Source organism: Jaculus jaculus, chromosome 13 (assembly GCF_020740685.1).
Source record: "Jaculus jaculus isolate mJacJac1 chromosome 13, mJacJac1.mat.Y.cur, whole genome shotgun sequence".
NCBI lineage: Eukaryota > Metazoa > Chordata > Mammalia > Rodentia > Dipodidae > Jaculus > Jaculus jaculus.
The window spans coordinates 25,131,700-25,197,221 of record NC_059114.1 but is presented as its reverse complement, the minus strand read 5'-3'; the positions used below and the strand labels follow the sequence as shown (position 1 = coordinate 25,197,221).

The following is a 65,522-nucleotide window of genomic DNA, read 5'->3' as shown; positions in this document are numbered from 1 at the left end:
GTCTGGGTTACATGAGACCTTGATTTAAAAGAAGAAGAAGAGGAGGAGAAAAGAAGAGAAAAGGAAAGAAAGAAAACAAAAAGAGCTGGAGAAATGGCTTAACAGTTAAGGCGCTGGCTCACAAAGTCAATGGAACTCTGTTCAATTCCTCAGGACCTACATAAGCCACATGCACAAGGGGGCCATGCATCTGGAGTTCATTTGCAGTGGCTGGAAGCCCTGGCTCACTCGCTCGTGCTCTCTCTCTCTTATTCTGCTTCTTTCCCTCTCTCAAAAAATAAATAAAAATAATATAAAAATTTTAAAAAGACCATTTATGAGCTGAAGAGATGGCTCGGTGTTAAAAGAATTTGCTTACAAAGCCTGCCAGCTGGGTTCTTTCCTCAGTACCGGTGTAATGCCGGAGGCCCAAAATGGCACATGCAGCTGCAGTTCATTTGCAGTGGCAGGAGGCCCTAGTTCTTTCTCTCTTTCTCTCCACCTCTGACTCCTTTCTCTTTCTCAATTAAATAAATAAATAAATAATATTTTAAAAAACAAAACACAGATACTGAACTTGGGTTACACAGTAATATCCAACAAGGCAAGACAAGGCAACTCCTTCATGGACTCACTGTCAAAAGAACATTACTTTCAGCTGAGACGTGGTGGCACACATCTTTAATTCCAGCACTTAGGAGGCAGAGGTAGGAGGATCACTATGAGTTCAAGGCCACCCTGAGACTACATAGTGAACTCCAGGTCAGAGTGAGGGCTAGAGTGAGACCCTATCTTGAAAGAACTAAAAACAAACAAAAAAACCCCACTTCATCCAGGACTAGTGACATACACTTTTAGTCCCAACACTCAGGAGGCAGAGGTAGGAGGATCATCATGAGTTCAAGGCCAATCTGAAGGTACAGAGTGAGTTCCAAGTCAGTCTGGGCTTGAGTGAAACCCTGCTTCAGAAAACCAACCAACCAAACTAAAAACCCCATTAGAGGATCTGGAGAGATGGCTTGGAAATTAAAGTGCTTACTTGCAAAGCCTAATGACCTGGCTTCCATTCCCCAGTACCCTTGTAAAGCCACAAAGTGGTGCATGCATGTGGAGTTCATTTGCAGTGACTAGAGGCCCTGGCATGCCCATTCTCTTTCTATGGCTCTGTCTTACTTAGCTTGGAAGTAAATAAATAAAATTATTATTAGTAGTATTGAGGTAGGGTCTCACTCTAGCCCAGGCTGACCTGGAATTCACTATGTAGTCTCAGGGTGACCTCGAACTCACAGCAATCCACCTACCTCTGCCTCACTAGTGCTGGGATTAAAGGCGTGCGCCACCATGCTCAGCTCTCTAAAAATTTATTTTTTATTTGAGAGAGAAAGAGAGAGAATGGACACTCCAGGGCCCCTAGCCACTGAAAACGAACTCCAGACATGTGCACCAACTTGTGCATCTGGCTTATGTGGGTCCTGAGGAATCAAATCTGAGTCATTTGGCTTTGTAGTCAAGCACCTTAACTTCTTTTCTTTTTAATTATTTATTTATTTGAGAGCAACAGACGCAGAGAGAAAGACAGATAGAGGGAGAGAGAGAGAATGGGCGCGCCAGGGCTTCCAGCCTCTGCAAACGAACTCCAGACGTATGCGCCCCCTTGTGCATCTGGCTAACGTGGGACCTGGGGAACCGAGCCTCGAACCGGGGTCCTTAGGCTTCACAGGCAAGCGCTTAACCGCTAAGCCATCTCTCCAGCCTGCACCTTAACTTCTAAGCCATCTCTCCAACCCCACTTTTTATTAATAACTTACTATATTTATTGAGGGAAGTACAAAAACCAAGGAAAGGCACCCATGTGGCTACTGATCCCATGTAGTGGGCCTGGAAAATCCATGGAAAGAAAAGAGAGAAAAGAAAGTTCAAGGAGCCCTGCTATGTGGGGAGCTGGAGGGGATAAAGAACCCATGTGGAGAGTAAAGGCTAGGGGACCCTCCCAGCTGGGCCCGGGCCAAGCCAGCCAGGCCAGCTAAGGGAAAATTCACCCACAGCTGAAAGTTCCTAAGTGGTCAGAGAGCCTGCCCTCCCCTTGCAAAGGTATTTATGACCTTATAGTGGTGGGTTGACTTCTGGCTCAGGTGAACCAGAGGGACAGCTGGTTGGTTAGGGTCAGGGTCTGTCTCAGAAAGAGGCTAGCCCTGACACCACGTTCTGGGGGCTGAACTTGATCAATCACAATGTTTAAATCCTATGAAAGACCTTCCTCCCAGGAGGGGGTCCTGGTTATTTGTGGAAAAACAGGTCGAGGGAACCAGACAAGAGATAAGAAGTCAGATCAGGGCTGGAGAGATGGATTAGTGGTTAAGGCATTTACTTGTGAAGCCTAAGGACACATGTTCGAATCTCCAGGTCCCATGTAGCTAGACACAGTGATGCAAACATGCAATGTTGCACATGCACACAAGAGGGCACACACATCTGGAGTTCATTCACAGCAGCTGAAATGTCCTAGCGTGCCCATTCTCTCTCTCTTTCTTTCTCACTCTCTCTCTCTCTCTCTCTTTCTCTCTCTCTGCCTCTTTCTTGCTCTCTCTCTCTGTCTCTCAAAAAAAAAAATATATTATCTTTGGTTTCTAGCAAGCGCAGACTTGCCTGCCTTTTTCTTACTTCCAGCCACCCTAATTGTACCCACCTGTCATTCCCCCCTCTCATGAGAAGACACTCTTTAACTTCTGTTAAAGCACCTAGGGTGATGATGTCAGATCTGGAACTACTTCTGGCTGAATGGGGGTGTAGAAATATGGCAGTTACAGAGTCTCTCCTAGAGAGGGGAACTTCTATCTCTGCTTCCCAAGTGCTGGGAATAAAGGGGCGTGCCACCACACCTGGCATTTCACTTAAAAAAAAAAAATTTTTTTGGTGTGTGTGTGTGCGTGTGTTTTATTCATGTGTGTGCAGATGTGCATGCCCTATGTACTGGTATTCAGAGACTAGAGGAGAATGTCAGGGTTCCCTTTAATCCTTTTTCTAGCTTTCTTTTGTGATTTTTCTAGGTAGGGTCTCGCCCTAGCCCTGGCTGACCTGGAATTCACTATGTAGTCTCAGGCTAGCCTTGAACGCTAGGTGATCCTCTTACCTCTGCCTCCTGAGTGACACCACCATGCCTGGCCCCTTCTTCTATTTTATATCCTGAGACCAAGCCTCTCACTGAACCTGGAGCTCCCTGATGTCTGGCTCGATTGGCTGACCAGTAATCCTGTTTCTTCCCCATTTAGTGTTGGGGTTACAGGCATGTATAGCAATGCTTATTTATTTCATGGATCCTGGGGATAGAACTCTGGTCCTCATGCTTGTGCAGGAAGCACTCTTACCCACTGAGTTTATTTCCTAGCCTTAATTATTATTATTATTATTATTATTATTATTATTATTGAGGTACGGTCTCACTCTGGCCCAGGCTGACCTGGAATTCACTCTGTATTCTCAGGGTGGCCTCGAACTCAAACGATCCTCCTACCTCTGCCTCCCGAGTGCTGGGATTAAAGGCGTGCACACCATGCCCGGCTAATTCTTTTTTTTGTTTGTTTGTTTGTTTTTTATAAGGAAAAGATTCTGGGGTGATAACTGGCCATGAGCTTTGGATAAGACATGTCACAGATGCAAAATTACATGGTCCTGAGGGAATGTAGAATAAGACACCTCAGAGGGACAAGTCACACATGGAGATGATCTGCTCTGTTTCAGCTCATACCAAATATCCAGCAGCTGCCTAAGAAAGAAAACCTTTTGCGGAAGCATTAGCTATTTTTCTTAGATCTTTGTACATGGGAAAACAAAACACTTGTAAATTGTTCTAAGGGAAACGTTATTTAACATCCTGAAAGTGTCTCCTGGCAAAGGGAGGGAGGCTTCCCATCAGTGGAAAAGTAACTTCAGGACAAAGAATCTTCCTGAACAACTGGAAATAAAGTTTGGTTCTATGTCTTCAGCAATAGGGTCTTACCATCTGGTTCTGGTGGGCAACCAAGAGCTTTGCCAATAACCTGTAATGTTTTGAGGGCATCAGGGGCAGGCCAACAGCTTCTTGGAACATATAGCACCTGTCTAGCACTGAAAATTTTCTAATAACTTATGGCTTCTAAGTACAGCATTATATACCATCACAGGACACTCCTACCCTAAGTCTCTCTTTTTTAACATATAAATTATTAGCTAGCAATATCTCAAGCCTTTTTTGTTGTTGCTGTTGTTTTGTTTTTCAAAGTAGGGTCTCATTCACTCTAACCCAGGCTGACCTGGAATTCATGATGTAGTCTCAGGTTGGCCTTGAACTCATGATGATCCTCCTACCTCTGCCTTCCGAGTGCTGGGATTAAAGGCATGTGCCACCATGCCTGGCCTTTTCAAGCCTATTCTTGATCTTTCATGTATGTTGCCCCCTCCCCTTTTTGTGTTGGAGCCCAGGTCCTCATGTATGCTAGGGAAGGCTCTACCACTGGACTACATCCATAGTCCATTCTTTTTTGGGGGGTTTCAAGGTAGGGTCTCACTCTAGCTAAGGCTGACCTAGGTGGCCCCAAACTCACAGAGATCCTCCTATCTCTGCCTCCCAAGGGCTGGGATTAAAGGCGTGTGCCACCACACCCAGCTTCCTTTTTTTTGAAGCAGGATCTCATTATGTAGCCCAGGTGGACCTTGAACTTGAGATCCTCCTGCTGCCTCCAAAGTCTAACATAGGTGGGCATCACCATGCCCAGCTTTCACGTATGCTTGGATATCACGTAGGCCATTAGCTGTCCCTTAGACTCACTGTGCTCAGCATGAAACTCTTCTCCCCTTCTCCTCCCAAAGGACTCCAACTATTTATTTCTAGAAGTTTCTCCAGGATAACCCCAGTTTATGCCTTCCACTCCAGCAGAATTAATCATAGCACATGATTTTAGGCTCAAGAGTTGGAGTGATTATATGATATTCTGGGTTTGATCCTTAAGAAAAATGTTTACATGACAAACTATATGGTCAGCCAATCCCTTTCCATAAAGACACTGCTGTTTTCCAAATTAACTAGACTTAAAGTCTCAACCTTATCTGGGCACGGTGGCACTCACCTTTAATCCCAGCATTTATGAGGCAGAGGTAGGAGAATTGCTGTGAGTTTGAGGCCACCTTGAGATTACATAGTGAATTCCAGGTCAGTCTGTGCTATAGCAAAACCATACCTTGGAACCCCCCCAAAAGCCTCAACCTAACTAGGCCTGGTCACACAAATCTGGAATTTCATGGCTCAGAAGCTGAAACAGGAGGATCATAAATTGAGGCCAGAATGAGCTACATAGTGAGTTTAAGACCAGGCTGGGCTGTATAGTGAGACCTTCTCAAAACAGAACAACCCAAAACAAAATCCTCAATCTAGCCTTCAGCTAGTAAATCCACTACATTAGAACTGTCCCCCCCCCCCCCCGCTGTATGTGTGTAGACTATGAAGTGAAAATGTACGTGTTGCACTTGTAACGCGTGAATGTGCATACGCAGGATCACAGGAGGAGCTCAGTTTCCTCCTTCTTTTGCTTTGTTTCCTTGAGACCCAGTCTCTCACTGAGCCTGGAGCTTCCATTTTCAGACAGCCTGGCAAGCTCTATGTGGCCATGCTTAGTGCTTTACATGAGTGCTGGGATCAAACTCAGCCCTCATGTTCGCATACCGAGTGTTCTAACCCACTGGCCATCTCCCCAGCCCCAGAATCTCACCACTCTCAAATCTCTCTTTACTTTTACGTTATTAACATCCACTAGGCCCATATACCTACACTGCTACTAGAGCTTTTAGGTGCTTGCTATCTCTGCCTCCCATCTCACGACCCTCCAGTCTGTCAATATACTGGATGCTCAATCCAATGAAAGATTAGAACTTCTCCTGTCTTTCTGCTGGAAATTTGAAAGTGATAAATCAAGAAGCATTTACTTGGTACTACATTTACTCTAGAATATTGTACTCGTCCATGGCCTTCGACAAACTTCATCCATTTAATATATGAGTGCCTACTGTTTACATCCCATTGTCCAGGCATTGGAAGGGCTATGGTTTTAATAGGCATAGCCCATGTTAAAAAATTTAAATAGTAATATAAAACATGCAGATTCTGGAGCAAGTTTCAAGGGAACTGTTATGAAATGGCAAGTGAGAGTGTGTGTGTGCATGCGTGTGAACATGTGTGTGTATGCAGTTAGTGCACACACCAGTGTGTGAGTGGAGGCAAAGGAGAGCACTGGGTGTCCTGTGGTACTCTTCTGCTGTTTCCTCCAGGAGAAATCTCTCACTGAGCTGATAGGCTGACCAGTGAACCCCGCTGTCCTCATCTCCTCCCTACTTAGAAATGGGGTCACAGGCATGGATGACCACATCCAACTTTTTATGTAGGCTCTGGGGAGCAAAATTTGTGCTTGTGTGGCAAGTGCTCTTACCTGCTGAGCCATCTCCCCAGGCCAGGTGAGTGATTTAGCAGGAGCCAGCTCTTTGCAGCACTGTTCACAATGGCCAAAAGGCATAAACAACCCGAGAATTCATCAACAGAAAGCATAAGCAAAATGTGTCTCTCCACACGATAGAGTGCTATTTAGCAATAAAACCAAATGCCCCGCTGGGTGGCACATGCCTTTAATCCCAGCAGTTGGTAGGCAGAGGTAGGAGGACCACTGTGAATTTGAGGTCAGCCTGGGACTACAGAGTGAGATCCAGGTCAGCCTGGACTAAAGCGAGACCCTACCTCAAAAAACAAAAAACAAAAAAAGACATTCTAATGTGTTTCAATATGAGTAGACCTCAAAAACACATTACATCAAAGAAGCCAGACCACAAAAGACAAATATTGTATAATTTCACTTATTACTATTATTTTGTTTTGGTTTTTTGCTCTAGCCCAGGCTAACCTGGAACTCACTATGTAATCTCAGGGATACCTCAAACGCATGTCAATCCTCCTACCTCTGCCTCCCTAGTGTTGGGATTAAAGGCGGCGCCATCACGGCTGGTACATGCTTTCACTTCTATAAGCATTCTAGAGGAGGTTAATTTATGGAGACAGAAAGCCAGGTGTGGTGGCCTCTGCCTTTAATCCCAGCACTCAGGAGGCAGAAGGGGTGGGAGATCACTGTGAGTTTGAGGTAGCCTGGGACTACAAAGTGAGTTCCAAGTCATCCTAGGCTAGAGTGAGAGCCTACCATGAAACCACCTCCCTCTCCCACTAAAGAAAGAAACAAAAATTCAAATTTATAGGGGCTGGGCTGGAGAGATGGCTTTGAGGTTAGGGTGCTTACCTGCAAAGCCGAAGGACCAGCTTCATTTCCCCAGGACCTAAGGAGGTCAGACACATAAGGTGGTGCATATGTCTGGAGTTCCTTTGAAGTGGCTGGAAGCCCTGGTGTGCCTATTTTTTCTCTCTCTGAAATAAATAAATAAAAATAAAATATTTAAAAATTATTGTGGGCTGGAGAGATGGCTTAGTGGTTAAGGCATATGCCTATGAAGCCTAAGGATCCAGATTCGATTCTCCAGGACCCATGTAAGCCAAATGCACGTGCTGGCGCCTGAATCTGGAGTTCATTTGCAGTGGCTGGAAGCCCTGGCGTGCCCATTCTCCCCCTCTCTCTCTATCTGCTTCTTTCTCTCTGTCTATTGCTCTCAAATAAATAAATAAATAAATAAATAAATCAGTAAAAAAAGAAAGAAAGAAAGAAACTAGCTTATTAAAAAAAAAAAAAAATACAAGCTGGGCATGGAGGCACGCTCTTTAATCCCAGTGCTTGGAAGGCAAAGGTAGGAGTGTTGTGCCATGACCCCTGACCAGGAGCCAAGACCCCCGGTCACCCAGGAGTCACCTAGAGGACCGCCACAGAAGCCGAGACACTTGAATGTAAAAGCAACAGGTTTCTTTTAATGTCAAGCTTAAGCAGGGACTCAATCCACACAGACCGACGCAGCGGGAGTGGGAGAGAGCCTCGACCTTCTAAAAGTAGGGGTTTATAAAGGAAAAGAGTGGGAAGGGGGCAAAAGGGTTATATCACATAGCATCTTTTAAAATGATTGGTTCCAAGAAGGCGCATGCGGGAACATTTCTAGTTGCTCATCTCTGGTCAGCAGACTGCTTGCAGATCCTATCTTTTGCAAGGGGCTGGAGGCCCCCAGAGCTAAGTATTTCTAGAATGTCCTGTTGAGCAAGCGAGCGTGAGTTTCAGAAGCAAAGGTTGGCACTTTAATCAGTTAGTTCCTTATCTGAGCCGAGCCCGGGATCCTCCTTTGTTCACAATGGTTTGTCCTACAATGGCAGTGTCATTGTTTAATTAGTTACGTGTTATTTCTTTCTGGTCTCTCAGGAGGATCACCATGAGTTCAAGGCCACCCTGAGACTACATAGTGAATTCCAGGTCAGCCTGGACTAGAATTAAACCCTACCTCAAAAAAAAAAAATTAATTAATTAATTAATTAATTAATTAAAAAAAATTTTACAAACCGGGCATGGTGGTACATGCCTTTAGTCCCAGCATTCAGGAGGCAGAGGCAAGAGGATCGCTGTGAGTTCAAGACCATCCTAAAACCACATAGTGAATTCCAGGTCAGCATGGGCTAGAGCAAGACCCTACCTAAAAAAAAAAAAATTTACAGGGACTGGATGGAGTGAGTGGGAATGGGACTCATTATTAACTGGGTACAGTTTGTGTAATAAAATTTTGTAGATAGTATGGTTGCCACCAAAATTGTACACTTAAGGGAAAAATATTGTTATAAATGAAAATTAATAATATAATATGCTAAAAACTATTGAACTTTTAAAATTTATTTATTTATTTATTTGAGAGAGAAAGAGACAGAGAGAGAATGGGCCAGGGCCTCCATGTGCCCCTTGTGCATCTGGCTTACTGGCTTACATGGGTCCTGGGGAATCAAACCTGGGTCCTTTGTCTTTGTTGGCAAGTGCCTTAACCGCTAAGCCATCTCCCTGGCCCTACTGAACTTTTTTTTTGTTGTTGAAACAATGTCTTATATAGCCAAGTTGACCTTGAATTCCTGCTTCTCCTCTCATTAGATTTTTTGTTTTGTTTTTTGTTTATCGAGGTAGGGTCTCACTCTAGCCCAGGCTGACCTGGAATTCACTATGGAGTCTCAGGGTGGCCTCGAACTCACGGTGATCCTCCTACCTCTGCCTCCCAAGTGCTGGGATTAAAGGCGTGTGCCACCATGCCCAGCTTCATTAGATCTGTGTGTGTGTGTGTGTGTGTGTGTATTTTTGAGAAAGTCTCGTTTTCTAGCCCCAGCTGGGTTGGAATTCACTATGTAAGCTAGGTTGGTTTGTGGCAATCCTCATGCTTCAGCTCCCAAGTGCTGGGATTATAGGCATGAACCATCATGTCCTACTCTGAATTTCATTTCATTTTATTTTATGTTTACTTTTCTTTCTTTGTAAATATTTTCTTTATTTATTTGAGAGTGCAACAGAGAGAGAGAGAGAGACAAAGAGACAGAGGGAGGGAGAGAAGTGGTGCTCCAGGGCCTCTTGCCATGGCAAACAAACTCCAGATGCATGTGCCCCTTTGCGCATCTGGCTTTACGTGGGTACTGGGGAATTGAGTGTCTTTAACCAGTGAACCATTTCCTCAGCCCATGAATTTTTTAAAATTGATTTATTTATTTGAGAGAGGGAGAGAGAGAGAAAGAGGCAGATACAATGAGAAAGAGAACGGGCACTCCAGGGCCTCCAGCTATTGCAAATGAACTACAGATGCATGTACAACCTTCTGCATCTGGCTCATGTGGGTCCTGGGGAATCAAACCTGGGTCTTTTGGCTTTGCAGGCAAGCACCTTAACTGCAAAGCCATCTTTCTAGCCCCAACCCATGAACTTTTTAAAATTTATTTATTTATTTGAGAGAGAGGGAATGGGCCTGCCAGGGCCTCCAGCCACTGGAAACAAACTCCAGTGATGTGCCACCTTGTGCATCTGGCTTACACGGGTCCTGGGAATCAAACCTGGGTCCTTTGGCTTTGCAGACAAGTGCCTTAACCTCTAAACCTTCTCTCTAGAAATCCCCTGCCCCTTTTTGAGCAAGGTCTCATGTAGTCCAGGTTGGCCTTGAATTCAGTACATAGCTGAGGGTGACCTTGAGCTTCTGATCTTCCTGCCTCCACCTTAGCTGGAATTACGGTCTGAGCCACTGTATAGGACTTTATGTGGCACTGAGGATGAAGTTCAGGTCCTGTGCATACTAGGCAAGCACTCTACCAACCTGAGCTACATTTCTGACCCGTTGAACATTTGTGTGTATGTGCAGTCATGCACATGTATGCATGTCTGTGTGATGTAAACGCTAAGGGACAATCTTGGATATTGCTCTTTAGAAACACTGTCCACCTTTCCAGGGACAGGGATACCCTGATTGCTCTGCAAGTTCTAGGGATCTGCCTATTTCTGCCTCCCCAGCACTGGGGTTATAAGCATGCGCTCCAGTGGTGTTTTTCTTTTCATATTTTTATTTTATTTAGAGAGGGAATGGGCACACCAGGGCCTCTTGCCACTGCAAACTCCAGATGCATGTGCCCTAGTCCCCCCTTTTTAATTTTTTTCAAGGTAGGGTCTCACTATACCCCAGTCTGACATGCAACTCACTCTGTGGCCCCAGTCTGGCCTCAACCTTGCAGCAATCCTCCTCTCTCAGCCTCCCCAGTGCTAAGACTAAGGCAGTGAACCACTACATCTGGCCTGGCTTTTTTTGTCTTTCTTTCTTTAATTTTTCAAGGTAGGGTCTCGCTCTAGCCCAAGCTAACCTGGAATTCACTATGTAGTCTCAGGGTGGCCCTGAACTCATGCCAATCCTCCTACCTCTGCCACCTGAGTGCTGGGATTAAAGGCATGTACTGCCACACTCAGTTGGCCTGGCTTTCATATGACTTTTAAAAATATTTAATTTATTTATTTATTTGAAAGAGAAAGAGAGAAGCAGAGAAAGATAGAGAGGCAGGTAGAGAGAGAATGAATGGAGGCACCAGGGCCTCCAGCCACTGCAAATGAACTCCAGATGTATATGCTACCTTATGCATCTGGCTTACATGGGTCCTGGAAAATCAAACCTAGGTCCTTTGGCTCTGCAGGCAAGTGCCTTAAATGCTAAGCCATCTCTCCAGCTGTGGCCTAGCTTTTTTTAAAAAAAATCTGGGTTCTGGGGCTGGAGAGATGTCTTAGCAGCTGAGCGCTTGCCTATGAAGCCTAAGGACCCCAGTTCAAGGCTTGATTCTCCAGTACCCACGTAAGCCAGATGCACAAGGTAGCACATGCAATCTGGAGTTTGTTTGCAGTGGCTGGAGGCGCTGGTGCACCCATTCTCTCTCTCTCTCTCTCTCCCTCTCTCTCTCCCTCCCTCTCTCTCTGTCTCTCTCAAAAAACTAAAAAGAAATATTTTTTTAAAAATCTGGGTTCTGAGCCGGGCGTGGTGGCGCACGCCTTTAATCCCAGCACTCAGGAGGCAGAGGTAGGAGGATTGCCATGAGTTCAAGGTCACCCTGAGATGACAGAGTTAATTCCAGGTCAGCCTGGACCAGAGTGAGACCCTACCTCGAAAAACCAAAAAAAAAAAAAAAAAAATCTGGGTTCTGGACCTGCAGAGATGGCTTAGTGGTTAAGATGCTTGGCTGTGAAACCTAAAGACCTATGTTCGATTCTTCAGGTCCCACATAAGCCAGACGCACAAGGTGACACAAGTGTGCAAGGTTGCAAATGTGTACAAGATGGTACACACATCTCAAATTAGATTTCAGTGGCTGCAGGCCCTGGTATGCCAATTCTCTCTCTCTTTCTCTCTCACACATTAAAAAAAATTACCAAAAAAAAAAAGAGCTGGGCATTGTGATGCACGTTTTTTAATCCCAGCACTCACTTGGGAGGCAAAGGTAGGAGAATTGCCATTAGTTCAAGGCCACCCTGAGACTACATAGTGAATTACAGGTCAGCCTGAGCTAGAGTGAAACCCTACCTCGAGAAACAAACAAAAAATATTATATAAAAAAGTAATGAGGAGCTGGAGAGATGGCTTAGCAGTTAAGCGCTTGCCTGTGAAGCCTAAGGACCCCGGTTCGAGGCTTGGTTCCCCAGGACCCACGTTAGCCAGATGCACAAGGGGGCGCATGCGTCTGGAGTTCGTTTGCAGAGGCTGGAAGCCCTGGCGCACCCATTCTCTCTCTCTCCCTCTATCTGTCTTTCTCTCTGTGTCTGTTGCTCTCAAATAAATAAATTAAAAAAAAAAAGTAATGAAGTCTGGGTTCTGGGGATCAGACTCAAGGCCTCTTACTTGTGAGGCAAGCTCTTTACCCACTGAGCCATCTCTCCAGCATCCTTTCAACTTTTTTAAATTTAAATTTATTTTTTATTGACAACTTCCATGATTGTAAACAATATCTCATGGTAATTTCCTCCCTCTCCCCCAGGCTGACCTGGAATTCACTATGTAGTCTCAGGGTAGCCTCGAATTCACAGCGATCCTCCTACCCCTGCCTTCCAAGTGCTGGGATTCAAGGTGTGTGCCACCACACCTGGCATCCTTTCAACTTTTCTGGCACACATATGTATTTCCAAAGGCTCCCTTGTTCCGGGCTCAGTTTGTCTGAATGCACCTTGGCTAAATCTCCAACTGTTTTGAGCATTATTAGCCTCCTTTCTCAGGTCTTCTACAGCACAGGTGGCCTTAGTAACATTGTGGTGTTCACATGTACCTTATAATACACATTCTCCATCACCTGTTAAAGTCTCAGTGAACAGAGACCACGTTTGCATTTCCTGTACACACTTTCACCATCTGGTGCAACACACGAACAGCTAACCACCCATCTTTTTACAAGACTGTTACTGAGTGGTGCTGTGCTGCAAAGCAACCATCTTATCAAGACTGAGAGGACCAGCTCTGGATTCAGAGAACTTTATCTAATTGCTGCTAATTTTCAGGTGTGAGTGTATGTGTGTCTAAGTGCGGTTTTTTAAAAAATAATTTAAATAATTTATTTATTTAAGAGAGACTGAAAGAGAGGCAGATTGTGTGTGTCTGTGTGTGTTTCTGTAGAGAGAGGGGAGAGAAAGAGAGAGAGAGAGAGAGAGAGAGAGAGAGAAAGAGAGAGAGAATGGATGTTCCAGGGCCTCCAGCCACTGCAAACTCCAGATGCATCCCCTTGTGCATCTGGCTTACATGGGTGCTGGGGAATTGAACTAGGGTCCTTAGGCTTCGTAGACAAACACCTTAACCACTAAGCCACCATGCCTGGATAAATTATTTAATTTTTATAGGAGTCATATTTACCTGGGAAAAGGGAATAAATTTGGGCTTGCCCCATGAGGTTCTTGAACTGGTTAAATAGGATTTAAAAATGTAAAGTGTGCACTTGGGAGGCAGTGGTAGGAGGATCGCTATGAGTTCGAGACCAACCTGGGACTACAGAGTGAGTTCCAGGTCAGCCTAGGCTAGAGTGAGACCCTACCTCAAAAAACTGGGGGAGCCGGGCGTGGTGGCACACGCCTTTAATCCCAGCACTCGGGAGGCAGAGGTAGGAGGATTGCCATAAGTTCAAGGCCACCCTGAGATGACAGAGTTAATTCCAGGCCAGCCTGGACCAGAGTGAGACCCTACCTTGAAAAAACAAAAAAACAAAAAAACAAAAAAAAAAACTGGGGAAAAAAAAAAAAAGGAAACTGTTTACACACAGACTGAGAATTGCAGGGTTAAAGCAAAATGGAAAGTCACAATGGATAATTTGTCTGAGGGTTAACGCATTGCAGATGTGACCCTAAAATGACAACTTCCTAATGGAATGGCTTTCTTAACATCTGTAAACAGAAATGAATGGGAAAGCAAACCAAATGGCTTTCAGTGTGTTCTATTCCTTCCTTTCCATAGTTCTGACTTTTAAAAATTAAGATCTTCAGCATGAATAATCTTAGAAACAAGGAAAGTTCAGAGCAAAGCAACTCAAATCTTGTTTCAATATGACAAGCTGTAAATAGGACGTTTAAGAAAAAAGAACAAGGTGCCTATCCTCATGCTGGTTTAGGCTGATTTTTTTTCTTTACTTATAAAATTTTTTTTTTTTTTGAGGTAGGGTCTCACTGCAGCTCAGGCTGACTTGGAATTCACTATGCAGTCTCTCAGGGTAGCCTCGAATTCATGGTGATCCTCCTACCTCTGCCTCCCAAGTGCTGGGATTAAAGGCATGTTGCCACTATGCCCGGCTTTTTTTTTTTTTTAACAGAGCTGGGGATTGAACATAGAACCTTTCTTTGTGCATGGCTAAGCGAGTGCTCTACCACTGAGCTATAGCTATAGAAGCTTGACTTTTGTTGTTGTTTTGAGGAAGAGTCTCACTCTAGCCCAGGCTAACCTGGAATTCACCATGTAGTCTCAGGGTGGCCTTGAATTAATGGTGATCCTCCTACCTCTGCCTCCTGAGTGCTGGGATTAACTGGATCTCCTCTGAGATTTTAATTAACCCTCCCACCACCTTTCCTTTACTCACTCTCTTCCGCTGACCTCACTTAGGCTTTTTCACCCCCATTTTCTCACTCTTTTTAAAAAGAATTTTTATGTTTTTGTGGTGGTGGCTATCTACTGAACCCAGATCCTCATTATCCAGAGTATGCGCTCTAGAAGGAGTGCTCCCTACCAGTTATCAAAGAAACACCACTTACAGGTATGACTCTGAATGTACAACCTTGCTTTCCTTACAATGCTGGGGATTGAACCCAGGTCCTTGTCTGTGGTAGACAAGCGCTCAGCGCAGAAGCCCAGTCATCTGTAGCTAGGATCCACATATGAGGGAGAACAGGTCCCTTCCTGCGAGGCTGGGCAGAGCAAGCGAGCGAGCGTCCAAGGCGCCCAAACACCAGCCACTAGGCTCCCCCCAGCGCCCTCTGGTCACATCCGACGGACTCGAGCTCCCTCCTGGGCCAAACTCCAATGTCCCTCGATTCAAAACCACGAAAATACGAACGCTGCTAAGCAGACGGATCCACATATGAGAGAGAACATGCGACATTTGGCAACCTACAGAATGGGAGAAAATCTTTGCCAGATATACATCTGACAGAGGATTAATATCAAGAATACACAAAGGAGGGACTTCCGGTTAAGATGGCGGCGTAGGTACCACGCCAAAGCAGCCTAGGGGGGAAAAAGACCAAAAAAACTCAGCAAAATACACACTTTTACTAAAAAGTGAGGTGTATAGGAAATTGAGGCGGCAGCGGAGAAGTAGAAGAGTTATAGAGCATCCAGAGCCTGCACAGGCGGGAAAAGCGGCTCCGGCAGCTCGGCCAATCGCCGCAGCCGCGGCGCAGCAGAAAGCCGCCAGACTCTTGGCTCGAGCCGCAGGAAAAGCCAGGTGCGGGATTTTCCCCTCACACTGCACTCTCCGCAACTCGGAAACGTGAGGGGAGAGCGGCAGCGAGCAGCAGAGGAGCAGACTGCGAGGTGGAAGAACACGTGGAGCAGCGAGACAACCAGAGCAGCCGCGGCTCCCTCCCCTCCCCCACCGCCTGAACCCAACTCCAGCGAACAGAGCACCGGCCCGGGACCCGGCCACGCCAACTTGGGCTGACAGCGGGACCCAAGCAGGAGCAGAGTTCGGCAGTAACATCAGCGGCTCCAGCACCGGTACCAGCGGCCCCAGCAGCAGCGGACCCAGGAGCGGCAGCGGCGGCAGATCCCGCAGCAGCGGCTTCGGGGGAGCAGCGGCAGTGGACACAGCAGCAGCAGCTTCAGCAGCAGTGGTGGCTCCAGCAGTGGCAGCTACAGCAGCAGCAGAGGAAGCAGCAGCGACTCGGTTTGCCCCGTAGGAAAAGCAAGTGCCCAGCTCCAGAAATCAGAACAGCAGCCCAACGACCCAGGCAGCAACTTGACTGAGACCAAAATCACCCAAGGTAACTGGGATTGCACCAGGGAAGGGTCTCACTTGGTCACAAGATGACTTGGATCCCTCAACAGATCAGAAATCTAAACCTCTTTGTTGATAGAGGATCTGGTCATTATAATAACTACTCTTGCATACATACTCGGGGCTGTTTTTGATTGAATGTGTACAGTGTTTAGTTAAATTTTAGAATCTACCTGTATTTTATTCCACTCAGCCTGCTTGAATACTCCTATAGCAGGGAAACTCAACCCCTAAGAACATCTTTGTAGATACTCTGAGAGTCATAAGAGCCACACCTAATACCTTAAGGTCCTACCCTGAAAATATATTACATCAAATCAATTGATACAGCTAAGAATACACAGCTAGCTAGAAAATCCAAGCATTAACTTAATCCAAGATGCAAAAATATATACATTATAACACAAGAAACACTAAAAAGCAAGACGATATAAATCCACCTAAAAGTATTAATGCATCAGAAATGTCCTCCAGTGAGAAAGAGTTAGAGGAAATGCCTGAGAAAGAGTTCAAAAGAATAATTATAAATATGTTCAAAGAGGTCAAAGAACACATGAAAACAATCAAAGAAGAAATCAAAGAGGAAATCAAAGAGGAAATCAAAGGAATCAAAGAAGACGCAGGACACCAATTTAATGAAATAAAGAAGGCAATACAAGACATAAATAGGGAAATAGAAATAATAAAGAAAAACCAGTCAGAATTACTAGCAATGAAGAACACAGTTAATGAAATAAAAAACTCTGTAGAAAATCTCACCAGTAGGATGGATGAGGGAGAGGACAGAATATCTAAGCTAGAAGACCAGGTGGCAGACCTAATGCAGTCCAACAAAGAGAAAGACAAATTTATAGAAAAGTATGAGTGGGAATTTCAAGATATTCGGGACACTATGAAAAGATCCAATATAAGAATTCAGGGCATAGTAGAAGGAGAAGAACTCCACTCCAGAGGCATAGTAGGCATCTTCAACAAAATCATAGAGGAAAATTTCCCCCAAATTGGGAAAGAGGTGCCAATACAGATACAGGAAGCCTTTAGAACCCCAGCCAGACAAAACCCAGAAAGAACCTCTCCTCGCCATATTATAATCAAACTTCCAAACACACATACCAAAGAAAAAATATTGAAAGCAGTTAGAGAGAAAAATCAAGTTACCTACAAAAGCAAGCCCATCATGATTACAGCAGATTATTCAACACAAACTTTTAAAGCCAGAAGGGTTTGGAGTGATATATTCCAAGTTCTGAAAGATAACAACTGTCAACCAAGGTTACTTTATCCTGCAAAGTTATCCATTCAAATAGATGGAGAAATAAAGACATTCCATGACAAAAGCAGGTTAAAGGAGTATTTGAAGACAAAACCAGCTCTACAGAAAATACTTGATAGAATCCTCCATGCTGAACAAAAGGAAAAGCACACATATAAGGAACCTAGAAAAAACAAGCTATACTCAAATACCAGTTAACAGAAGAGAGCACAGGTAGAACCAGTAACACACACACACACACAAAAATGGCAAACATAAATACACACCTTTCAATAATATCTCTTAATATCAATGGTGTCAATGCCCCAACGAAAAGACATAGATTTGCAGACTGGGTTAAAAAGCAGGATCCTACAATTTGTTGTCTCCAAGAAACTCACCTTTCTGCAAAGGATAGACATTACCTTAGGGTGAAAGGTTGGAAGACGGTGTTTCAAGCAAATGGGCCTAGAAAACAAGCAGGGGTTGCTATCCTAATATCAGACAGGGTAGACTTTAGTCCGACGTTAGTCAAGAAAGATAAGGAAGGTCACTTTATATTGATTAAGGGCACACTCCAACAGGAGGACATTACAATCCTAAACATATATGCACCTAACATGGGGGCTCCCAAATACGTCAAACAAACACTATTAGAACTAAGGTCACAGATAACACCAAACACAGTGGTGGTGGGTGACTTTAACACCCCACTCTCATCAATTGACAGGTCATCCAGGGAAAGAATAAACAGAGAGGCATCTGGACTAAATGAGGTCATAGAAGGAATGGACCTAACAGATATATACAGGACATTTCATCCAAAGGCTGCAGAATATACATTCTTTTCAGCAGCACATGGAACATTCTCTAAAATAGACCATATATTAGGACACAAAGCAAATCTTAACAAATTCAGGAAAATTGAAATAATTCCTTGCATTCTATCTGACCACAATGGAATTAAACTACAAATCAGTAGCAAGAAAGGCTATAGAGCATACACAAAATCATGGAAACTAAACAATACACTACTAAATGATGAGTGGGTCAATGAAGAAATCAAAAATGAAATAAAAAAATTTATAGAGTCAAATGATAATGAAAACACACATACCAAAATCTCTGGGACACAATGAAGGCAGTTCTAAGAGGTAAATTTATAGCCTTAAGTGCCTATATTAAGAAATTAGAAAGGTAGCAAGTAAACGACCTAATGCTTCTCCTTAAAGCCTTGGAAAAAGAAGAACAAGGCAAACCAAAAATTAGTAGACGGGAAGAAATAATAAAGATTAGGGCAGAAATTAATGAGATAGAAACAAAAAGAACAATCCAAAGAATTAATGAAACAAAGAGTTGGTTCTTTGAAAGGATAAACAAGATTGATAAACCCTTAGCAAATCTGACCAAAAGAAAGAGAGAAGAGACACAAATTAATAAAATCAGAGATGAACAAGGTAACATCACAACAGATTCCACAGAAATTAAAAAAATCATAGGGACATACTATAAAAGCATATACTCCACAAAGTATGAAAATCTGAAAGAAATGGATGATTTCCTTGATCTATATGACCTACCTAAATTAAATCAAAATGAGATTAATCACTTAAATAGACCTATAACAAACATGGAGATCCGAACAGTTATCAATAATCTCCCAACTAAAAAAAGCCCAGGCCCGGATGGATTCACTGCTGAATTTTACCAGACTTTTAAGGAAGAGCTAACACCATTGCTTCTTAAGCTTTTCCAGGAAATAGAAAAAGAAGGAATTCTACCAAATTCCTTCTATGAGGCCAGCATCACCGTGATTCCAAAACCAGGCAAAGATAGAACAAAAAAAGAAAATTACAGACCAATCTCCCTCATGAACATAGATGCAAAAATTCTCAACAAAATATTGGCAAACAGAATACAAGAGTATATCAAAAAGATCATTCACCCTGACCAAGTAGGCTTTATCCCAGAGATGCAGGGATGGTTCAACATACGCAAATCTATTAATGTAATACATTACATAAACGGGTTGAAGGACAAAAATCACATGATCATCTCATTAGATGCAGAGAAAGCATTTGACAAAATCCAACATCCCTTCATGATAAAAGTCCTACAGAGACTGGGAATAGAGGGAACATATCTCAATATAATAAAGGCTATTTATGACAAGCCTACAGCCAACATATTACTAAATGGGGAAAAACTGGAAGCTTTTCCACTAAAATCAGGAACAAGACAAGGGTGTCCACTGTCCCCACTTTTATTTAATATAGTTTTGGAAGTCTTAGCCATAGCAATAAGGCAAGAGACACACATAAAAGGGATACAAATTGGAAAGGAAGAAATCAAGTTATCATTATTTGCAGATGACATGATTCTATACATAAAGGACCCTAAAGACTCTACTAGCAAGCTGTTAGAGCTGATCAAAACCTACAGCAATGTAGCAGGATACAAAATAAATACACAGAAATCAGTAGCCTTCATATATGCTAACAACAAACACACAGAGGATGAAATCAGAGAATCACTCCCATTCACAATTGCATCAAAAAAAATAAAATACCTTGGAATAAACCTAACCAAGGAAGTAAAGAATCTATACAATGAGAACTTTAAAACACTCAAGCGAGAAATTGCAGAAGACTCTAGAAAGTGGAGAAACATCCCTTGTTCCTGGATTGGAAGAATCAATATCGTGAAAATGGCAATCTTACCTAAAGCAATCTACACATTTAATGCAATCCCTATCAAAATTCCAAAGGCTTTCTTCATGGAAATAGAAAAAACAATCCAAAAATTCATTTGGAATCACAAAAAACCTCGAATATCTAAAATAATACTGAGCAACAAAAATAAGGCTGGTGGTATCACCATACATGATTTTAACCTATACTACAGAGCCATAGTAACAAAAACAGCGTGGTACTGGCACAAAAACAGACATGTAGATCAGTGGAACAGAATAGAGGACCCAGATGTAAGCCCAAGTAGCTATAGCCACCTGATATTCGATAAAAATGCCAAAAATACTCATTGGAGAAGAGACAGCCTCTTCAGCAAATGGTGTTTTGAAAACTGGATAAATATCTGCAGAAGGATGAAAATAGATTCTTCTCTCTCTCCATGCACAAGAATTAAGTCCAAATGGATTAAAGACCTTAACATCAGACCGGAAACTTTGAAACTGCTACAGGAAAAAGTAGGGGAAACCCTTCAACATATTGGTCTTGGCAAAGACTTTCTGAATACAACCCCAATTGCTCAGGCAATAAAACCACAGATTAACCACTGGGACCTAATGAAATTACAAAGATTTTGCTCTGCAAAGGACACAGTGAAAAAAGCAAAGAGGCAACCTACAGAATGGGAAAAAATCTTCGCCAGCTATATATCTGATAGAGGCTTAATATCTAGGATATACAAAGAACTCAAAAAGTTAAATAATAAGGAATCAAACAAGCCAATCAAAAAATGGGCTATGGAGCTAAGTAGAGCATTCTCAAAGGAAGAAATACGAATGGCATATAAGCATCTAAAAAAATGTTCTACGTCACTAGTCATCAGGGAAATGCAGATTAAAACTACATTGAGATTCCATCTCACTCCTGTCAGATTGGCCACCATCATGAAAACAAATGATCATAAATGTTGGCGGGGATGTGGAAAAAAAGGAACCCTTCTGCACTGCTGGTGGGAATGCAATCTGGTCCAGCCATTGTGGAAAACAGTGTGGAGGTTCCTAAAACAGCTAGAGATTGATCTACCATATGACCCAGCTATAGCGCTCCTAGGCATATATCCAAAGGACTCATCTCATTTCCTTAGAAGTACATGCTCAACCATGTTTATTGCTGCTCAATTTATAATAGCTGGGAAATGGAACCAGCCTAGATGTCCCTCAACAGATGAGTGGATAATGAAGATGTGGTACATTTATACAATGGAGTTCTACTCAGCGGTAAAGAAAAATGAAGTTATGAAATTTGCAGAAAAATGGATGGACCTGGAAAGTATTATACTAAGTCAGGTAACCCAGGCCCAGAAAGCCAAGCGCCACATGTTCTCTCTCATATGTGGATCCTAGCTACAGTGACTGGGCTTCTGCGTGAGAATGAAAATACTTAGTAGCAGAGGCCAGTAAGTTGAAAAGGAGACATAAAGGGTGGAGAAAGGAAGGGAGGAGGATACTTAATAGGTTGATATTGTATATATGTAATTACAATGATTGTAATGGGGAGGTAATATGATGGAGAATGGAATTTCAAATGGGAAAGTGTGGGGGTGGGGAGGGAGGGAATTACCATGGGATATATTTTATAATCATGGAAAATGTTAATAAAAATTTTAAAAAAAAAAGAATACACAAAGAACTCAAAAAACAAACCAATAAGAAATCAAACCACCCAATTAAAAAATGGCCTATGGGGCTGGAGAGATGGCTTAGCGGTTAAGCACTTCTGTGAAGCCTAAGGACCCCGGTTCAAGGCTCGGTTCCCCAGGTCCCATGTTAGCCAGATGCACAAGGGGGTGCACGCGTCTGGAGTTCGTTTGCAGAGGCTGGAAGCCCTGGCGCGCCCATTCTCTCTCTCTCCCTCTATCTGTCTTTCTCTCTGTGTCTGTCGCTCTCAAATAAATTAAAAAAAAAATGGTCTATGGAGCCAGACATGGTAGCACATGCATTTAATCCCAGCACTTAGGAGGCAGAGGTAGGAGGATCACCACAAGTTCGAGGCCACCCTAAGACTACATAGTGAATTCCAGATCAGCCTGAGCTAGAGTGAATCCCTACTTCAAAAAAAAAAAAAAAAAAAAAAGGTGTGTGGGGGGTGCTGAGGAACTAAATAGAGAATTTTCATTGGAAGAAATACAGATGGCATATAAACAGCTAAAAAAGTGTTATACATACTTAGCCATCAGGGACATGATAAATAAAACTACTTTGAAAGTTCATCTCTCTCCTCTCAGAATCGCTATCATCAAGAAAACATATGACAAGCCGGGCCTGGTGGCGCACGCCTTTAATCCCAGCACTCAGGAGGCAGAGGTAGGAGGATCGCCATAAGTTTGAGGCCATCTTGAGACCACATAGTGAATTCCAGGTCAGCCTGGGCCAGAATGAGACCTTACTTCATGGGCAGCAAGATCACTGAAAAATCAAGCTGGTGCTGAGCAGAAAACCTTCTCCCTGTAGACCAGCCGACTGAAAGCTGGAAAAAGCTGCACTGTATGCAGCCCTATGGTAGACAGAAGTCATCAGCGGTGAAAACAGTGGACACTGGAAGCCTGAAGTTTGGCCAGACAGGCCAAATGATCAAATGGGTGCAACAGTGGCATGTCTGCTCTGGGGGAAACCAATTGGATTGGAGGCCCACTCTATGGGAGGGAATACATGCCTGGTTCCAAAAACCTAATCAAAAGCCTGCAGCAGGGGAGGTCATGAGCTTTAAGGGTATAAAGCCTGCTCTTTCTGGATAAATGCATATATTATCCTCACCAATTTGCCCTGTAAGCATTTCACTTAATGTTCATATTCATATGTTAATGCTACTCTCACTTTTGGTTGGAGAAGCTTCTCTTTCAGATGGCAGTGACCACTGGGATGACCCAAAAGGCAACATAGTGCTGAGAAGTGATAGAGGAGTGTCCAGCACTGAAAAATCTCTACCACACTCTCCTAGGCTCAGGTCCATTGTGGAGGATGTGGCAGGAAGAATGTAAGAGCCAAAGGAAGGATACCACTCCTTACACTGCAACTACCCAGACAGAAATTGGTTCCAATATCCATGACCTCGCGGTTCCAAGCAATACCTTCACAAGACCTTCATAATAGGAGAAAAAGATGATGACATCACAATAAAAGAGAGACTAATAGAGAGAGGGAGGGGATATAATGGAGAGCGGAGTTGTGAAGGGGAAAATGGGGGAGGGGAGGGAAATGTCATCCGTTTATTGTCTGTAAGTATAGAAGTTGTCAATAAATAAATTAATTAATTAATTAAAAAAAAAAGAGAGAGAGAACATGTGGCGCTTGGCTTTCTGGGCCTGGGTTACCTCACTTAGTATAATCCTTTCCAGGTCCATCCATTTTTCTGCAAATTTCAGAACTTCATTTTTCTTTACCACTGAGTAGAACTCCATTGTATAAATGTGACACATCTTCATTATCCACTCATCAGTTGAGGGACATTTAGGCTGGTTCCATTTTCCAGCTATTATAAATTGAGCAGCAATAAACATGGTTGAGCACGTACTTCTAAGGAAATGAGATGAGTCCTTTGGATATATGCCTAGGAGTGCTATAGCTGGGTCATATGGTAGATCAATAGTTAGCTGTTTTAGGAACCTCCACACTGATTTCCACAATGGCTGGATCAGATTGCATTCCCACCAGCAGTGTAGAAGGGTTCCTCTTTTTCCACATCCCTGCCAACATTTATGATCGTTTGTTTTCATGATGGTGGCCAATCTGACAGGAGTGAGATGGAATCTCAATGTAGTTTTAATCTGCATTTCCCTGATGACTAGTGACGTAGAACATTTTTTTAGATGCTTATATGCCATTCGTATTTCTTCCTTTGAGAATGCTCTACTTAGCTCCATAGCCCATTTTTTGATTGGCTTGTTTGATTCCTTATTATTTAACTTTTTGAGTTCTTTGTATATCCTAGATATTAAGCCTCTATCAGATATATAGCTGGCAAAGATTTTTTCCCATTCTGTAGGTTGCCTCTTTGCTTTTTTCACTGTGTCCTTTGCAGAGCAAAATCTTTGTAATTTCATGAGGTCCCAGTGATTAATCTGTGGTTTTATTGCCTGAGCAATTGGGGTTGTATTCAGAAAGTCTTTGCCAAGACCAACATGTTGAAGGGTTTCCCCTACTTTTTCCTCTAGCAGTTTCAGAGTTTCAGGTCTGATGTGAAGGTCTTTAATCCACTTGGACTTAATTCTTGTGCATGGAGAGAGAGAAGAATCTATTTTCATCCTTCTACAGTTATATATCCAGTTTTCCCAACACCATTTGCTGAAGAGGCTGTCTTTTTTCCAATGAGTATTTTGGGCATTTTTATCGAATATCAGGTGGCTATAGCTACTTGGGCTTAGATCTGGGTCCTCTATTCTGTTCCACTGATCTACATGTTTGTTTTTGTGCCAGTACCACAGTTTTTGTTACTATGGCTCTGTAGTATAGGTTAAAATCAGGTATGGTGATACCACCAGCCTTATTTTTGTTGCTCAGTATTATTTTAGATATTGAAAGGCCCAAGAATTCAGAAGCCCAGAAATACTATCACGCTCCAAAGGTAGCTTAAGCGGGCCCCTGCATACCTCAAACTCCAGGCTTTACTCTCTGTTGGAAGCAAGTAAAGAATCCCTCTTCTCATTATATCAGAGCCCACTCCTAATATAAAACTAGGTAAAAAGGGCATGAGATAGCCCTCAAGGATGGGAAATGAGTAATGAAGTGAACCACTTATTTGGTTTCTGTAAATAGCCTGCACCATAAGCCTTAATAGCCCATACTATAAGCCTTAGTAGCTCGCACCATAAGCTGTAGCAGCCTGCCTCAGACCACCAAGGTCATAGGAGGCTGATACCATACTCTGGTACCCCCACCTAAGGACCTGCACAAATGCTGACCTCCAAGGTCATAGGAGACTGGTACCACACTCTGCTACTCCCACCCAAGGACCTGCGCAAATGCTGACCACCAAGGTCATAAGAGAATGATTGGTCCATGAGGGGCTTGAACAAATTAAACTAATTGGCTTAGAAACTATGGGGTGGCACAAACTGACTGGCTCGCACCCTGCGGGCTCCTGATATTAAAAAAATGATTGGTCTAATGCATAGGCTTTGTTAGAAACCCTATAAAAACTGTCCCGTTCCTGCATTCGGGGCTCTGCAGTCCTCTACCCCTGTGCGGTGTACGACTGTGGGCCCCAGCGCGCTTGGAATAAAATCCTCTTGCAGTTTGCATCAAGACTGCTTCTCGTGAGTGATTTGGGGTGTCGCCATATCCAGGCAGAGCGTGGGGTCCCCCTCCTGGGGTTCCTTCAATATTTGAGGTTTTTTGTGATTCCAAATGAATTTTTGGATTGTTTTTTCTATTTCCATGAAGAATGCCTTTGGAATTTTGATAGGGATTGCATTAAATGTGTAGATTGGGCTGGAGAGATGGCTTAGCGGTTAAGCGCTTGCCTGTGAAGCCTAAGGACCCTGGTTCGAGGCTCGGTTCCCCAGGACCCACGTTAGCCAGATGCACAAGGGGGCGCACACGTCTGGAGTTCGTTTGCAGAGGCTGGAAGCCCTGGCGCACCCATTCTCTCTCTATCTGCCTCTTTCTCTCTCTGTGTCACTCTCAAATAAATAAATAAATAAAAATGAACCATAAATGTGTAGATTGCTTTTGGTAAGATTGCCATTTCCACAATATTGATTCTTCCAATCCAGGAAAAAGGGATGTTTTTCCACTTCCTAGTGTCTTCTGCAATTTCTCGCTTGAGTGTTTTAAAGTTCTCATAGTAGAGATTCTTTATTTCCTTGGTTAGATTTATTCCAAGGTTTTTTTTTTTTTTTTTTTTTGATAACTGTTCGGATCTCCATGCTTGTTATAGGTCTATCTAAGTGATCAATCTCATCTTGATTTAATTTAGGTAGGTCATATAAACCAAGGAAATCATCCAGTTCTTTCAGATTTTCATACTTTGTGGAGTATATGTTTTTACAGTATGTCCCTATGATTTTTTGAATTTCTCTGGCATCTGTTGTGATGTTATCTTTTTCATCTCTAATTTTATTAATTTGTGTCTCTTCTCCCTTTCTTTTGGTCAGATTTGCTAAGGGTTTATCAATCTTGTTTATCCTTTCAAAGAACCAACTCTTTGTTTCATTAATTCTTTGGATTTTTTTTTGTTTGTATTTCATTAATTTCTGCCCCAGTCTTTATTATTTCTTTCCATCTACTGATTTTTGGTTTTCCTTGTTCTTCTTTTTCCAAGGCTTTAACGTGAAACATTAGGTCATTTACTTGTGACCTTTCTAATTTCTTTTTTATTTTTTTTTAAATTTTTATTAACATTTTCCATGATTATAAAAAATATCCCATGGTTATTCCCTCTCTCCCTGCTCACACTTTCCCCTTTGAAATTCCATTCTCCATCATATTACCTCCCCAACTCAATCATTGTACTTACGTATATACAATATCAACCTATTAAGTACCCTCCTCCCTTCCTTTCTCTTCCCTTTATGTCTCCTTTTTAACTTACTGGCCTCTGCTACTAAGTATTTTCTGTCTCACACAGAAGCCCAATCTTCTGTAGCTAGGATCCACATATGAGGGAGAACATGTGGCACTTGGCTTTCTGGGCCTGGGTTACCTCACTTAGTATAATCCTTTCCAGGTCCATCCATTTTTTAATGTTTATGCTTTTTTAAAAAAATTATTTATTTATTTATTTGAGAGAGACAGACACAGAGAGAAAGACAGATAGAGGGAGAGAGAGAGAATGGGCGCGCCAGGGCTTCCAGCCTCTGCAAACGAACTCCAGACGCATGCGCCCCCTTGTGCATCTGGCTAACGTGGGACCTGGGGAACTGAGCCTTGAACTGGGGTCCTTAGGCTTCACAGGCAAGCGCTTAACTGCTAAGCCATCTCTCCAGCCCAGGTCCATCCATTTTTCTGCAAATTTCATAACTTCATTTTTCTTTACTTTCTAATTTCTTAATATAGGCACTTATAGCTATATATTTACCTCTTAGAACTGCCTTCATTGTGTCCCAGAGATTTTGGTATGTTGTGTTCTCATTATTGTTTGACTCTATGAATTTTTTGATTTCCTTCTTGATTTCTTCATTGACCCATTCATCATTTAGTAGTGTATTGTTTAGTTTCCATGATTTTGTGTATGCTCTATAGCCTTTCTTGCTATTGATTTGTAGTTTGATTCCATTGTGGTCAGATAGAATGCAAGGAATTATTTCAATTTTCCTGAATTTGTTAAACTTTTCTTTGTGTCCTAATATATGGTCTATTTTAGATTATGTTCCATGTGCTGCTGAAAAGAATGAGTATTCTGCAGCATTTGGATGAAATGTCCTGTATATGTCTGTTAGGTCCATTTCTTCTATGACCTCATTTAATCCAGATGCTTCTCTGTTTATTTTTTTCCCAAGATGACCTGTCAATTGATGAGAGCAGGGTGTTGAAGTCACCCACTACCACTGTGTTTGGTGTTATCTGTGACCCTTAGTTCTATTTGTTTGATGAAGTTGGGAGCCCCCCATGTTAGGTGCATATATGTTTAGGATTGTAATGTCCTTCTCTTGGAGTGTGCCTTTAATCAATATAAAGTGACCTTCCTTATCTTTCCTAACTAATGTTGGACTGAAGTCTACCTTGTCAGATATTAGGACAGCAACCCCTGCTTATTTTCTAGGCCCATTTGCTTGAAAAACCATTTTCAACCTTTCCTAAGATAGTGTCTACCCTTTGTAGAAAGGTGGGTTTCTTGGAGGCAACAAATTGAAGGGTCCTGCTGTTTAACCCAGTCTGCAAACTTAAGTATTTTGGTTGGGGCATTGAGGCTGTTGATATTAAGAGATATTATTGAAAGGTGTGCATTTATTTTTGCCTTTTTTTTTTTTTTGCATTTATTCTGGTTTTAACTTTGCTCTTTTGTATTAACTAGTATTTGAGTATGGTTTGATTTTTCCAGGTTCCTTATATGTGTGCTTTTCTTTCTATTCAGCATGGAGGATTCTTTCAAATATTTTCTGTAAAGGTGGTTTTGTCTTCAAATATTCCTTTAGCTTGCTTTTGTTGTGGAATGTCCTTATTTCTCCATGTATTTGAATGGATAGCTTTGCGGGATAAAGTAACCTTGGTTAACAGTTGTTATCTTTCAGAACTGGGAATACATCACTCCAAGCCCTTCTAGCTTTTAAAGTTTGTGTTGAGTAATCTGCTGTGATTCTTTTGGGCTTGCTTTTGTAGGTAACTTGATTTTTCTCTCTAGTTGCTTTCAATATATTTTCTTCGGTTTGTATGTTTGGTAGCTTAATTATAATATGGCAAGGAGAGGTTCGGAAAGGTTTTGTCTGGTTGGTGTTCTAAAGGATTCTTATATCTGCACTGACACCTCTTTCCCAATTTGGGGTACGTTTTCTTCTATGATTTTTTAAAAAATGCCTATTATGCCTTTGGAGTGAAATTCTTCTCCTTCTACTATGCCCTGAATTCTTCTGTTTGATCTTTTCATTGTGTTCCGAACAACATGAAATTCCCATTCATGCCTTCCTATTAGCTTGTCTTTCTCTTTGTTGGACTGTATGAGATCTGCCACCTGGTCTTCTAGCTTAGATATTCTGTCCTCTCCTTCATCCATTCTACTGGTGAGATTTTCTACTTTTTTTTTTTTAAACTTCACTGTGTTCTTCGTTGCTAGTAATTCTGACTGGTTTTTCTTTATTATTTCTATTTCCTTATTTTTGTCTTATATTGCCTCCTCATTTTGTTAAATTGGTTTTCCGTGTCTTCTTTCATTTCTTTGATTTCCTCTTTGACTTCTTTGAACATATTTATAATCATTCTTTTGAAATCTTTCTCAGGAAAGATCTCTAATGAAATTTGCAGAAAAATGGATGGACCTGGAAAGACCTCTATATCAGTATCATTAGAGGTCATTTCTGATGCTTTCATACTTTTTGGTGGATTTATATTGTCTTGATTTTTTTGTTTCTTGTGTTATAATGTAAATATTTTTGCATCTTGGATTAATTTAATGCTTGACTTTTCTAATTATCTGCAATATTATTGGAGGTATCAATCAGTCTTCAGGGGAGGAGTTTAACGTGCTAGACGTGGCTCTTAAGACTCTGAGTAACTGTAAAAGTGACCCTAAATGTTGGGTTTGCCTGCTTTGAGGGTATTCAAGTAGACTGAGTAGAACACAATATAGGCAGATTCTAAAAGTTAACTAAACAATGTACACATTCAATAAAAACCAGCAGAGTATTTATGCAAGGGTAGGTATTATGACAAACAGATCCTCTAACAAAGTCACAGTTTCTTAGGATGTGTGTTGCCCCACACCCTTAATCCTATCTAGGAGGCTAAGATTTCTGCCCTGTTGGGGGTTCCAGTCAACTTGTGACCAAGTGAGATCCTTTCCTATTGAATGACAGAAGATGAAACAAAGGCACTATAAATCAGAAAGCAACAAATGACAAGCTCAAAATATAGCTTATTTAAGAACGGCAAATCTGACCATCCATCAGATTTAATATATGATCTATCTTTTTTTAAATTTTTTTGTTTTATTTTTATTTATTTATTTGAGAGTGACAGAGAAAGAGGCAGAGCGAGAGAGAGAGAATGGGTGCACCAGGGCTTCTAGCCACTGTAGACAATTTCCAGATGCATGCGCCCCCTTGTGCATCTGGCTAACGTGGGTCCTGGGGAATCAAGCCTCGAACCAGGGTCCTTAGGCTTCACAGGCAAACACTTAACTGCTAAGCCATCTCTCCAGCCCTGATCTATCTTGACATGAAAGATGTAGTTAGCACTTGTGATTCAAGCCCACATGCCAGGCTGATTTGGCGGGTGCTGATGATTTTGGTCTCAGTTATGCTGTGCTCCTGCTTGGTTCCCTCTTTGTGGTGCTGTGGCCTCAGCTAGGCTGCCTGGGTCACAGGATTGCTGCTCTGGTCCAGGTGCTGGGTGCTGTGTAGACCTTCCCTAGGTCTCTGGTGCTTCCTGGCGCTTGGGCTGGCAGTGGAGGAGGGGAGGCTGTGGATGGTGGCTGAAGTTCTCCTGCTGGTCCTCTTCCTTAGGAGCCACTCCTCCATTCTTCCCTGTCGTCCTCCCTTCACATTTATTGAGTTTGTGAGCATGCCAGTGTGAGTGGAGAATCCCCTCACCTGGCTTTTCCTGTGGCTCAGGCCGAGCCTGGTGGTTGTGACCATGGGGACCTGGTTCAGCCACTGCTGGAGCCACTTCTGCCTGTTTCTGTGGGCTCTATACGCTCTGGATCTCTCCTACTTCTCTGCTGCAGTTAATAATTTCTTATAGTCCTCACTTTTTAGTAGAAGAGTGTATTTTGCTGGGTTTATTTTTGGCTTTTTCTCCTCTAGGCTGCTTTGGCGTGGTTCCTATACTGCTATCTTTATTGCAAGTCTCCTATATCTTTTCTGACATGTTTTTATGTTAGACATGTGTCTGTAACAGAAGTTGCCATCCAAACCCCAAAAATCTGATTTTTTTTTTTTTTGAGACAGGTTCTCACTCTAGCTGAGGCTGACCTGGAATTCACTATGTAGTCTCAAGATGGCCTTGAACTCGGAGATCCTCCTACCTCTGCTCTTGGGAGCCAGAGGTAGGAAGACCACCATGCATGACTTTGAGGTCACCCTGAGACTATGTAGTAAATTCCAGGTCAGCCTGGGCTAGCATATGACTCTACCTCGAAAAACCAAAAATAAAAGGGGGAGAGGGGTGCTGGAGGGATGGCTAAATGGTTAAGGCATTTGCTTGCAAAGCCAAAGGACCCAGGCTCGATTCCCCAGGACCCATGTTAAACAGATGCACAAAGGGGCACACATGTCTGGAGTTCATTTGCAGTGGCTGTAGACCCTGGTACACCCATTCTTTATATATATGTCTCTTTCTTTCTTTCCCTTTCTCTGTCAAATAAATAAATAAAGATAAAATATTAAAAAAAAAAGAAAAAAGAAAACAAAACACCAAGCCAGGCATGGTACACATACCTTTGATGCCAGCACTTGACAGGCAGCAAGTAGGACTGCTGTGGGTTGGAGGCCAGCCTAGAACTACAGAGAGTTCCAGGACAGCCTGGGTAGAGTGAGACACAACCTCAAAAAACAAAACAAAACACCCACAAAAGGCCCAAGAACTTAAGGAGTTTTTTTTTTTTTTAGTTTCTCCCTCCTTTGGCGGGTTTAACCCTCACTCATGCTGAGCAGAGCCCAAGCCAAACCTCTGGCATCTGGAATTGGTTTGTCCATATGTGCATCTTGGGGTTGGTAGAATGTAGCACTCATCCTGTCTGATTCAGGCCTCCTGTGAAGAGATGTTCGGGACTGTTGAACTCACACATTAAAATTATAGTTAGCCGGATCCCAGCACTTGGGAGGTATAGGCAGGAGGATCAGAGTTCAAAGTCATTATCTTCAGCTACATGACATTTGAGGCCAGCCTGGGCTAAGACCCTGCTTAAAGTAAAATTAGATGTTCAAGCCATGTGTGGTGGCTCATGCCTGTAATCCCAGCACTCAGGAGACTGAGACAGGACTGTCTCAAGTTCAAGGCGAGCCTGCACTACATAGTGAGTTCTAGGCCTGCTTGAACTACAAGCAGAGCCCTGTCTCAAAAAAAGTTAATTACGGGGCTGGAGAGATGGCTTACCGGTTCAGGCACATGCCTGCGAAGCCTAAGGACCCAGGTTTGATTCTACAGGTCCCACATAAACCAGATGCACATAGTGGTACACATGCCTGGAGTTTGTCTGCAGTTGCTAGAGGTCCTGATAGATCTATTCTTTCTCTCTCTCAAATGAATAATTTTTTGTTTTGTTCTTCTTTTCTTTTCTTTTTTTCTTCAAGTAAGGTCTTACGCTAGCTCAGGCTGACCCGAGTCCATGGTAGTGTTGCACACCTTTAATCCCAGTACTCGGAAGGCAGAGGTCTGAGGACTGCTGTGAGTTTAAGGCCACCCTGAGACTACATAATGAATTCCAGGTCAGCCTGGGCTATAGTGAGACCCTACCTCAAAACAACAACAAAAAGTTAATGATATATGCACACATAAAACTAACATGGAGGGCTGAAGGGATGGCTTAGCAATTAAGGCGTTTGCCTGCAAAGCCAAAGGATCCCGGCTCAATTCCCCAGGACCCATGTTAGCCAGATGCACAAAGGGAGCACACGTCTGGAGTTTTGTTTGCAGTGGCTGGAGGCCTGGTGTACCCATTCTCTCTTTCTCTCTCTTTCCCCCTTTCTCTGTCAAATAAATAAATAAATTGAAGAAAAAAAAAAAAAAAGATCTAGGGCAGCCGGGCATGGCAGTACAAGCCTTAAGAAAAAAAAGAAAAACTAACATGGAAATAGTCTAGTTCCTCAAGTCACACTGTAAACCATTTTAAACTTTAAATACAATTTAAATTCAGTTCTGCTATTTGTCTTTTGTACTTAACAGGATACAAATGAGGCCAGTCAGTTCTCCCCTTTCTAGACTGCCTTGTGGCTCAACCCAAGAGCATGTGGCCTCTGGTCAGACCTTCCAGGAGGGCAAAAGGTCTGGGCTGCTTTGCTCCAGTCCTCTTGCTCAGCTCCCGTTTCCTTCTCAGAACACATACAGATGCCACCTGGAGACAGCACATGCAAGGTAACTGGAACAGGAAAGCCGTGCAGGTCCCAGGACAGCCTCAAATAGCCCCATTCTGGGACTCCTTCCAGATTCAAAAGGAAGACAAAACCCCAAGGCACAGATTAGGGCTTTTGTACGTGTAGTCCAAATATAATTTCAACACATACTCAACAACTACCTTTCTTTTTCTTTTCTTTTTTTTTTTTTCTTTTTTTCTTTTTTTTTGGTTTTTTCAAGGTAGGGGTATTCTCACTCTAGCCCAGGCTGACCTGGAATTCACTATGTAGTCTTAGGATGCCTTGAACTCATTGGGATCCACCTACTTCTACCTCCCAGGTACTGGGATTAAAGGCATGCGTCACTTTGCTTAGCCTTAATTTTTTTTATTTTTATTTTAAGGAGAGACAGAAAGAGGCAGAGAGAGAGTATGGGGGTGCCAGGGCCTCCTGCCACTACAAACAAACTCCAGACACATGCACCCCTTTGTGCATCTGGCTTTATATGGTTACTGGGGAATCAAACCCAGACCATCATGCTTTGCAAGCAAGGGTCTTTAACCACTGAGCCATCTTTCCAGCCCTGACAAGTGCCTCTTAAATAAAAGGCAAGCATGCAAAGGTGGTAGATGGCAGGATGATGTCTGTCCAAGAGGGCTTTGTGAAGTGCCTGAAAATTATCAATCTGAAGTGTTCCAGAGATAGAGTCACACTCATCTCTGGAAGAACTCAGATAATAGATACTTCCGACAGCCAGATAATGAACTTTCCTCCCTCTTTGAGATAGGGTCTCTCTCAAGCTCAGGCTGACCTGGAATTCACTATGTAATTTTAGGCTGGCCTCGAACTCACAGCAATCCTCCTACATCTGCTTTCCAAGTAAGTTCTGGGATTAAAGGCATGTGCCACCACAACTGGCATGCACTTTTATTTATGTATTTTTTAGAGGAGAGAGAATTAGCATGCCAGGGCCTCAGCCACTACAATCGAACTCCACACACTTGTGCCACCTAGTGGTCATGTGTAAACTTGCACTTGCCTCACCTTTGTGCATCTGGGTTACATAGGATCTGGGACGTCAAAAATGGGTCCTTAGGTTTTGCAGGCAAGCATTTTAACTGCTAAGCCTTCTCTCTAGCCTGTATGCACATTTTTTTAAAGCTGGGAGCCAGATATGGTAGCTCATACCTGTAACCTCAGCACTTGCTGAACCAGAACTGCCACAAATACCAGGCCAGCTGGGACTATATAGTGAGATCCTATCTCAAGAAAGACAGAAATATGAGCTGGGCATGCTGGCGCATGCCTTTAATCCCAGCAGTTGGGAGGCAGAGGCCAGAGGATTGCCGAGATTTCAAGGCCACCCTGAGACTACATAGTGAACTGCAGATCAGCCTGAGCTAATGAGACCCTACCTTGAAAAATCCAAAAAAAAAAAAGAAAGAAAGAACGGGCAGGAGAGAAATGATTTAGTCATTAAAGGTGTTTGCTTGCAGCCCAGGTTTGCTCCTGACCAGTTCCCATGTAAAGGCAGATACACAAGGTGGCACATGTATTTGGAGCTCATTTGCAATGGCAGGAGGTCCTAGTGTGCCCATGCTAACTCTCTCTCAAATATGACACACACATATATACATGAATGAAATGAGAAAGGAAAAGAGAAAAGGAACAGAAAGGAAGGACAAGGGGCTGCAGAGATGGCTCAGCAGTTAAGGCACTTACCTATAAAACCTAAGGACCTGGGTTTGACTCCCTATTACCCACATAAAGCCAGATGCACAATGTGGTGCATGCACCTGGAGTTCATTTGCAGTGGCTAGAGACCATGGTATACCCATTCTGTCTCTCTCAAATAAATAAAAATAACATAACAAAAATTTTAAATTTTTATTTATTTGCAAGCAGACAGATGTAGTAGACAGAAAGAATGGGCACACCAGGGCCTCTAGCCACTGCAAACAAACTCCAGATGCATGTGCCCCTTGTGCATCTGGCTTACAAGGGTCTTGGGGAATTGAACCTGGGTCCTTTGGCTTTGCAGGGAAATGCCTTAACTGCTAAGCCATTTCTCCAGCCCAAAATAACAATTTTTTTTAAAGGAAGGACAAAAGGAAGAAATTGTTTTAAACAACAAACCTAGTCATTTTTGTTATTTTGTTTTTCCTTGTCTTCTTTTGGCTTTTTGAGGGAGTCTCACTGCAGCCCAGAATTCACTATGGAATTCACTATATAGTCTTAGGCTGGCCTTGAATTCACAGCAATCCCCCTACTTTCACCTCCTGAGTGCTAGGTTTAGAGGTGTGTGCCACCATGCCCAGGTGTTTTTTCTTTTGTTTTTTTGAGATAGGGTATATAGTCAAAGGCTGACCTTGAATGCAGAGTGAACCTCCTACCTCTGCCTCATGGTTGCTGGGATTAAAGGTGTGTGCCATCACGCCCTGCTTGTTTTTCTTGAGACAGTCTTGCTGTATAGCCTACAACTTACAATGTAGCCCAGACTGGCCTACACTGCCTTCAAATTTGTAATCTTCCTGCCCCAGCCTATTGGGTGCTGGAATTATAGTGTGTGTGTGTGTGTGTGTGTGTATACACACACACACACACACACACACACATATACATATGTATATATGTATGTATGTACAACAACACAGCAATTTAAATAAATATATATATCATAGCAATTTAAGCAAATATAACAGTGAATGTCAATGGGTATTTATGGTCAACTGTCTTTACAGGAAGCCCAGACTATTTAATGTGGACGATTTTTTTGACAATTACAATTACTGGGAGAATTAGATAGATGCAGACGTGAGAGTTAGTAGCTTATTTTACTTCACAGACAAAAATTAACTCAAAATAGATCCTCTACATGGAAGAGAGCCCAAAGTATAAACTATTCAGGTATAAATCAACACAAGCAACAACAACAAAACAACATATGAAACTCCTCCAAAATTAACATGGGCTGGAGAGATGGCTCAGTGGTTAAGGCACTAGCCTGCAAAGCCTAAGGATCTTGGTACCCACGTAAAGCCAGATGTACAAAGGAATACATGGGTCTGGAGTTTGTTTCCAGTGGCTTGAGCCCTGGCGCACCCATTCTTTCTCTCCTTTCAAATAAATAAATAAATACAAATTAATTAATTAGAAAATAAAAAACTAAAGTTATAAACTTTGAGGTCTAGGAAGGTGGCTTAGTGGTTAGAGGACCTTGCTAAAAAAAAAAAACAAACAAACCTGCTAACTGGCTGGATAGATGGCTTAGTGGTTAAGCACTTGCCTGTGAAGCCTAAGGACCCCAGTTCAAGGCTTAATTCCCCAGGACCCACATAAGCCAGATGCACAAGGTGGCACATGCATCTGGAGTTCGTTTGCAGTGGCTGGAGACCTTGGTGCACCCATTCTCTCTCTCTGCCTCTTTCTCTGTCGGTCACTCTCAAATAAATAAACATTAAAAAAAAAAAAAACCTGCTAACTGGAGTCTGGACCTCCAGTAGCAAGCATGCAAGCTGGACAAAGTGGAGCACCCACCTGTAACCCTACCGTGCCTGTGGCAATGGGAGGTGGCATCAGGAGAAAGCCAAAGCTGGAGAGGTAGTCAGCTTCCCAATGGCAAACTACAGAGGCCCTTCTCAATCGAGGAAGGAGGGAACCCACGCTGAGCTTGTCCTCCGACTTCCACGCACACCGAAATATTTCTACACTGCTATATGCTTCACCAATGGATGGATTCTGAAGACATCATGTTAAGAACTTAAAAGGACTGTAAAAGTTCACAGAATGTGAGTGTTTTGGCAAATTACATGTTGGACAAGGTTATAGTATAAGTATCAAGTATCTATATAAAGAGCCCTTGTAATTCAACAAAAGCCTTTAATCTCAGCACTCAGGAGGCAGAGGTAGGAACATCTCTGTGAGTTCAAGGGCAGCTTGGGATACCTACACTGAAAATTCAAAAAACAAGAGAGAAAAATGAGGCAAAAGAAAAATGGACTATGGTGTAAACAAACATGTCTCCAGAGAAGGTGTGTTAGTGCTAATACCCACATGCAAAGACGTTACACGTCACTAGAGAAACATAAAGCAAAACCACAGTGCCATTCCACATCACATCCACTGGGATGGCAAAAATTAATCATGTGGAGCTGGGCATGCCTTTAATCCCGGCAGTTGGGAGGCAGAGGTAGGAGGATCACCATGAGTTCGAGGCCACCTGAAACTACATGGTGAATTCCAGGTCAGCCTGGGCTACAGTGAGACCCTACCTTGAAAAACCAAAACCAAAACAAAACAAAACAAAAAAATGTGCTGGTGAGAGTAGGGGGAAAATAGGACTGTCATATATGTGGCTGGTGGGAAAGTAAAACAGTACAGCCACCGTGGAAAAAAACAGTTTGGCAGTTCTTGAGAAAACTAGACACAGTTACCATGTGACTCAGTCACTCCATTCCTAGGGAGATAATGAAAAATGAAAACTCAAGTCGGCATTAAAAATTTGTACATGAATGTTCTTGGCAACAGAATGGAAACACCACAAATGTCCATCCACTGATGAATGGATAAACTGTGGTAAGTGATGAACTACAGGTGGCAAATGCTGCAGCATGGATGAGCTGTGAAGACATTCTGCTAGGTGAAAGAAGCCAGCCATGACAGGATAACTACTGTTTGCTTCTACTTTGCATTACCCAGAATAGGCAAATTCAGAGAAACATAAATTACAAACTTACCAGAGGTTTAATGGTTAAGTTTTCATACTTGGCTGGGGAGAGGGCTCTGGGAAAAGCATGGGCCTCTCAAGACTGAGTATTTTGAGTTTGGTGCTCAGACCCCACAGAAGCAGCTATGGCGGGTTTCTGTAATCACAACACATGGATGGGGAGAGGAGAGGAATTTCTCACAGTAAGGTCAAGAGAAACCCCATCTCGGATATGAATGTTGTCCTCTGACCTCCACATGTGCATCATGGTATGCATGTACCCGCACTTACACACAAACACATCTACACATGCCTGCCTGAGAACTGGAAAGATCAACTGTGGGGTTTTTTTTGTTTTTTTTTTTTTTTTAATGGTTTTTTTGAGGTAGGGTCTCATTCTGGCTCAGGATGACCTGGAATTCACTAGGTAGTCCCAGGCTGGCCTTGATCTCATGGTGATCCTCCTACCTCTGCCTCCTGAGTGCTGGGATTCCCACCACATTCCCACTCCATTTATGTGAAACACCCAGAACAAGCACATCTGCAAAGACAGAAAGCGGACCTGACTGCTCCACAGGTGGGGTAGGAAGAGCCTCAGGAGGGAAAGCAAGCTACTGCTAGAACACAGGCCTATCTTTTTGGGTTAATGAAAATGTTCTGGAATTAGATAATGGTTGTAAAACTGTGCATACACTGAAAACTACTGAATTGTTTATTTATTTAAAAGGGTACTAAGGAGCCTACTGTGCTGGCGCATATCTGCAACCCCAGAATTCAAGAGGCAGAGAAGGAATAGGAGTTCAAAGCCATCTTGGGATACAAAGTAAATTATCATTCAATCTAGTCTAGACTATACAGTGAGGCTTTACCTCAAGAAACAAAGCTGGGTGTGGAGATGTACACCTTTAATCCCACCACTTGTGAGGTAGGAAGATTGCTATGAGGCTACATAGTGAATTTTTAGGTCAGCCTAGGCTATAGCAAGACCCTACCTAAAAAAAAAAAAAAGCAGCCCACCCAAACCAACCAAAATAACCTCAAACCAAATCAAAAAACCTGAAACAAAGTCAAACACAGCCCTTACTCATACTTTCCTCTAATAAGGGTACTATGCCATATGAATTTTATCTCAAAAATGTCTTAATTCAATGTCAAAGATAAGTAATACAGCTTCTCTGTCATGAAATATTAGAAATTTATTATTATTTATTAAGTACCAGCTTAAAATTGAAGAACTCACCCTGAAGACCCACACTTCCCTCCCCACCCCACCCACCCCAATTCTTATCAAGCACTTTTCAAATAAAGACACACTGTCTTCTCTCTTCTGTATAAAACCTTGCGGAATAAAGGCAAAAATCACAAACATCCTGCTGTGAAAGGCTGCCCGCAGCTCTGCAGATGGCAGCTGCCCAGGCTGCCTTCATTGCCCGGGGCCTGACAGGCTCTTGTTCATGAACTGTCTCTTCACAAAGCAAGTCCACCACTGCAGACAACACAGGACAGAAGGGACAGTTAGATCAGGTCCAGTGTAACATCAAAGTAAGGTCAGAGTTCTGATCTATTTAATATAGCTAAATATGAGTTGTGCATCTTGTATTTTAAAGTTGGTCCCCAGCAAAGTATTAAATGTATATAGCTGGCCCTGCATGTGTGTGGCCTTTATATCCACGGATTAAACCGACCAGGAATAGAAAATAGTTGGAGGAAAAATATCCAAGCCAGGTATGGTGGCATATGCCTGTAATCCTAGCACTAAGGAAGCAGAGGCAGAGGGTTACTGTGAAGTCAAAACCATCCTTACCTATAAATCAAGTTCAAGGTGAGCCTGGGCTACATGAGACTCACTCTCTCCCCCACACACAAACATAAACATATACAAAATTGAACTGTACTTGGGCTGGAGAGCTGGCTCAGTGGTTAAGGCACTTGAGGCAAAAAAAAAAAAAAAAAAAAAAAAGCCCAAAGACCTGGGTTTGATTTCCTAGTACCCATATAAAGCCAAATGAACAAGGTGGTGCATGCATCTGGACATTGTTAACAGTGGGTAGGGGCCCAGGCCTCTCTATTTCTCTAAATAAAATAAATAGTAATAATAATAATAATAAAAATAAAATAAAATGGTATACTCAACAGGCATCAACTTTTTTCCTTACCATTGTTCTCTAAGCAATATGGTACAATAACTATTTGCACAGCTTTGACACTGTATCAGGTACTCTAAGTGATCAGGAGGTGATTAAAGCACAGGGAAGGATATACAGCAGGCATATACAAACACCATGCCATCCTACATAGGAGACTTGAATGGCCACAGATTTTACCCCTCCCCCACCAATGGATGACTATATAGTCAGACCATCACAAAAAACCTGCTCTCTGGGCTCCAACGCCTGACAAGAGAGCACATAACTAAACTTTCTTCACCGGATACAGTTCATTATCCTGTGTGACCAGTAAACTCTTATGCACTAGGCACACCCTCAAAGGTAGGCAACACTGAGATGCAGAAATTAAAAGTACTCTTGTAGTGGGAGAACTTATGTACTTAATGGTATAACGGGATCAAAGGCAACTTACCAACTAAACAGGCAAAGAAGAAGGTCTTACCTTGCTGGGTTTATCATTCTGAGGGTCAAAGACTTTCTCACAAAGCCTCAGTCCAGTCTCTTGCCTCAGCTGCTGTAGATAAGCACGCATCACTTCTGAAACAGAACAAAAGAGTCTGCATGAATACATGAAACAATACATGAAAATGTGCTGGATGTTGTTTTAGACACCAACTTTGATAGTACATTTTTAAAAATTGTACATTTTTGCTGGGCATGGCGGCACAGGCCTTTAATCTCAGCACTCAGGAGGCAGTACAGGTAGGAGGTTTGACATGAGTTCAAGGCCACCCTGAGACTACACAGTGAATTCCAGGTCAGCCTGGACTAGAGTGAAACATTTTTACATTTTTAAATTTTTAAAAATTTTTATTCATTTGCACATGTGTACATGCCAGGGTCTTTTGCCACTGCAAACAAATGACTTTCCATCTTTCGGTGGGTGGCTAGGGTATTGAACCCAGGCTAGAAGGCTTTGTAAGCAAGCATATATAACTACTGAATCATCTCCCCAGGCCCAACAGTATATTTTATGCATTCAGAGTAAGAGAATTAAAGGACATTCTCTGCAGGTTCTCCTTCCTAGCAGGAATCTTTTGTTCATTTTTGTTTTGTTGAAGCAGGGTCTCTATTTAGTCCAAGTTGACCTGAAGCTCAGTGAACCTCCTACCTCAGCTTCCTAGCAAGAATCTTTTGTGAAAGTGCATAATAAGGTAACAGAGGTCCCAAGTATTCCATTGTCATCCTGATGTTAATCAAGGAAAGAAAAAGAGGCTAGAAAGTGAGATGCAGCAGGGTGTGGTATTGGATCCTTATAATTCTAGCAGCAGAGAAGCTGAGGCAGGAGGATCCTAAGTTCAAGACCAATCTGAAAAACAACCAACCAAACCTCAAAGCAACCACAATCATGAGATGGATAAAACCAGGCGAGAGAGAGAGAATGAGAACAGAAGCCCTGTTCTTACCATCTTCTTGTTTGTTCGCAGGTTTGGCATAAATTGCATTGAGTGGAAACCCAGGCTCTCCAGGAATAGGAAAATTTGTGATTCCCAGTGTATACATTTCTTTCTCACCTTGGCTTTTGGAATTGCACTAAAAATGAAACAAAAAAAAAATTCACAGCTCACAAGAAAAGATAACAATACCCAAATTGCAATATTTTTAGTTTAAGAAGCTAAGACTGGGACATCTTTTTTTTTTTTTTTTGAGGTAGGGTCTCACTATAGCCCAGGCCAACCTGGAACTCACTCTGTAGTCGCAGGCTGGCTTCAAACTCAGAGCAATCCATCTACCTCTGCCACCCAAGTGCTGGGATTAAGGTCTGCCACCACGTCTGGCTCATGATGGTTTTCAGATATCCTTTGGCTGTGTGTCTTAGGCTGTTTTCTTTTCTTTTTTGTTTCTTGAGGTAGGGTCTCACTCTACTCAGGCTGACCTCGAACTCATGGTGATCCTTCTATCTCTGCCTTCCAAGTACTGGGATTAAAGGCGTGTACCACCATGCCCAGCTAAGCTGTTTTCTTTTTTTTTTTTTTTAATTTTTATTTTTTAAATTTTTTATTTATTTATTTGAGAGCTACAGACACAGAGAGAAAGACAGATAGAGGGAGAGAGAGAGAATGGGCGCACCAGGGCTTCCAGCCTCTGCAAACGAACTCCAGACGCCCCCTTGTGCATCTGGCTAACGTGGGACCTGGGGAACCGAGCCTCGAACCAGGGTCCTTAGGCTTCACAGGCAAGCGCTTAACCGCTAAGCCATCTCTCCAACCCTCATAGTTCTGTCTTTATATATTCTTTTGAAGCTGGATTTACCAGATTTGCAAAATAAATCAGATATTATTGCCAGGTGTGGTGGCGCACCTTTAATCCCTGCACTCAGAGGCTGAGGTAGGAAGAGCTCTATGATTTTGAGGTCAGCCTGGACTAAAGTGAGACCCTGCCTCAAAAAGAAAACAGCTGGGCTGGAGAGATGGCTTAGCGGTTAAGCGCTTGCCTGTGAAGCCTAAGGACCCCAGTTCAAGGCTCGATTCCCCAGGACCCACGTTAGCCAGATGTACAACGGGGCGCATGCGTCTGGAGTTCGTTTGCGGTGGCTGGAAGCCCTGGCATGCCCATATTCTCTCTCTCTCTCTCTCTGCGTCTGTCACTCTCAAATAAATAAATAAATAATGAAAAAAAATATTTACCAAAAAACCCAAGAACTATGAAATCCAAGCCTTAAAACCACATTTTATGGTGCTGGAGAGATGCCTTAGCAGTGAAGGAGCTTGCCTGCAAGGCCTAAGGACCCAAGTTCAATTCTCCAATACCCATGTAAGCCAAATGCACAAGGAGATGCATGTGTCAGGTTCGTCTGCAGTGGCTAGAGATCCTGACATGCTCATTCTCTATCTGTTTCTCTCTCTCAAATAAATAAATAAATTTCATCGTAAAAATGTACAAAAGAACAAGATGTTACTAAATTTTCAAGTAGTGATAAGTATAAATAGATCTTCAAAATATCTTCAGCTCTAATACTATGCAGAAATATTATGAACTCTTTTTTTTCGTTTGTTTTTCAAGGTAGGGTTTTACTCTAGTCTACACTGACCTGGAATTCAGTCTGTATTCTCAGGGTTGCCTCCTACCTCTGCCTCCTGAGTGCTGGGACTAAAGGCGTGCGCCACCACAACCAGCTTGATGAATTCTTTACGATACTGATAGTACTGTGGACTGTTGCCTAAATACATGATTGCAATAAATGCTAAATTTGAGTTGGAGGCTGGTGGAAGATTTCTGTTAAACAACACGTGCAGGACCTTAAGACTTCATGACGTCTGTCTTCATTCAGTTACACTGAGATCAGAGAACAACATTCAATGTTCTTCCTTACTCCATGCTCTAAGTCACAGGAAATAAGTTTGTACTTGTCCTACAGTATCAACACATCCAGGTGGCTGGGAGAGGAAAATCTACCAATATATACATATATATTTTTACTTTCATTACCTTTTGGAGTTTTTTAAGACACTCGGATATGTATAGAGTGATATATATCAAGGTCCTATCCGCTTCATTCTACATGAAGGAAAAGAAAAATTAAAAACAGTCTTCATCAAACATAACAGTCACACTACCTACACAAGACCATCATAATAGGAGGAAAAGATGATGACATCAAAATGAGACTGATTGAGAGGGGGAGGGGATATGATGGAGAATGAAGTTTCAAAGGAGAAAGTGGGGGGAGGGAGGGCATTACCATGGGATATTGTTTACAATCATGGAAGTTGTTAATAAAAAGCAAGATAACAGTCATGTACAACGCATGAATTCTGACTATCTTTGTCTTTGGACTATCTACTGAACCCTCACAAGGTAACAGCTCTAGCATCAAATAGTCCCACAGGGGCTGGAGAGATGCTCAGTGGTCAAGACACTTGCCTGCAAAGCCTGACAACTGTTTGATTCCCCAGAACCCATGTAAAGCCAGATGCACAGGCTGGATACTCTGTGTGTGTCTGTTACTGCTCTGCATGCAAATAAATAAACACTTAAAAAAAAAGTCCAACTGTGCGTGGTGGTGCACTCCTTTAATACCAGCACTTGGAAGGCAGAGGTAGGAGGATTGCTGTGAGTTTGAGGCCACCCTGAGACTACATAGTGTGAATTCCAGGTCAGCCTGGACTACAGTGAGAACCCACCTCGGAAAACAAAAAAACAACGAAAAAAAGGTCCAACGGTCCAAGTGTTCTCAGTTCCTGTGATGTGGGTGGTCACAGGAAGGAAAAGGGAGGGGAGAGTGAGCAAGGTACACAGAAAGCAAGTACCACAGGGCAGGAGCTGGTGGCTTTCTTCCCGAGCTGCAGGGCTGCCCATGTTCTCAGCACCCCTGGCACCTGAGCTCCGGCAGAGCTATGGTCTGTGTAGGAGGTAAGAATTAACACAACAGCCTGGAAGCCGGAGGCAGACCATATGGTGGGCTAACTTTCACAGACCTTTCACTCGAGAATCTCTGCTGAGAACAAAGCAACTCATTACTTACCCAGGAGGAAGCAGTGACTTCACATGTGACATGTTCTGTAAGAACTTCCTAAGACCAACATCTTGACCCAACCCAGGGGAACATTTGAAGGCATGGATATTGATGCAATGTGGCCTGGACGATAGGCTAATTTTACAGATTTTATCATTAGGGAAAAAAGAGTTATACAAGGGCTGGAAAGATGGCTTAGTGGTTACCCACGGAAGCCAAATGCACAAAGTGGCATGTGCATCTGGCGTTCGTTTGCAGTGGCTAGAGGCCCTGGGGTGCCCATTTTCTCTCTCTCTCTCTCTCCCCCGTGTCTTTCTCACTGTTGAATAAATAAATAAATAAATAAATAAATAGCTATACAATTCCCTCTTTTTAAAATCAGATGATATTTGAGAATGAAATGAGAGGAATTATGTTTGTTTATACCTACTACAAACACTGCACTTAACATTGGCTATATGTCTTAGTTACCTTCTTGTTGCTGGAACAAGAGATCTGACAAAAACCAGTTTAAGGGAGGAAGTGTTTATTGAGCTTACAGTTCTAGTGAGCTGGTCATGGTAGGGAAGGCACGGTGCAGGGGCGTTAAGACTATCCTGTGGGCTGGGCTGGCCACACTCAGCCCACAGTAAGGAAGCAGAGGGCTGAGTGCTGGTACGCAGACAGCTCTCTCCTGCATACACCGTTCAGGACCCCGGCTATGGAATGGTGCAGCCCACAGTTAAAGTGGGTGTTCCCATCTGAATTAACCTCATCAAGATAATCCCTCATGGACATGCACAGAGGCTAACTTAATCTACATTAACACAGGTGAGTCTAGGTCCTTTCAAGTTGACAATATAAATTATTACACTATAGGAAACACTGTAACCATAGGATATTCTGACCATAATTCATAGATCAAGATTACAAATAATGATTCCATATCCTATATGGTGCCTAAAATTCAAAATTTTAGCAAGCAAAGAGTGAAGCATCATATTTTAAAGTATCATCAAGTGTTCCTGGGCCTGGGCAGATGGCTCAATGGTTAAAGGCACTTGCTTACAAAGCCTGTTGACCCAGGTTCAATTCCCGACACTCCCATTAAGTCAGATGCAAAAATATGTGGTTAGAGAATCTAGTACTACCTTGTGGTGGCAAGAGACCCTGGTACACATACACACACATAAATAAAAATAGGGCTGGAGAGATGGCTTAGTGGTTAAGGCACCAGCCTGCAAGGTCTAAGGACCCAGGTTTGACTCCCCAGTATCCATGCAAGCCAGATGCACAAGGTGGTGCATGCATCTGGAGTTCATTTGCAGGGGTGGAGGCTCTGGTGCGCCCATTCTCTCTCTCTGTCTTTGCTTCTCTCTCTTTCTCAAATAAATAAATAAATAAGCAAAATATTAAAAAAAAATAGGTCTGGAGAGATAGCTTAGTGTTTAAGGCACTTGCCTGTAAAGTCTGAGAACCCAGGTTTGATTTCCCAGTACCCATGTAAGCCAGATGCACAAGGTAGCACACGCATCTGGAGTTCATTTGCAGAGGCTGGAGACCCTGACATGCCCAATCTCTCTCTATCAAAGAAATAAAATTAAAATAAAAACTATTTTGGGGGGTTTCAAGGTAGGGTCTCACTCTAGCCCAGCTGACTTACAATTCAGTATGTAGTCTCAGGGTGGCCTTTAACACATGGTGATCCTCTTACCTCTGCCTCCCAAGTGCTGGGATTAAAGGTGTGTCCATAACACTGGCCCAAAAGGTAGATTTTTTTTTCCCCATCAGAAAACTAAGTATTTGTGCTTGGGAAACAACTCAGCAGTTAAAGGCATTTGCTTGCAAAGTCTGCTGACCTGGGCTCAATCCCCAGGACTTGAGATTTATTTGCAGTATCAAGAGACCCTTACTGACACACATGTGGCAAAAAAAAAAAAAAAAAAAAAAAGATTAAAGAAAACTAAGTATTACAAGCTCTGTGATTTACCTTAATTTCATAGTTTTTGAAGAAGACATTGGCCTTGAAGTAATATATGGCTTCATCCACAATATCTGTATCTTTTGCTAAGTAAAAAACAAAGGAAAAGAAGGAGGGCAGAGAACATTAGCCAAATACAAACCACAATCCCTACAAAAGCTAGAAAGGAAAACAATTCCAAGCTCAATTAACAAGAAATTTGGAATTGGATAAAATAAAACAAGTCTCCTGAAATAGTTTCCAAAGGCAATTCTAGAAGAATATGTGATCTATTTTTAGTTGTAGCTTTACTATATATTTATATATATTTATATATATATATATATATATGTATGTATGTATGTGTGTGTACATATAAAATATATATATTTTGAAGTAGGGTCTCGTTCTAGTCCAGGCTGACCTGGAATTCACTACCTCTGCCTCCTGAGTTCTGGGATTAAAGGTGTGCACCACCACACTCGGCTCATTTTACTGTTTTACAAAAACTATACATGCTAGCCATGCATGGTGGCCCATTCCTTTAATTCTAGCACTTGGGAGGCAGAGGTAGGAGGATCGCCATGAGTTCAAGGCCACCCTGAGACTACATAGTGAATTCCAGGTCAGCCTGGGCTAGAGCGAGACCCTACCTTGAAAAACCAAAACACCTATACATGCTTATTAGAAAAATAAATTCAATCAATAAAGAAGTGTTATCCTAAATCCTATTATCTCACTACCCAGAAATGAACTACTATTAGTATTCAGAGAATATCACTTAAGATCTCAATATGTTTACAGAAATAGACTGAGATACAGGCTCACTTTAACAAGGCACTTAAAGTATTCAATATAACTTTACTTGACTTTACATACTGTACTTACAGGAAAAAACTCATTTTGGAATATTTGGGGTTCATACATATATCTTTATTTTTATGAAAACCTTTGACTTAATAAACTTGTACAAGCTGTTCTAAGTGGTTACAGATTGAGAAAAGCCAGGAATACCACAGTGGCAGAGACAGATCTCATTACACAATTTCTTGGGCAATTTTTTTGCTCTCCTTTTTCATCTTGGAGAGATCAGAATCCCCGGGCTTGGTGTCCAGCAGCTGGTGCCAGTCATTCTGAGACTGTCCCTTCTACTTCTTGCCACGGCTGCTGTCCGCCTCACACAGCAGCAGCGCTGCCCACTGCTCCAGTCCTGCAGCTCTGTTAGCTTCTTCCTAGATCAGTCCTCGGCGAACAACCCCAATCTCAGTCTAAATCCAGACCTGTGTTCCCTGTAACCTGGTTTCCTAGGACGAGGAAAACTTCCTTAGACCTTGTAATAGTGTTTACAAAACACAGCTCATCCTTCTAAATACAATGACAGGAGACAGTGGAGGCAAGAGGATGCAGAACCTAGACAAGACGTTTGCTGAATAGAAATGCACTTTCAAAAGTATGTGTGTGGCTGAGGCTCCAACCCAGGACCTCACACATGCCAGGCACGTGCACTGCTGCTGTGCCACACCTCGGGGCCTGGAATTAATCTGATCAATGCTGAGTTATTCAGATCACAACACAGACTTCCACCCCGTTGTTCTAGTCCCTCGGGGAAGAGGAGTAAGGACACCCTTCATCAATTTGGTTTCTCTGGGTCCATTTTCCCTTGAGGACTCAAGAGTTGCATAAATGGTTAGGGATTTTTTCATACATGATGGACTCCATCTTTTTTTTTTTTTGGGTTTTCAAGGTAGGGTCTCACTGTAACCCAGGCTAACTTGAAATTCACTAAGCAGTCTCAGGGTGACTTTGAACTCACGGCAATCCTCCTACCTCTGCCTCCCAAGTGCTGGGATTAAAGAACTGTGCCACCACGCCCAGCTTTTAATATATATATATATTTTTTTTGGTTGGACTGTATCTTTTGATAGAATACTTGTTATCTATAAACAGTGAGAAGGGTTCTTCCCAAGGAAATTGGGCCAACATTCCTGCTCCTTGCACTGTAATTCTTCCTTTTAGGTCTTTTTCCATCTGTTTCTTTTTCTCAGAATGAAGTAAAAGCTGTGGTGATTCACTGAATTTATTAAGTTTATTCTTATTTCAACTCGTGTTGTGAACAAAATTAAATGAAGAGGAGGTCACGCCACACAGTTTGGCAGAGATATGGGGATGCAGTCAGTACTAAATTGGTAATTATGGCTACAGTCTAGAAGACCCTTGCTGGGTGCAGGGAAGCCATGTCTAACAGAATACAGATTACGCTGTTGGCAGAACATCTCAGAATGTGTCAGAGGAGTTCCAAAGCATCTGAAAACCAGTAAGTCTTCTCTCTCTCAAACAAGTATTTTTAAAAAGCCAGGTGTGGTGGCTCACACCTTTAATCCCAGCACTTAGGAGGCAGAGGTAGGAGGGTTGCCGTGAGTTCAAAGCTACCTTGAGACTACAGAGTGAATTCCAGGTCAGACTGGGCTACAGTGAGACCCTACCTCGAAAAACTGAAAAAAAAAAAGTGGGGGCTGGATAGATGGCTCAATGGTTAAAGGCATGTGCTTGCAAAGCCTGATGATACAGGTTTGATTCCCCAATACTCACATAAGGCCAGAAACACAAAATGGCACATGTGTTTGGAGTTCATTTGCAGTGGCAAGAGGCCCAGGTGTATCCATTCTCTGTCTCAAATAAGTAAATATTAAAAAATAAAAGATAAAAACCTCTAAAAAGCAAAAGTAGAAGTAAGCAATGTTACAAAGCACATGGAAGATTTAAGACTGAAGCTGGGTGGGAAAGCACACATCTGTAAGCCCCAGCAGCCAGAAGGCAGAGGCAGGAATACTGCCACAAAGTTAGGCTAGCCTGGTCTACATAGTGAGTTCCTCAACACTAGAGCTACATAGTGAGATCCTGCCTCAAAAAAACAACAAAAATGAATCTAAGATTGAGGTATTGCCAAAGTTAGTAGCCAAATTATTTTAAATATTTACTTGAGACAGAGGGAAAGGGTGAGTGAAAATGAGAGAATGGGCATACCAGGGCCTCCTACTATGTTAAATGAACTTCAGATGCATGTGCCATTTGTGCATCTGGCTTTATGTGGGTACTGGGGAATTGAACCAAAGTCCTCAGGCTTTGCAAACAAGTGCCTTTAACTGCAAAGCCATCTCCTTGGCCCTATTTTTTTTCTTTTTTTTTTTTTTTGAGATGTGGCCTTGCTATGTTGTTCTGGCTGGCCTGGAACTATTAGACTCAAGCCATCCATCTGCATCAAAGCCTCCTGAGTAGACAATACTACAAGTGTGAACCATCACACTGGCTTAATACTTTCTGTTGCTTGTTTTTTTTTCCAGCAGGATGACAAAGAAAGTGACTATGGGAACAGTAGCCAAAATTAAAGCATTTCCTCCTTTTTTCCCTAAGGCCTCACTCCAGCACTCTGGAACTCACTCTGTAGCTTCAGGCTGGCCTTGAGTTCACAGCAACCATCCTAATCCATCTCCTGAATACTGGGATTAAACGTATGTGCCACCACACCTGGCTTCCTCGTTTTATTTACTTTTATTTTTTTTAGAGACAGAGAGAATTGGCATGCCAGGGCTTTAGCCACTGCAATTGAACTTCAGATGCTTTCACCACCTAGTGGGCACGTGCAACCTTGTGCTTGCCTCACCTTTGAGCATCTGGCTGATGGGATTGCTGGAGAGAGAGGAACCTGGTTCCTTGGGCTTCACAGGCAAGTGCCTTAACCACTAAGCCATGTCTCCAGCCCAGACGTCCTCATTTTTAAAATTTATTTTTCTTTCTGTGTAGCACATGCATCTGTGTGCAAATGCATGTGCACAGACAGGCACACACAGAGGACAGAGGAGGATCTTCAATGTACTCCTCCTCTTTCATTCTGCCTTGAGACAGAATCTCTCCCTATACCTGGAGCAGGTCCTCATGCTTGTACAGCAAGTGCTCTTACCCACTGAGTCATCTCCTTGGCCCACATGTCTCCTTTTCTGCTTACCAACACATCCTGGGGAAATTAGAAGTGGTAAAGCGGTTTCCTACAAAATGCAACACAAAACCACGCTTTTGGAAAATCTAAAATACAGCATGGAGCCCACAGAAGGTAAGAGTCAAACAGACAGAGGACCAGCTAAGCGTCTCCTTGATTTGGCAATGTCAGGGTATTTGCTAGCCCATCTCATACCCAATTTTGAAAGAAATGGTTGAGACTTACTTTCTCTAGGGGCGGGTCCTTTGAACTGACTTCTGATGGGCAGCAGCGCCATGTTTCCGATGAGTTTGGTGTCTGGGTCCATAAGAGAAGAGTGGTAAGCCTGTAGTGGCCAGGAACAAACACAGAAGCAGAAAGAGGGCAAGTGTCACCAGGCAGACAAGCACACTCCTCCAAAGGAAAAGAGCAGTAACCCTTCTAACATTAGCCTGGAGAAGGGACGGTGACAGCAACATGGCACAGGTGACTCATCCTGTCTCAAGAAAACCAACCCCTGGTGCCCCCAAAACATTACACGTTATGGCCAGGGCTCTTGGTTGCCCACCAGAACTACTGCTGAAGACACCGCACGCTTGGGCTGAAAGACACTGGGGCACTCGTTTAAAAGAATAAGGGCTTCAGTGAGGGCTAACAAAAAGGATGGTGAAGGAGGATTATGATCATGTGCATTAGGTATATTTATAGAGGTTGTCAATAACCTGAACAACCCAACTGCTGAATTTTGAGACATTTTGCATGCTAGTTATTTATACAGCCATAAAGTTAAATGATATAAACTTACAGTTAAATTATAGACTAAAGACAAAGGGTAATAATTACTCACCACTTTATCCCTCCCTGGTAAATTTCACTGATTTACTTGCACTTATGTGTGTACATGCCAGGGTCTCTTGCTGCTGCAAATGAATGCCCATCCAGCTTTATGTGGGTGGCTGGGGAATTATCTTTAACCACCAAGCCATCTCTCCAAAACCCCACTTCTTCTTTTTTTTTTGGTTTTTTGAGGTAGGGTCTCACTCTGGTCCAGGTTGACCTGGAATTAACTCTGTAGTCTCAGGGTGGCCTTGAACTCATGGCGATCCTCCTACCTCTGCCTCCCGAGTGCTGGGATTAAAGGCATGCGCCACCATGCCCGGCCCACTTCTTTTTAAAAGTGCTTTTTACAGGCCAAGCGTGGTGACTCAAGCCTTTAGTTCCAGAACTTGGAAGGGCTGAGGGAGGAAGATGGCCGTGAGTTCAAGGCCAGCTTTGAACTTTAGAGTGAATTCCAGGTTAGCCTAAGCTACAGTGAAACCTTGCCTTGAAATACCAAACAAAAATAACCACCTACGTTTTATTATTGCCTAGACTTTACTCATGCTGGGATTAAAGGCATGTGTCTGGCTCCTTTTAAGGCCATTCTTGTATCCTTAGGGTGGAGATACTGTGTGACCGGATACGGCTGGGCATTTCCAGTTCTCTGCTCAGTGACATCACTCTGTGGCTAGCAGGCATTTCCCCATTACAGACGCAGGCAAAGGCCATGTAGACCAGGGTGCCCACCCTGCAGCTAAACAGGACCCAAGCACTAGCTTTTCAGTTCTGCCACTTCCTGACTTTGTCTTTAACTAAGACAACTCCTTTCCTTCCTTAACCTGTCTGTCCCCTTCTCTTTAGTTAATGTGATTTTGAGATAAGGTCACATTTACCTCAGGATAGCCTGGACTTGCTATGTATCCAGGGATGACCTGAACTTATTATTTATTTATTGAGACACAGCTTATGGTATTGGCTGGCCTTGCCAGCCAGATTGCCCTGGGATCTGTCTTTCCTTCCAGAGCTGCTATTACAGGCAGCCACCCCTTCTGTCCAGAATTTACATGGGTGCTAGGGATCTGAACTCAGCTCCTCACCCCTGCCTATCAAGCTTTACTAACTGTCCCATCTCCCTAGCCCAACCTTAAACTTCTGATTCTTCTGCCTCCACCTCCTGAGTGCTGGGTTACCAGTATGTGCCACCACACCCATCTTTATGCAGCACCAGGATGAAACACACAGCTTCATGCATAGTAGGGAAATACTCTACCAAGTAAGCTACATCCTTAACCCTCGTTAGCCTGTTTCTAAATTTATCAAGCAGGCAGTATATATTGCCAGTAGTGAGTAGGCATAAGCTAAAGGATGGGGAAATCATATTCACAAGAGCAATTACATATGCTGATTCCTAGTTTTGCCCTTTTCAGCATTTTGGGGGGGGGGTTGAGGTAGGGTCTTGCTCTAGCCCAGGCTGGCCTCAAACTCACAGCGATCCTATCTCAGTCTCCCAAGTGCTAAGATTAAAGGCGTGGTGGCCCACGCCTAGCACTTATTTATATTTATTTGTGTGTATGAGTATGGGCAGCATGCAGGTCATGGCGTGTGTGTAGATATTAAAACACAACTTCCGGTGTTAAGTCTTCTACCCTGCTTGAGACAGGTTCTCTCATTTTTGCTGCTGTGAAGGCCAGACTAGCTGGCTCATGAGCTTCCAGATTCTCCTGCCTCTCACCACCACAGGCACTATGGGATTACAGATGTGTGTGCCACTTTGGCTTTACATGGGTGTAGGAGATCCCTACTCAGGTGGGCAGGCTTTCATAGCCAGTACTTTTGAGGATTTTTGCTGGTGGAGCTCAAACCCAGGGTCTTGTATATGTCAGGCAAGTACTCCCATCACTGAGCTACATCCTCAGCTCCAGCAAGCACTTTTAACCACCGGGTCACCCTCCAGCCCAAGATGTCTCCCTTAAAAAAAACAACAAAAAACTATGCATATATTCATTAAACAACTGTTAAGCACTTTTTAATGTGCAAAGTATATTGATATAATTTTTTGTTTGTTTTTGAGGTAGGTTCTTACTCTAGCCCAGGATGACCTGGAATTCACTATGAAATCTCAGGCTGGCTCCAAACTCACAACAATCCTTCTACCTCAGCCTCCTGAGTGCTGGGATTAAAGGTGAGCACCACCACACCCAGCTTGATATAGTAATTTATAAAACCACCATATAAGAGCTTTCAGGTTAACAGAGAAAGCAGACATAAAATAAGACATCACAGATGTATAAGGTACTTGTTTGGAACTTGAGGTAACTTTGAGCTTTTGAGTTATAACACTTGGTTTTTAAAAAAATATTTATTTTTGAGAGAAAGAGAGGAAGAGGGAGGTCAGATAGAGAAAGAGAAATGGGTGTGTCAAAGCATCCAGCCACTGCAACCAAAGGCCAGATGCATGTGCCATTCTGTGCAGCTTGTTTATGTGGGCACTAGGGAATTGAACCTGGGTCCTTAGGCTTTGAAGGCAAGTGCCTTAACCACTAAACAATCTCTCTACCCCCAACATCTGGTTTTACCATTAGTGTGTGATGTTATTTAAACTCCTTAGGCCTTGGATTTTTTCTTTTGTGACATGGGAACAATAGGGTATCTACTTTATAGGATCATTGTGAGAATTACTTTATAAAGGCTCTGGCCCTGTCTGGTGCTGCTCAGAAGTCATTAACAATGAGATTCACAAAATATATAAACTGAACATGATGGTGCAAGTCTACAATCCCAGGTACTGGGGAGATGAGAGAATCACAAGTTCAATGCCAGCCTAGTCAACTTTGGTGACAACTTTTCTCAAAATAAAAAGTTAAAAAATGGGGGAGGGGGGCAAGCAGGGTGGTACACACTTTTAATCCCAATACAGGGGAGGCAGAAGTAGGAGGCTCCCCATGAGTTCAAGGCCACTCTGAGACTACATAGTTAAATTCAGGTCAGCCTGGGCTAGAGCAAAACCCTACCTGGGGGGGAGGGGAGGTGCGGCTATAGCTCAGTGGTACAGCATCGAACTAAACATGCGTGAGGCAAACGTGCAAGGTCCTGAGTTCAGTTCGCAGTAGTATAAACACACACACCCCATATAAAACTGGTACTATAAGCTTGTTCCTTTTTATTACAAGTATGTCTTATCCACAACAGCCTCCTGTCTTCCCCTTCTCCAATAATCAATTTTTTAAGCCAGGCATAGTGGCACACACTTTTAATTCCATCACTGGGGAGGCAGAGGTAGGATTCCTATGAAGTGACCAGCCTAAGACTACACAGTGAATTCCAGGTCAGCCTAAGCTACAGTAGACCCTACCTCGAAACAAAACAAAACAAAAAAACGGGAGGGGGTGGACTGGTGAAATGGGTTACCGGTTAAGGCGTTTGCTTGTGAAGACTAAGAACCCCGGTTCGATTCCCCAGGAACCACGTAAGCCAGCTGCACATGGGGGCGCATGGATCTGGAGTTCGTTTGTAGTGGCTAATGGCCCTGGCATACACAGTCTATCTGTTTCTCTCTCTTTCAAATAAATAAATTAATTAAATATTTAAAGAAATGTTTTTTGGGAGACAGAATCTCCCTATGTAGTCCAGGTTGTGTTAGAACTTGCCATGTAGTCCAGGCTGGCCTTGGACCTGAAATCCTCCTGCCTCTGCCTCCCAAGTGCTGGGACTACAGCCACCAACCGTGGTTACCAGTAATTGCGTTTCTCTTCGTGTCACAATCTGAAACTATCCCCCTTCCTCATCTGTCCTGCCTTGGCAGAATGTAGGTTCTCCCCTGAAGCACGTCTTAGCTGCTGCTGTAACTGCGCTCGGCTCGCACGCTCGGGCTCAGTAACGTCGGTGGCGTGCAGTGTTACTGCAGCCGCAAAACCGGGACCATGATGGCAGTAAACCCCAGACTGGCTGTCGTCAACTGTCACCCCGCACTCCGATGCTCGGAAGAGCGAACTCCTGGAGACCAAGAGCCGACCCGAGCGAGCCCGGCGGATTTAACCCGGGCGGGCTGGAGGGTGTCCGCCGGGCGCAGCCGGGGAGGAGTCCAGGAAGTGAGCCTGACAGGTGACAGACGGCCCTGGGTGGAGGAGGAAGTAGGTGCCGGGGGCTCGACAGGAGGAGCTGGGCTCTGACTCCGAGCCAGGAGAAGGACCGGGCACCGCGGGGCCGGGGCGCTGGGAAGCTGGCCCCGGGGGAAGCAGCGGCACGAGGACGCGCCGGGGCTGGCGGGGCGGCCGCCCCTCCTCCAGGCCCGCACCTCCGCCCGCGCCGACGCCGCCCTCCCTCCCCGCCCGGCCCCTCGCAGGCCCCCGCGTCCTCCCCGCCTCCCGCGAGCCGGGCTCCCACTCTTACCGGCATCCTGGCGGCGCCCGGGCGGCAACCCAGCGAGCGAGATGTGGCCGGAGCGCGGCGTTTCCGGCCTGCGGGGACCGGGTGGAGCGGGCGGAAGTGAGCCGCGCGAGGGGCGGGGCGGGGGCCGCACTTCCGGCCTCGGCGGGCCCGCAGCGGCTGAGGCTGCGCGGACGCGGCGGGGCGCCAGGGGGCGCGCGGGGGTTAGAAATGGTCCCCGAGGGTCACGTATAAAAAGCGCGAAAGGGATGGTAGTGCTTAATCACCAACTCGGTTTTGCCATAAAGGCCACATTTTAAAAATTGTTTTTAAAAAGATTTTATTTTCATTTTATTAGAGACACAGAGAGGGAGAGAGAGAACGGGCACGCCAGGGCCGATTGTGCATCTGGCTTATTATGTAGGACCTGGAGAATCGAACCTGGGTCCTTAGGCTTCACAGGCAAACACCTTAACCTCTAAGCCGTCCCTCCAGCCCAAGGCCACATTTTAATAACGAGTTGACTGGGCATGCTGTTTTGTAAAAATATGTGTGTGTGTGTGTGTGTGTGTGTGTGTTTTTAAATATTTTATTTATCTATTTGCAAACAGAGAGAGATAGAAGAGACAGACAGAGATGGGGTGCACCAGGGCCTCCAGCCGCTGCAAACAAATTCCAGATGCATGTGCCACTTTGTGCATCTTGCTTTATGCGGGAACTGGGGAATTGAACTCAGGTAGTTAGGTTTTGCAGTCAGTCACTTTAACAGTTGAGCCATTTGTCCAGCCTTTGTAAAAATATTTTTATTTGTTTATTTATAAGGAGGGAAAGGTGTGTGTGTGTGTGTGTGAGAGAGAGAGAGAGAGAGAGAGAGAGAGAGAGAGAGAGAGAAAATGACAGAATGGGCATGCCAGGGCATTTAGCCACTGCAAAGGAACTCCAGACTCATGAGTCACCTTGTGCATCTGGCTTATGTGGGACCTAGAAAATCGAATCTGGCTTCACAGGCATATGCCTTAACCAGTAAGCCATCTCTCCAGCTGCCCACATTTTTTGAGGGGGGGTTCGAGGTATGGTCTAGCCCAGGCTGACCTGGAATTCACTATGTAGTCTCAGGGTGGCCTAGAATTCATAGGGATCCTCATACCTCTGCCTCCTGAGTGCTGGAATTAAAGGTGTGTGCCACCATCCCGGCTCCCTCCCTTTTTAAAAATAATTATTTATTTATTTGACAGAGAAAGAGGGAGAGGGAGAGAGAGGGACAATAGGCACGTCAGGGCCTCCAGCCACTGCAAACCCTTTGTGCATCTGGCTAACATGGGTCCAGGGGAATCAAACCTGGGTCCTTTGGCTTTGCAGGCAAACAATCGCTAAGCCATCCCTCCAACCCCCCTCCCTTTTTTTGAATTGGAGTTTCACTCTACTCCAGGCTGACCTAGAATTCACTGTAGTCTCAGGGTAGCCTTGAACTCAAGGCAATCCTCATACCTCTGCCTCCCAAGTGCTGGGACTAAAGACCTGCACCACCACACCTAGCTTTGTCTCTTGAGGTATAGCCTCAATATGTAGTCCAGACTTCCCCATCCCCCACCTCTTTTTTATTTATTTATTTATTTATTTATTTATTTGAGAGCGACAGGCACAGAGAGAAAGACAGATAGAGGGAGAGAGAGAGAATGGGCGCGCCAGGGCTTCCAGCCTCTGCAAACGAACTCCAGACGCGTGCGCCCCCTTGTGCATCTGGCTAACGTGGGACCTGGGGAACCGAGCCTCGAACCGGGGTCCTTAGGCTTCACAGGCAAGCACTTAACCGCTAAGCCATCTCTCCAGCCCTATTTTTATTTTTTTTTTTTTAATGAGACAAGGTCTCACAAACCCAGGCTGGCCTCATTTTTTCTGGTCTTGGTCTCATCCTCTCTGGTGCTGGTATTACAAGATGGGCCACCATGCCTGGAAGTACTGCCATTCTTTGTGTGACAGTTGAGGAAGTGGGCCATGAGTTTGAATCCTCATTTCAACATGTGTTAGCTATGTAATTCTGGACAAGTTAATTCACCTCTCTGTGGCTATGTTCCTAACCTAAAAATGGAGACCACAGTATTTACCTCATTGTTGAGTCAGGCTGAAGTGAACTGTATGAACATACGTTTTTATTTTTGTTTTTTCAAGGTAGGGTCTCACTCTAGCTCAGGCTGACCTGGATCTCACTCTGTAGTCCCAGGCTGGCTTCTGAAGAGTTAATTGGCTTTCCTGAAAACTAAAGGGAAATAAAGAGTTCATAACTATCCCTAAAGCTTGCAGGCAATAAAGAAGGCAAAGAGACCTCATTAAATTTGGCACCCTTCCCTGATTGATGTGCTTCCCTTAGCCTAGATGGCCTTGAAGGACCAAAGACCATCTGAGTGTCCTCCCTTAGACATTCCTGGCTGAAGAAGCCTATTCTGAACAAGGACACAAACAGCTACAATTTTCTTATCAACTATACCTGGTCCAGTCTGTTCTTCTTAGGATCCTCCTTACAAACTTGCACCCTGGCCTGGCCCAGTGCTTCACCCTCTATACCATGGGAAAGCCGTTGTACTTCCCTGTTTTCTCTAAATAAACAGTCTGTCTGTGGAGTCCGGTGTTCTCTTTTACTTTTTCTCCTACATTTCTGGTGCCATGACTTGGATGCCCTCCGGGGCTTTCAGGCTGCCTGCCCCCTCCCTCCCTCTTTCCTTCTCCCACAGCCCCGCCATAGCATTCCCTTCAGTGCACAGGCACTTTCTCAGCTCACTATTGGGACTACATGGTCACCAGTCTGACCTGAGACTGCTGCTCTTTTGTGGCTTTTGTCTACGTGAGCGATGCAGGTTCTGTTCGGCCTTGTGGCTCAGGGAGCGTTATTGGTGCTCTGTGTAAACCCAGCTTGACACCTGGCAGCTTTCTCCTCTTCTCCCTCTCACTCTGAACCTTGGATTGTGTGAGCTCAGCAGCTAGTTTGTGGAGACTGAGGAATTCTGGCCAGGGCTACTCCTTGGTGAATATCCAAAATCCTTCTCTGAGCTCAGCCAAGTCTCCAACAGCCCTTTGGGTAATCCAGCAGGTCATATTTCTCTCTCCCTGTCTTCTTTCCCTGGACTTTTGAACTCCAGACTAGAGACCTCTTGCCTGTGATCCACTACATCCAATCCTCATCAAATTACCTTGGGACAAGGTATTTGCTCTGGGTCTGTGTTGGAGGCACCCCATTTGTGGTGGTTTGAGTCAGATGTCCCCCATAAACTTAGGTGTTTTGAATGCTAGGTTCCCAGCTGATGGATATTTGGGAATTAATTAATTTGGGAGTGTATTGTTGGGGGCAGGCTTATGGGAATTAAATCCAGTTTCCCCATGCCAGTGTTTGGCACACCCTCCTGTTGCTGTGTTCCACCTTACGTTGGCCAGGAGGTGATGTCCACCCTCTGCTCATGCCATCGTTTTCCCCTGCCATTGTGGGGCTTCCCCTCGAGCCTGTAAGCCAAAATAAATCTCTTTTTCCCAGAAGCAGCTCTTGGTTGGGTGATTTCTACCAGCAATGCGAACCGGACTGCAACAGCACAGTGGTACCAGGAGTGGGGTTGCTGCTAGACACCTGACTGTGTGGCTTTGGCCTTTTGGAACTGATTTTCAAGAGGAATGTGGGAGGATTTGAAACCTTGGCCTAAGAGATGCTTTGCAGTGCTGTAAGTACAGCTTGATGGTCTATCCTGGTCAGAGCTGAAAGACCTGAAGGCAGTAAGAACTATGGACTGTGAGGTTTGGCTTATGAGGGCGAGAAAGAGCTTTGCTTGGACTGGGCTAGCAGTTTGTGTGAGAAGCTTGCTCTTGTGTCCATGTCCTGAGAAGCTGTGCAGGGTTGCTTTGCGTAGAAATGAACTGGTGTGTGCAGAGGGATATGGCACAGAAGGAAAAATCTTTGGGTGAACTGTTGCCTGTTCAGCTGCAACTGAGAGATTACAACCTCTGAGACTGGGCTAGCTGACCTGTGCTGGGGCAATGGAAAGAATGTCAACTCTTTTGAAGGGGCCTGGGTGCTCAAGGAGTGTCCTGTTCTTCAAAGTCTGCTTTATTCCCCCCTGGATTAACAAATTGGCACCCTACCTGGTATCGTGGAGTATAAGAAATGCTGGAAAGAGGGTCATTGAGTTTGCAACATGGTCTTGTGTTTTGGAAATGGCCATGGGCCGTGTGAAGCAGGTTTGCTGGTTGCCTGCATAGAGACCCCATGGGGCCATGAGGATGAACCGTGGCTTGCAGTGGAGACCCAGTGGAGATGCCGGGACCATGAGATGGCTGCCAAGGAGTTGCTGGCCCCGATGAAGTTTTCCGGGACTGTGAGTAGCCTAGCTGGAGGGGCGGAATTGGAATGCTAGAGACTTGTTGCTGGTTAGAATTATCGGACTTGAAGATTTGTCACTGGCTAGAGTTGTTGGCCTTGAAGCTACAGTTTGATATTTGCCCTGGTTGTTTTAAATCTTGCATTGGTTGAATGTTTCTTTGCTATGCCCAATGCCATCTTTTGCAGTGTGAATATTTATTCTGTGTCATTATGGGTTTTTTGAGGTTATTTTTTGGTATCATGGCTCAGTTAAAAGATCTTGGACTATGGGGATGTATGAACATCATTGGAATTGATAAAAACTATGGGGACTTTTAAAGTCAGACTGAATACATTGTATTTTACATCATGTATGGATATCAGTTTATGGGGGCCGGGGGTGGAATGTGGTGGTTTGAGTCAGGGGTCCCCCATAAACTTAGGTGTTCTGAATGCTAGGTTCCCAGCTGATGGATATTTGGGAATTAATGCCTCCTGGAGGGAGTGTATTGTTGGGGGCGGGCTTATGGGAATTAAAGCCAGTTTCCCCATGCCAGTGTTTGGCACACCCTCCTGTTGCTGTGTTCTACCTTACGTTGGCCAGGGGGTGATGTCCACCCTCTGCTCATGCCATCATTTTCCCCTACCATCGTGGAGCTTCCCCTTGAGCCTGTAAGCCAAAATAAATCTCTGTTTCCCAGAAGCTGCTTCTTGGTTGGGTGATTTCTACCAGCAATGTGAACCGGACTGCAACACCATCCTAGACCTCAGAAACTCCAGGAGTTGTTCTCAGTCTGTGGATGACCGGAGACTCTGGGAGCTTCCCACATGTCTTTCCACCAGGTACCCCAAGCATTGTGAATGTAGGGATGCCCCCTCCTAATCTGTGGGTTTTGTTTGCCCTCTCTAAGCCCGGGAGATGTCACTGGTGGCAGGATTGGCCACTCTAGTTTTTTTCCTCCAAAATGGGCTCTAAATTATCTGTTCCAAAAGACACTCCATTGACATGTCTCAAGGCTAATTTAAAGGAACTCAAACTTCCTGAGCTTCTGCCTGCCAAATTGTTCAAACTCTCTATTAAAATCTGGCCACAATATTCCTTAGATAATGGCCACTTCTGGCCTGAAACTGGTACTTTTGATTTTAATATTCTTTCTTTCTTTTTTTTTTTTTTTCCGAGGTGGGGTCTCACTCTAGCCCAGGCTGACCTGAAATTCACTCTATAGTCTCAAGGTGGGCTCACTCTAGCCCAGGCTGACCTGAAATTCACTCTGTAGTCTCAAGGTGGGCTTGAACTCACGGCAATCCTCCTACCTCTGCCTCCTGAGTGCTGGGATTAAAGGTGTGAGCCACCATGCCCAGCTGGTTTTTAATATTCTAATGATCTTGGTAACTGCCTCAGAAGACACAGCAAGTGTCTGAGGTCCCCTAACTTCAGGGATTCTTTGCCCTTTGTTCCCGTCCTTCCCTTTTTACTTCTTGTTCTATGTACCAAATTCTCCTCTGTCACCAAAAAGTCTCTAAAAACCTTCCCAAACAGAAGTCCTCACAAAACACATCTTCTTGTGACCCAGCAGATGAATCCCTTCTATACCATTCCTCCAACCCCCCTTCTGCTCCCTCTGCTCTTCTACATCAACCTGAAACCCCCTTCACCCCTCAACTCCCATTCTGCACCTGCTTCTCCCCAATCCCCTCTGCTCCTTCTGTCCTCTCACCTTAGCCCCCGAAGCTCCCGAAAAGGATGATTCCTTTAATACCATGCCCTCACCTCCTCCTTCCCTCTGTCCTCTCCACCCCACACTAGGTCGTGGAAGGAACCAACAGGGGGCTTTAGGATGTGTCCTTTATGTGAGGAAACGGGGACAGAAGGACCCACTCGTGTCCATATCCCTTTCACTCTCAATGAAATGGACTCCATTGAACCAAAATTAGGATCTTCCTCAGATAATCTGCTCCAGGGCTGGAGAGATGGCTTCTAAGGACCCCAGTTCGAGGCTCAATTCCCCAGGACCCACATTAGCCAGATGCACAAGGGGGCACACGCATCTGGAGTTCATTTGCAGTGGCTGGAAGCCCTGGTGCGCCCATTCTTTCTCTCTCTCTCTCTCCCTCTTTCTCTTTCTGTTTGTTGGTCACAAATAAATAAAATAATAACAAAAAAAATTTTAAAAAAGAAAATCTGCTCTATTATAGAATTCACTTCACCAGACTCACTCAAATCTACTCTCTCACTTGGAGAGGTGTTTTTCACATTTTATTTTATTTATTTATTTATTTATTTGGTTTTTCGAGGTAGGGTCTCACTCTGGTCCAGGCTGACCTGGAATTAACTCTGTAGTCTCAGGGTGGCCTTGAACTCACGGCGATCCTCTTACCTCTGCCTCCCGAGTCCTGGGATTAAAGGCGTGTGCCACCACGCCCGGCCTGTTTTTCACATTTTAAACTCAACCCTTTCTCATGATGAAAGGGAATGCATTTGGAAGGCAGCCCAGACTCATGCTGATAGATTGAGTCAACAGGATCCCCAGTCACCCCTGGGGCAGAGGCTGTCCCCTTACAAGAGCCAAATCGGGACTACCAGGCAACAGACACAGGCTCAAAGCAGACACAGGCTCAAAGCATCTCCAGCATATGGTAACCTGTCTCGCTGAAGGGATGCACCAGAATGCCCATGGCAGAATTAATTGTGACAAACTGAAAGAAATTACCCAGGGCGCCACTGGAAACCCAGCCCTTTTCCTCAACCATCTATCTGAGCCTATAACGATATTTACTAGTATAGATGTAAACTCCCATGAAGGCACTTCACTTTTTCATGTTCACTTTCTAGAACAGTCTGCCCTTCACATCAGACGCAAACTCCAAAGACTTGAAAAGGGACCTATGACCTCCACCTCAATGAATTACTTGACCTGGGTTTCAAAGTCTTTAATGGTAGAGAGGAGGCCAGAAAAGAAAGAAAAAGAGATAGGGAATGAATTAAGAAAGAGTGTAAGGCAGACTTTCAATTCCTGGCTGCCACTTACAACATGCCCAGTCACAGCCTTCATCCTCTATCTCTGGAAAGTGAGGTCAACCCCCTGTTTCTGCTTGGCCAGCCTGGCCACTGGGCGAAAGAGTGCCCTAACATATCTTCCAGTGAGTTGTTGGCCAAGGAGGTCCCTGATGCCCCCAAAACATTATAGGCCATTGCCAAGGCCCTTGGTTTCCCATCAGGAATAGATGGTAAGACCATCTATTGCTGAAGACTCCATATACCTGAGCTGCAAGGCCACTGAGAAATCCTACTGGAACTGAGCTGATAACCTCCTCCATGTAGACCAGCTGGCAGAAAGCTAGAAGAAGCCATTCAATGGGAGAAAGAGAAATCACCAGTGAAGATACTCAACAGTGGACACTGCAAGCATTATGTCTCGGGCTTGCCTGCTTCACAGAGGTTCAAACCGGGGTCCTTCGACTTCAGAGTCAAAAGCTCTAACCTCTAATCCATTTCCCGCTTGCCTTATATTTGGCCAGCCAGGACAAATGAGCCAATGGGTGCAATAGTGACACATCTATCATGGTGGAAACCAACTGCCCTCTAATTGGACTGAAGGCCTGCTCCATGTGAGGGAATACATCCCTGATACTGAAAACTTAAAACAGGGCTAGTCATGAGCCCTAGTATTGTAACGTCTGTTGCTGTCTGGCTAAATGTATATGCTATGCTTATCAAACTGCCCAATAAGCACTTCTGTTAATGTTCATACCCAAATATTACTGCTGCTGTCACTTTTGGTAGAGAATCTTCTCTTTTCAGATGGCAGTGACCTTGGAACGACTCAGAAGTTATCATGGTGCTAGAAAGAAGTGACTGGAGTGCTCAGTACTGTAATATCTCTATTATACCTTCCAAGGCTCAGGGTCTAATGCAGAAGAGGTGGTGGAAAGAATGCAAGAGTCAAAGGAAGGGTAGGACTCCTTACAATGTGCTCCCTCCAGATACAAAATGGCCTGGATATCCATGACCTCACAGTGCCTGACACTACCTACACAAGACCATCATAAAAGGAGAAAAAGATCATGACATCAAAATAAAAGAGAGACTGATTGAGATAGGGAAGGGATATGATGGAGAATGAAGTTTCAAAGGGGAAAGTGGGGGGGAGGGAGGGTATTACCATGGGATATTTTTTGTAATCATGGAAGTTGTTAATAAAAATTTGAAAAAAAAGTGCCCTAACACTCAGCCCTCCTCCAGAGCATGCCCAGCCTGTGGAAAATAGGGACATTGGAAATGGATTGTCTGACTAGCTGCCCAGGTAGCTCCTTTGGCAACCGTGCCAAATTTTCTTCTCATGCCCTTCTCCAATGATGGAGCCCAAGTTCCTGGCCCCCAGCTGAATTAACGTCCGGCTCACCAGAACTCAGGATAAAAGGCATAGTGGCTAATGATCTCTTTCATCTTAGAGAGTGGGGCCTCCTATTCTCTGCTTACTTCCTGTCAGGGACAAACACTCCCCCCACAATCCTTACTACAGGGGTCTCAGGGACCCCCCCATAACCCTTGCTGCACCCCACCTGTTCTTTGCCAATTTGGTGACCTAACTTACCAATTTATTGCATGCCTCAATGTCCATCCCTCTCCTTGGTAGGGATCGCCTATCCAAACTTAAAGTTTCCATCCATATACCCCCTCTGAAGGCAACTAGCATTTTTCTCCTCCCCATGGAGTCAAGTCCACCTGAAGTCTGCTCTCAAACTGCTACCTGTGCCTCTCTATTACCCTCAGTTAATCCTCTGATATGGGACACTTCCCATCCTGCTGTCGCCTCTCACCAATGCCTGTCCTCATAAATCTTAAAGATCCTTCTACTTACATCTCCCAAGAACAATGCCCCCTGAACCCCTTCTGTTCGACAAGGACTAAAACCCATAATTCAGCATTTGCTCTCAGCCTCCCTTCTCACCCCCATCCATTCACCCTGTAACACCTCCATCCTGGGCATAAGAAAACCTAAGGGATCCTATTGTTTAGTGCAGGATCTCCAAAAATTACGTGTGCCATCATCCAAAACTCTCCAGTTGTTGCTAACCACTACACTCTCTTCTCCTCCATCCCACCCTCTTCAAAATATTTTTCTGTTTTTTATCTCAAGGATACCTTTTTTACTATCTCCCTATACCCTAGATCAAGACCACTCTTTGCCTTCACCTAGAAAGACCCTGACACCCAGCAAGTCCAACAATTAACCTGAACGGTCCTGCCCCAGGGTTTTAGGGACAGTCCCAAATTTTGGCCATTACTTACAAGGAGATCTAGCCACTTTAGACCTCAGACCTAGCCTTCCCCTTCAATATATAGATGACCTTCTACTGTGCAGCCCTTCCAGGGAGCTCAACTTAATACATGTTACCATGCTTCTCAATTCCTTGGTTTCTTGGGGATATAGGACCTCTAAAGATAAGGCTCAACCATAGATTGTTGCTAGGAAATTTTCAGTGCCAGGGATGGGATACCTTCCAGTGAGTTGTTGGCCAGGGAGGTCCCTGATGCCCCCAAAACATTATAGGCCATTGTCGAGGCCCTTGGTTTCCCACCAGGAATAGATGGTAAGACCTGATTGCTGAAGACTCCACATACTTGGGCTGCAAGGCCACTGAGAAATGCTGCTGGAACTGAGCTGATGACATCCTCCATGCAGACCAGCTGACAGAAAGCTGGAAGAAGCCATTCTGCATGCAGTTCAATGGGAGAAAGAGAAATCACCAGTGAAGATAACCAACAGTGGACACTGCAAGCCTTATATTTGGCCAGCCAGGCCAAATGAGCCAATGGTTGCAATAGTGGCACATCTGTCATTGTGGAAACCAACTGCCCTCTAATTGGACTGGAGGCCTGCTCCGTGGGAGGGAATACATCCCTGATACTGAAAACTTAAAATAGGGCTAGTCATGAGCCCTAGGGGTATAATGTCTGCTGTTGTCTGGCTAAATGTCTATACTATGCTTATCAAACTGCCCTTCTGTTAATGTTCAAACTCTTATATTAATGCTACTCTCACTTTTGGTAGAGAATATTCTCTTTTCAGATGGCAGTGACCTTGGGATGACTCAGAAGCCATCATGGTGCTGGGAAGAAGTGACAGGAGTGCTCAGTACTGTAATATCTCTATCACACCTTCCAAGGCTCAGGATCTAATATG

General features: G+C 43.8%; 1 protein-coding gene across 1 annotated transcript; it reads right to left on the bottom strand.

Annotated features, from left to right (window-relative positions):
* Positions 1–38,548: 38,548 nt before the first annotated feature.
* Arpc3 (actin related protein 2/3 complex subunit 3) lies at positions 38,549–55,120 on the bottom strand. The gene is made up of 7 exons (XM_045132676.1): positions 55,020–55,120; positions 50,058–50,157; positions 45,869–45,945; positions 42,873–42,941; positions 40,850–40,976; positions 39,886–39,980; positions 38,549–38,761 (listed from the first exon to the last, which is right to left on the bottom strand). The coding sequence occupies exons 1-7, from the start codon at positions 55,023–55,025 to the stop codon at positions 38,699–38,701; spliced, it is 537 nt and encodes a 178-aa protein (XP_044988611.1). The 5' UTR covers positions 55,026–55,120; the 3' UTR covers positions 38,549–38,698.
* Positions 55,121–65,522: the final 10,402 nt, after the last annotated feature.

Coding starts and splice junctions, on each gene's coding strand:
- Arpc3 (XM_045132676.1), bottom strand. Junction 42,942..45,868: donor TCAAAAACTATGAAATTAAG/GTAAATCACAGA, acceptor TCCTTCATGTAG/AATGAAGCGGATAGGACCTT. Junction 39,981..40,849: donor TGCGAACAAACAAGAAGATG/GTAAGAACAGGG, acceptor GTTCTGTTTCAG/AAGTGATGCGTGCTTATCTA.